At 32.8% G+C, this 72089-nt stretch overlaps 2 protein-coding genes across 2 annotated transcripts; one reads left to right on the forward strand and one right to left on the reverse strand.

Moving 5' to 3' along the window:
- Positions 1-17296: 17296 nt before the first annotated feature.
- On the reverse strand, positions 17297-18261 carry LOC114735503 (uncharacterized). Its single transcript, XM_028923202.1, has 3 exons — positions 18010-18261; positions 17762-17913; positions 17297-17630 (listed from the first exon to the last, which is right to left on the reverse strand). Exons 1-3 carry the CDS (start codon positions 18259-18261, stop codon positions 17297-17299), a joined length of 738 nt encoding a protein of 245 aa, XP_028779035.1.
- A 14506-nt stretch (positions 18262-32767) lies between these two features.
- Positions 32768-34881, forward strand: LOC114735505 (very-long-chain 3-oxoacyl-CoA reductase 1). The gene is made up of 3 exons (XM_028923204.1): positions 32768-33411; positions 34322-34391; positions 34532-34881. Exons 1-3 carry the CDS (start codon positions 32774-32776, stop codon positions 34784-34786), a joined length of 963 nt encoding a protein of 320 aa, XP_028779037.1. The 5' UTR covers positions 32768-32773; the 3' UTR covers positions 34787-34881.
- The last annotated feature ends 37208 nt before the right edge of the window (positions 34882-72089 follow it).

Below are 72089 nucleotides of genomic sequence, written 5' to 3' on the forward strand. Positions count from 1 at the left end.
TACCTAGTGAGGTTTTGAGCCTGATACGTGTCTTCATTTCATGTGTGTATACTCCTATCTCTTTTCTCAATCTAGAACTTGACTTGAATCTTGTTTGAGACCACGTTTGTGCATTTGCATTCATAAAGATGATAAAGGCATTCATTTTAATTTTTCTAGCCAGATAAGCCAAAAGCCTACCCTTTTTTGCATTTATCCTTTGCTTAACCCCTTTTGAGCCTTCATATTTTTTTTTCCCTTAACCCATAGCCAAAAAAAAAAAAAATTCTACCCCTCTAAATGTCTTAGGAGTTGAAGAGTGTTATATTATATGTGCTTGGGAGAGGAGAAACACATTTGGAGTTATGGTTTGGGTCAATTTGAAAAAAAAAACAAGAAGGAAAAAAATATTGTAAAAAGATTCCGCTCCTCTAGTTTAAGCCGTGCTTAGTAACCGGGGATCTTCCTCACCAATGTCGATCTTCATGTCAAACGGCCAGTAAGAGCTATGAGCGTGCTAATAGCATCTTGGTGCCAAGGAGTTATCCATGCTTGAGTAACCGGGCCTTTGTATCACCAATATGAAGGTTCGCGTCAAAAGAGCATATATATAACGGCCTAAGAAAGTTTAAAAAAAAAAAGGGGAGAAAAAAGAAAGAAGAGAAAAGCAGAAAGAAGAAGAAAAAGAATGACCCAATTCAAATTTAGTTAGTTTCTTGCATTCCATTATATTTTTTATTGACTATCTTCATTTCCTAAGATGTTCACCTTTGTTTTCCAAAAACTCTATCCTTTCTTTATTACCTTAGCCCCATTACAACCTAATAAAAGTCCTTTGATTATACTTGTAATTACTTTATGATTGGTGGACATTTAGATTCTTGTCAAGCCTATGGAAAGAGGATTGGGTAGGATGATTGTGAGTGTAAACACAAGCCAATACACTTTTGAGTGATGAGTGACATACACATTAACCTTGGTGAGGGATTTCTGATTTAGATTCCCCTTTGTTAAGTAAATTGCCATGATATTTGTTTTCTTGATTCATGAGAAGATCACTTGGATAAGAGAGATGTTGAATGCTTTGGCTTGCTTTTTTCTTGTAATTGGAACATTCACCTTTGTTAGATTTTCCTTTGTTTTGGTCTTCATTTGCTTTGCTCAGGAGTGCAAAGGCTAAGTGTGGGGGAATTGATAAAACCCAATTTTTATACATTTTATCCCACATTAAATTAGAATTTAAATGATAATTTTGAGCTTAATTAGATTTTTTATGCATTATTGGATAAATTTTGATTTTTGGATTTTGCATAAAAGTAAGATTTTGGATTAAAAATATAGATATTTTGTGCTTTCCTATTTTTGACTTGGAATCAATTTTTCCTATTTCTTTGGAAACAAGTCTCATATTTTTAGAAAGATTAGTTTTAGAAAGTTTTGCAATTTCTTGCCTAATTTTTGTGCATATCTAATATTTAATTTTGATAGAGATTATATTTTATTTGGATATAATCTACATTAATAGATGCACTTAAATTCTTGTAGGTCAAGAAAGAGTATATGGGAAATCCAATGGTGCAAGATTGTTTCTTGGAATTTAAGCACAATCCAATGGCTAATATCAAGTGGGTCAGTTAATTACTAATGGGCTTGAGTTTTGGATCCAAGAAAATTTCCTTTTCTCTCCTAAAATAATCCCTCTAGCACGCCTACATATCACTCTCTTTCCATCTCCATTCACACCATCATCAACCCAACGTCAAATCTTCCCCTTTCACCGCTACTCCTCTAGCCTCACGCCCTTTTCCATTTTTCCTTTTCATTCCACGTCCACCCAACAGTCATCATCACCCCTCATCATCATCCATTCATTTTTTTCTCACTGCACGCACAGCTTCTCATCTACACCCATCATTCATGGCCGTGGCATCTAACAAGTTTGGAGGAAGAGACATTTTGATGGAAGCTTAAGCTTATAGGGAGGCAACTTGGGAGGAGCATGGAGGAGACTAGAGCCTTGGGCTAGCACTTGAAGACCACAAGGGAGTGATGTTTCATTTATCTTTTTAATTCAAGGACTTGAAATTGTTTAGTTTTAAATGAGTTCAAGTTGTAATTTTGTTGAGACAATTTAGTTCTAGATTGTCGATTTTATTCTTGGATTAAATTGATATTTGGATCTTATTTGTGCCAAGATACTTGTTGGAATTTATGTTTAGAACCTTTGCATTGTTAATTGAATTTATAATTGAGTTTTCATTATGAGTTTAATTATCAATGTGGTTTGAATTGCAAAATTTGGGTTCTTTTGCCTCTTAATTGTTTAATTAAGTTGGTTAATTGTCTAGTTGTTTAATGGATAATTTCAAACATAAATTCCAAAATTAAATTGAATTATCTTCATTGGTTTTAATAGCTTAATTAACCAACCTTACACTGTTATGAGTTCTCTAATGGTTTAAGGGTTTTTGAATTTGAGGGTTCCCTTTGTTTCAAATAGGTGATTAAGTTTATTAATTCCACTCTCTTATCACTTCCCTTTGGTCTAATTAACTGATTAAGGTTATGAAGGTTAAATCCATGCAAATCCTAAGTTGTCCCCTCTACCTTACCTGAAGAGAACTTCTCAATTTTCACTTCTTAATTTTCTTTTCTTTCTGATTAATTTTCTTTATTCATTATTTTTATTTTCCTTCAAAAAAAACCCCCCAAAAATTGCATTGCATTCATTTAGTTTAATTTAATTTTCATATAGATTTTAGGATATTTGCATCTTGCATTTAGAGTTAGAATTTTGCATTTTAGTTTAGGTCCGATTTATTGCATTTTTTTATCACCTAAATTTTTACCTAAAGAAACCCATAACTTGCTCCTTGGAAGTAATGACCTAGGTTGACCCTAAACTACAAATTAATTGGGACCTAGTTTAATTGAGTGCTTTGACGACAAAAGGCATCATCAATTTTGGCGCCGTTGCCGGGGAGCAATGGTTAAAGTTTAGGTTTGAGTTCTAGGTGATTTATCTTGTTTTTCCTGCATTTTTTTTCTTTGTATTTTATTTTCTCTTTATTACCTGTTCTATTTTTGGTTGATTTTGCTAATTCATCCTGCTCTGAAAATTAACTTTTCACTGCCCAGATTTTTGTAAGATTTGGGTTCTTAACATCTTTGGGTGTGCTGATCAATTTTGATACCTTTAGGTATCAGGGCTGGGTTATTTTAGACAAATTCAACCATTTTCATTGAGTTTTCTATTTTTTTTTTTTTTCGAATTTTCTTTATTTTTTTTTCAATTTTCCAGGTTTTTCTTCTTTAATTTTTCTGATTTTTTTTTTCAACCTTCTTTTGCTAGTTTAGTTTTCTTTTTCTTTTATTTGTGTTGATGTTTTTGATCTTAAATTTGTGATGGCTTGGAATGCTTCTCCTTATGAAAATCATTCTTATATTTCTATGCCTTATCATTATGTCCATGATGTGACACAGGGATATGATCCATATTCAAGAATAGAGAGTATGTTGGAGACTATGACTAATATTCCAATGTGGCAAGATTACTCAAATCTTGGATATGTCCATCAAGTTATGCCTATTCAAGAAGACTTAAAGTTAGAGAACAAGCTGGAAACTATGATGCAAATCCTACTAAACAAGTTTGAAGAAAGGGAATTGCGACACAATCAAGCGATTCAGACTCTACAAACTCAAATTCAGCAGTTGTCTAATGCAATTAGCGACTTGGAAAGTGGAGAATTGGAAACAAATGGTGAATTATCATATGATAGCACATTTTCACCCTCTAATGATCCATATCCTTTTGCTCCTACCGTCTCACATGATGACATGAATAGTACAGTAACCAAATATGCATGCACTGATGATGTTTCTGGATTGACTGGTTCTATTGAGTCAAATAATGTTGCATCTTGCAATTCATGTGTTGATACTTCTTCCTATACCTCTGATTCAAATTCTATTGATTTTTGTGGGTCGATAGAGAATTTTAAGCAAGATGATTCTGATGATGAAATTGATGAAGAGATTGTTGTTGAATTCCCATCCATTATTGAGTTCAAAGATAATACATCCTCTTTGAGTGTGGATGCTCATTTGTGTATTAATGCTTTACATGATAAAGGTAGTGTTTCTTTTGATTCTACTGATATTACTTGTGTCCTTGACATGACTGTTGTTAACGAGGATGTTGTTGAGAATAAGTGTGGGGGAAATCTTGAGTTGGATGTGCACTTAAATAGTAAGGACATGTTGCCTAATGAGACTTCACATGTAGAATTTGGTTTGTGTAATGATGATGATAAGCATGGGGAGACCACTTTGAGTAATCACCTGTCACTTCATTCTCTAACAAACTTGACTCTTACTGAGGAGGGTCATATTGATTTTGTGGGTTGTTCAAAATATTTGGGAGTTCCAAGTCTTTGTTTTCATCAATTTATTTTGGGATCTTCCTTAATTGCTGAAAAGTTTGTTGAGTTTATTGATTATATTTTTACGAGACAGGATATTGCTTGGAGTCATGGTTTTGTGCAGGTATATGAATTGATTCCTCCTATCCAGACACCTTCCATACTTGAATTAAAGCGTTTTTTGAGGATCTTAAAGAAGGAGATAATGTCTTTTGAACATCAAAAGCAAATACCAATGGTGCTTTCATGTGACTTGCCACCAGACAAAGGAGATATGCCAACTCTAATGCTTCATTTGGATCTTCAAACTTCTGCTCATCTGGTCGTATTCCTCCCTTCCTCTTTTACTTGCGTTACTTGTTGGTATTGGTTAGATGTGCATTTCACATTGAGGACAATGCATGGTTTAAGTGTGGAGGAGGGATTTTGTTCCTATTTTTGGTTTTTATTTTTTGTTTTTAAAATGAGGAAAAGAAAAATATCTTGGTTTTTACTTTGGTTTTTGTTTCTTATTTTCAAGAAAAGAAAGAAATTTTCTGTTCAAAATTTTTGTTTGTTTGTTTTATTCTGAATGTGAAGATTGCAAGTTTGAAGTGATTCAAGTATGATGCATTCTTGATTTGAAAAGTGATTGATCATGTTTTGAGCGGATAAGCTAAGTGGCAATGGATTTGACTTAGGTGAATTTAAGCTAGCAATCATGTACCTAGTGAGGTTTTGAGCCTGATACGTGTCTTCATTTCATGTGTGTATACTCCTATCTCTTTTCTCAATCTAGAACTTGACTTGAATCTTGTTTGAGACCACGTTTGTGCATTTGCATTCATAAAGATGATAAAGGCATTCATTTTAATTTTTCTAGCCAGATAAGCCAAAAGCCTACCCTTTTCTGCATTTATCCTTTGCTTAACCCCTTTTGAGCCTTCATATTTTTTTTTCCCTTAACCCATAGCCAAAAAAAAAAAAAATTCTACCCCTTCTAAATGTCTTAGGAGTTGAAGAGTGTTATATTATATGTGCTTGGGATGGAGAAACACATTTGGAGTTATGGTTTGGGTCAATTTGAAAAAAAAAACAAGAAGGAAAAAAATATTGTAAAAAGATTCCGCTCCTCTAGTTTAAGCCGTGCTTAGTAACCGGGGATCTTCCTCACCAATGTCGATCTTCATGTCAAACGGCCAGTAAGAGCTATGAGCGTGCTAATAGCATCTTGGTGCCAAGGAGTTATCCATGCTTGAGTAACCGGGCCTTTGTATCACCAATATGAAGGTTCGCGTCAAAAGAGCATATATATAACGGCCTAAGAAAGTTTAAAAAAAAAAAGGGGGAGAAAAAAGAAGAAGAGAAAAGCAGAAAGAAGAAGAAAAAGAATGACCCAATTCAAATTTAGTTTAGTTTCTTGCATTCCATTATATTTTTTATTGACTATCTTCATTTCCTAAGATGTTCACCTTTGTTTTCCCAAACACTCTATCCTTTCTTTATTTACCTTAGCCCCATTACAACCTAATAAAAGTCCTTTTGATTTATACTTGTAATTACTTTATGATTGGTGGACAATTTAGATTCTTGTCAAGCCTATGGAAAGAGGATTGGGTAGGATGATTGTGAGTGTAAACACAAGCCAATACACTTTTGAGTGATGAGTGACATACACATTAACCTTGGTGAGGGATTTCTGATTTAGATTCCCCTTTGTTAAGTAAATTGCCATGATATTTGTTTTCTTGATTCATGAGAAGATCACTTGGATAAGAGAGATGTTGAATGCTTTGGCTTGCTTTTTCTTGTAATTGGAACATTCACCTTTGTTAGATTTTTCCTTTGTTCTTTGGTCTTCATTTGCTTTGCTCAGGAGTGCAAAGGCTAAGTGTGGGGGAATTGATAAAACCCAATTTTTATACATTTTATCCCACATTAAATTAGAATTTAAATGATAATTTTGAGCTTAATTAGATTTTTTATGCATTATTGGATAAATTTTTTGATTTTTGGATTTTGCATAAAAAGTAAGATTTTGGATTAAAAATATAGATATTTTGTGCTTTCCTATTTTTGACTTGGAATCAATTTTTCCTATTTCTTTGGAAACAAGTCTCATATTTTTAGAAAGATTAGTTTTAGAAAGTTTTGCAATTTCTTGCCTAATTTTTGTGCATATCTAATATTTAATTTTGATAGAGATTATATTTTATTTGGATATAATCTACATTAATAGATGCACTTAAATTCTTGTAGGTCAAGAAAGAGTATATGGGAAATCCAATGGTGCAAGATTGTTTCTTGGAATTTAAGCACAATCCAATGGCTAATATCAAGTGGGTCAGTTAATTACTAATGGGCTTGAGTTTTGGATCCAAGAAAATTTCCTTTTCTCTCCTAAAATAATCCCTCTAGCACGCCTACATATCACTCTCTTTCCATCTCCATTCACACCATCATCAACCCAACGTCAAATCTTCCCCTTTCACCGCTACTCCTCTAGCCTCACGCCCTTTTCCATTTTTCCTTTTCATTCCACGTCCACCCAACAGTCATCATCACCCCTCATCATCATCCATTCATTTTTTTCTCACTGCACGCACAGCTTCTCATCTACACCCATCATTCATGGCCGTGGCATCTAACAAGTTTGGAGGAAGAGACATTTTGATGGAAGCTTAAGCTTATAGGGAGGCAACTTGGGAGGAGCATGGAGGAGACTAGAGCCTTGGGCTAGCACTTGAAGACCACAAGGGAGTGATGTTTCATTTATCTTTTTAATTCAAGGACTTGAAATTGTTTAGTTTTAAATGAGTTCAAGTTGTAATTTTGTTGAGACAATTTAGTTCTAGATTGTCGATTTTATTCTTGGATTAAATTGATATTTGGATCTTATTTGTGCCAAGATACTTGTTGGAATTTATGTTTAGAACCTTTGCATTGTTAATTGAATTTATAATTGAGTTTTCATTATGAGTTTAATTATCAATGTGGTTTGAATTGCAAAATTTGGGTTCTTTTGCCTCTTAATTGTTTAATTAAGTTGGTTAATTGTCTAGTTGTTTAGCTGGATAATTTCAAACATAAATTCCAAAATTAAATTGAATTATCTTCATTGGTTTTAATAGGCTTAATTAACCAACCTTACACTGTTATGAGTTCTCTAATGGTTTAAGGGTTTTTGAATTTGAGGGTTCCCTTTGTTTCAAATAGGTGATTAAGTTTATTAATTCCACTCTCTTATCACTTCCCTTTGGTCTAATTAACTGATTAAGGCTATGAAGGTTAAATCCATGCAAATCCTAAGTTGTCCCCTCTACCTTACCTGAAGAGAACTTCTCAATTTTCACTTCTTAATTTTCTTTTCTTTCTGATTAATTTTCTTTATTCATTATTTTTATTTTCCTTCAAAAAAACCCCCCAAAAATTGCATTGCATTCATTTAGTTTAATTTAATTTTCATATAGATTTTAGGATATTTGCATCTTGCATTTAGAGTTAGAATTTTGCATTTTAGTTTAGGTCCGATTTATTGCATTTTTTTATCACCTAAATTTTTACCTAAAGAAACCCATAACTTGCTCCTTGGAAGTAATGACCTAGGTTGACCCTAAACTACAAATTAATTGGGACCTAGTTTAATTGAGTGCTTTGACGACAAAAGGCATCATCAATTTGCAATTGCCCAATTTTTCTTTAGTCTCTTCCTTCCATGAGTTTTACCATCCTATCATTCCTTCCTAAGAATAGATCCCCAATAGCTCGCAGATGAGGAATCATCTCTATCTAAATAGAGTACATATTGAATTGCTTATAAACTAAGACTCTTGAAAATCCTAAAATGAAAATCCTAATTGATAATAACATAAGTTTTAGAAGCCCATTATAAGCTGTTAGAACTTAAAACCTTAACTAAATAAAATGCATAAAAAATATATGCGAAAATACAATAAAATTAGGAAAATCAAAAGATATTCTAGAATACTCTAACTTGCTAGTCAAGATAGCATAATCTAGATCACACACTACCTAGAAGGATCCCAACATTAATGAGAAGGATCTTATTTGACTCTCTATAAATTAATGTAATACAAAATAGGTAAGTCTTTACCTTCAAGAAGCAATCAATACAAAATAGAAAAGTTTAAATTGGAAAACTAACTAAGGTAGATAGAATCCTAAACATTAATGTTATATGAGACCACTCTTGATGCTTCTTTAATCTTCTTAGATCTTCCAAATAGATCATCATAATTGTTATTCATGTTTATCAGCATGTATGGGCTTTGAAGACATTCATTTGGGCTTAAATATGATTGCATTACATTCTAGAACTCCCATGATCCATATATAACACAACACATTTAAGCCCCAATTTAAAAGTTATATCTTCAATGGATTCCATCATGCACATATAATTATGTTGGGCCTTCAATAACATGAGAAATGGGTTCAAATGCTTCTTTTTTGGGCTTTTAGAACATGCTATTGTCTTTCTCAAGATCCAAGTATTCATACTCTAATGACTCACATGCCATGGTGGCTTTAAAGGTAGCCTTTCATATGTCATATCAAGATCCACATATGTCCATATAATCCTCCATGTAATCATTCTTGATCTAGAGATCCATTGAACACTTTGGATGGCTTGTTGGGCTTTAAGACGTATGGAATGCCTCCTAGTATGCTATCAAACAACAAAGTTAATTGGTATCATGAGCTTTAGCTATGACTTTAAAAATATTTATGTTTTCTCTAATTGTATAGTGGTGAGAAATTTTTTTTGCAAAAAGGAGGCTAGATTACTTTTGTATAGGGAATAGCAAGTTAACTACAAACCCAGAGAGGAAAATTCTATGGTTGACAAAACATAGTTTTATAGGGATTTATTGTGACTGTAATGACTCTCATTCTTTCATTAATCAAGATGGATAGTGATGAAGGAATTTGAATCTTGCTGTAATGTTGTTGTATTAATGAATTTTGACTGTTCACTCAAAAAAATAATACAACATAACAATATTTTTAGTACTGTAGCATTAGGCCATTAATTATAAAGGAAAAAAGGGGGGAAAAAAGACTAAAACAAAATACGGACTACATCTTAAGTACTATGAGAGGAGGTGAGTTTGAGTATGGGATTGAGCAATCCTAGGTTACATTCAATCCCTCCTACCAAACATGTTTAATTGATTCTTTCCTTGTCCCTGTCCTAGTCCCAACCCTCAAAACCCACATACAAAATGGGCCTAAGTTCCATTTCTCCCAATGTTTTCCTTTGATTGAAAATCATGAAATCGACTAAAAATAGTACAATCATTCACTCCAAAAAAAAACAAAATACTAAAATTTGATGAATTTTCAGAACAATCTCTTTCTTAAATTTTTGTGAACCTCGTCTTTTTCATTATTAAAAGAAGAAAGAGAAAAAGAAAGAAACACACAAGGTCCCCTTTTTTTTATTAAATAATTCAAAAGGCTAAATTAGCCCATACAGAGTACATCCTTCCTCAGCGTATCTGTGACAAATGGAGGGGGATTGGAGAAATAAAAGAAGCCACGTGAGACTAAAAGAGCCTCTTTGGCCAAAGTATCTGCGATTGCATTGCTTTCTCTAGCACACCATAATATATGGATATTTTATTCTCAGTTCACTATACCAAGGATCTCCTACATAACCACATCCTCATCTTCCTCCCAAGCCCACAAGCATTGATCTGCTCTACTAACTCAAGACAGTCACTATCCACCACCACCTGTCTGTACCTATGGTCCCATATGACCTTATGGCCCCATAAAAGCCCACTTACTTCAGCTATAAATCTATTCCCTCCTCCACTATTATAGAGGAAGCCTCCCAGTACATCCCCTCTACTATCCCTCATGATCCCACCACAAGCCCCATGAACACCATCTGCAGTTGCAGTCCCGTCTACGTTAACCTTTATAAATCCCATCGCCGGAGGAGTCCATCTATCAATAGTAGCTGAGTAAGTAGGATTAGGTATCTGATTCTTTGATCCCTATCTCGTATACACAAGCACACTAGTAATAGTTGGAGAATCTACTTCATTATTAAACACCCTCGAGTTTTGTGCTAACCAGAGCTATCTGCATGTAAGGCCAAATAATAATCGGATCGGATACCCTGTACTTCAAACTTCTGACTCAGATTCCATCCAATCCACTCCTTCATATCTTCACATAATAAAAAATGCCCAAGATATGTACTTGGCATCAATCGCATCCAAACCTCTGATGATGGCACACATTCTCATAGCATATGGAGAGCGGACTCTTGCCGTGAACACCACAGAGGACAAAAGTCTGATCAGGTCATTCCTCTTCGGTATCTCTTGACATTAGTTAGTAGCTTATTTTGCAACATCAACCATAGAAAAGGGCAGAACCATTAAGGAACCTGCAACCTCTAAATATGCTTCCATAACCATTTCCGATCAATATAGCCTCTCTTGCGAATACTGTCATAAGCAGATCATGTAGAAAAATCCCCTGAGACTGAACATTTCCACAACCTCACGTCACAATTATGAGCACTAGTACGAACCATCATTATGCATTGTACCACATTCCCTAGTAATAAAGACTCTAGACTCTCCTTGCTCCATCAGTTTGCTAATTACATAAATTGAGTAGATAATATAATTAATCCTACAACATAGGTTTGCTTTCTTATTTTATTTTACACTACAAAAATTAAAAACTACAGCAGTTTTTTTGTGTGTGAAGCGGTTAGGGTAATAGCTACAAAACAGAGATATTATAGAGGTTTTATACAAAACTGCTACAAATTTACATTGGTTTACCCAACTTTCACTTTGTGTCAAATATTGTAGCAGTTTTTTGCTCAAACAACCGATACAAATTTGGCGCCAGCTTCCTGCCACATGGCAGGAGATTGGCACCATAATTGTAGTGGTTTATTAGTCGCGGTTTGGTAATAATAACCGCAATAAATTGTTTATAGTGATTTCTTTGTGGCGGTTGTTCAATAGACAGAAGATGAACCGTTTTATGTTTGTAGCGGTTTTGTACAAATGTTAAAAATTTGTAGTGTTTATAGGTTAACCGCTGCAAATTTTTCACATTTTGTAGCGGTTTTCTAACCAACCACGACAAAGTTTTGAGTTATTCAATGCAAACATGACACGTTTAACAATTTTGTAGCGATTTATTGGCAAACCCCAAAATTCTAGCATACATATAAGCACTCCCCTCTTGTTTCACTTTTGGCACTTGTGTGTAGGGAGGTTCTGCCGAAATTTTTCTTGACTTCCACTATAGCTCCAAATCCAATTCCAGCGACCCAGGTGCGAATATATGTTCATTTATTAGTTAATTTGTTTAATAGTTACAGCATTTAAATATTTAATTAGTGTTGTATTAATTTAATATTTATTTTAGTTTGCTTGTTTAATTGACATTGATATTGTTTGACTTCATGATTATATCTGGTACTATTTTAAATTTTTTGTAGTTTGCATGTTAGTTATAATTATTTAATAACAAAATATATTTATTTAGTAATTAATTTAAATGACATTAGGAGTGATATTATTTTAATTACAATTTTCTGTATTTTATTTAATTTGAGAAACTTGAATTTACTATTTTTTTAATTATTAATTATGATTTGGAAGATAATTATAAAATGTTTAGAATTTATTAAATTCATATTTAAACACTTTTGTATTTTGTATTTTGTTTAATTAGTTATATGTGATTTAGATTGTTGAATTAGTTAATTGTGATGATTATATATCTTATTGTCTTCAATTTTTTTAGTTTGCATGTTATTTGTAATTGTTTAATGATAGAATTTGTTTATTTAGTAATTAATTTTATTAGACATTAGGAGTGATATTATTTTAATTACAGTTTGTAGTATTTTATTTAATTTCAGAAACTTGAAGTTGGTTTCTAATTTTAAATTTTTATTTATGGTTTCAAATGTAATTGTAAAATGTTTAGAATTTATTAAAGTTATGTTTAAAAAATTTTGTATTTTGTATTGTTTAATTAATTATTTGTGGTTTAAATAGCATGACTCGTTGACATGGTAAAGATCCTGTTGAGCTTATAAGACCCCCCTGCATCTTGAGTAGCCTGGGCTGTTTGAGGAGCTGACAGAGGAGGATGAGGGGCCCATGATCAACGTGGAAGATTATGAGATTGATGAGCATTTCGATCTCAACTTGGAGGGGGATGAGGGCGGATTCAAGGGTGATGTGGAGGGAGAGGTACAGGGCTTGCACAATTAAATTGATAATCATATAATATCAATAAGATTTAATTATTAGTATTAAATAACTTATTTCACTTACCCACAACCTCGACCTCCCAACCGCTCAACCGTCCACCAAGTCGACGCGGCTGATTCTGTTGCAGCTAGTAACTCATAATTATTTTAAGGAAAATATTTAATCCTAAATTTCAAATACTAATTAATTATCTTTAATAGCTCCTAGGCATCATTCTTGTTCTTCTGTGACATCCCTTTCTAGTTTGGCTCATAGATAGGAAACAATGTGTACTGCCTATCGAGATAAGTTAGATGCTGATTGAACAGATGTCCTCCCAGCTTAATTAGTTGACTGTGCTTATTCAAAGGAACTATGACAATGCATATCCTTCATGTTCAATCTCCTCGTGGACCTATTGTAGAAAAAATTTGTTGTTGGGGATAACATAAAGACATATACAGTAAAGAAGTTAGGGGAGGGCTGAAAGAGCAAGAGGGGCTGCTTGTACAATGCAAAGAAAGGCGAGGCGACGAGACCCTTGGAGGAGATGTAAGCAGACGTGCCAGATGGCGTCCCTGCTAATGACTGGGCATCATTTGTCTAGCTTAAGGCGACACCTGAGCAGAGGATATGACTTTAATTTATTGCATTATTGTTATGTTATTGCCATATAAGTTAACTAAATCCATTATATTTTTGTTGCAGTGTCTTTCTTAGAGAAACACTGTAAGCCGCAGCCATCAGGATGTCCAACATACGGTTGTTTGAAGATATTTACTGTGACATAGTGAGATTGTGAGTAATACTGCAAATTTAATCAAATTATATGTAGTGTACATATATATGTGAATTTAAATAATAAAAATATTTTTTGTTTTATTATAAATTGGCAAGGGAGAAAGATGCAGCAACAGGAGGTATGAATGCCCACCTATGACGAGATGTGACCATAGCTCTATAGGCATAGGGACGGCACTCTTATATCTGAGCGGGTCGAGGAAGTTGCTGTTAGTATTAAATTATAAATTTTATTGTTTATTTAGTGTTTAAATTTAATGTTCATATTTTTATATTATGTTAATTTCATTTAAATTGATCAAATTGTTTTGGCACACCTATAGTGTTGTAGAACTCCAAGAGTCTCAAGAGACAGCTGTAGACTCCATCGCCTCACTCAGGGCAAGCTTAGCCAAACCCGAGCACCCAGAACGAGTTAGAGGACTTGGTTTTGGTGCCATACCAAGTGCCATTTATGATTAGGGCCGTCATGCATCTTTTGAGGCGGGGGCCTCCAAGTCAGCAGCAGTATCAGCATCACACCAGACCTTTTCTGGCAAAAGGCATATGAGAGAGCCATTAATCGAGCAGCTTCGTGAGGAGATGTGGATTGTTGAGGCCCGACTTCAGGCTTATGGGGCCCTACTTCAGGCTTGTGAGGCTAGGATGCAAGCCAAATATAAGCAATGGATGGAAGCTGCCTGACATCCCTGCTCTTGTGCTGCCTAATATTTCCATGGATGATGATCTTCTGCCGCAGCCTCCCTAGCCCCAGCCCTAACCCCAATCCCAACCCCAACCCGATGTGGATGATGATTTTGTGAAGTCATCGTAGAGGGCCGACATTTAAGGATTTTTTCTATTTTTATGAACAGTCACACTTTTATTTATTTATGGATTACTGTAATTAATAATTGAATTTTAATTTTTATGCAATTCTAAATAGTTGAGTTAGTATTAGCACTTTTTATTATTTAAAAGTTATTCAATAAAATTAAATATGAATTAAATTTATTAGTTAAATTAAAACGTAACTATTAAATTGAAAATTGAAATTAATAAAAACAATATAGTCAAATTAAAATAATATATAATTCAACTCTAATTTATTAAAATAGAAATTATTAAATTTTCAAAAAATAATATTTATATTGGATAAATAAAATAATATTTAAAAGTTTATATTCGACTCTAAATAGTTGAATTAGTATTAGCATTTTTTATTATTTAAAATTTATTTGATAAAATTAAACATGAATTAAATTTATTAATTAAATTAAAAAATAATTATTAAATTTTAAATTGAAATTAATAAAAACAATATAGTCAAATTAAAATAATATATAATTCAATTCTAATTTATTAAAATAGAAATTATTTAAATTTTCAAGAAAGAATATTTATATTGGATAAATAAAATAAGATTTAGTGGCCGTTATAATTTTTAGCAGTTATAAAATCATTACAAATATTGAATTTGAAATGAAATTTCCCTCCACTTTTGAAATTTGTAACAGTTTCCTCAACTGCTACACATTGACAAAACCGCTACAAATGCCGAATTTCACATCATCAATTAGTAGCGGTTCATAAAACCACTACAAAATTGAAAATTTGAAATTTGCCACCCTCTCATTTTGTGGCAATTATTTAACTGCGACAAATATTTGACCATTGGCATTAGTACCAGTTTATCATTTTGCAGCTGTTATTTAACCACTACAAATATTTGACTGTTGGCATTAGCAGTGGTTTTTTCATTCTGTAGTGATTATTTAACCGCTATAGGTTGTTGATTGTTGCTTTACTCCCTTTTAACTATATTAAACGTTCCAAATACCATTTACACTTCTATTTGAGCTCCTCTTTGAAATCTTTCCCTGCTCTTACTTGCATAAATCATAGATAGGTCATGGATCAAATTGCCACATACGTCCCACTGAAATTTGGTCGGATTAACCTTATTCATAGAATTTGCTTCTGCGTATACAACTACTAATGGTAAGCTTCTTTGTCCATGTCCTAAATGCAATTTCAACAAGTGGCAGCCACAAGATGTTGTTAGAGACCATTTAATTTTGAAGCCTTTCCCACAAAATTATACATTTTGGTCTTTCCATGGTGAACAACACTATATGATTGCTCAATCAACTCCTGTAATTTCCCAAATGGGAGTTGAAGCGGAGGAGTCTCACCTTATTAATGACATTGTCTGTGATGCATTTGGGATTCACGAACATATATCAACTGAAAAAGTACAGGGACCTGAACCAAAGTTTCTAAGAAATGAAGCGACTCACTTTTTTTGATCTCATGGATGATGCAAATAAGCCTTTGTATCATGGGTGTACAAAGTACTCACAGTTATCATTCTTGGTAAAGCTATATCATATAAAATGCTTATGTGGTATCACAGACAAGGCAATGTCAATGCTCCTAGAATTATTGACAAATGCATTCCCTTATACGGATTTCCTATCGTCATTTTATGAAGTGTAGAAGACGATTAACAAGCTTAGCCTGAACTACATGAAAATTGATGTCTACCCAAATGATTATATGTTACATTACGGAGAGCATGCCAGCAGGGAGACTTGTATAAGGTGTAAGACATCTAGGTACAACCCCACACAGGAAGGAAAAAGGAAAAAGAAGAAACCTGCAAAGATTCTTAGGTATTAGTTGCTTTAATATTTGCTTAAATTTTTTAAAAATTATGTCATTATTAAACTAACAATAATTGCTTTAATTCTTTACAAATTATGTCATTAATAAACTAATATAATTGCTTTAATTTTTCTTTACAAATTATATCGTTAATGAGGTGATAATATATTTGCTTTATTATTTTTTAAATTATTTTATGAAGAATCGACATTCCAAGATATTTTCCTAGGTCTGCAGAGGGGGCAAAGTTCAGAAATTCATTGATCTCCTTGCATCTGACATCGTTTACATTTCTAGAAAAATAAATTCTAGACGTGGCAGCATTTACCTGTTGACCAGAGGCCTCACAAAAGTCATCAAGAATAGCTTTCACTACTCCTGCTTGCTTTATATCTGCCTTAACAAATAGAATCAAGTCATTGGTGAAAAACAAATGAGAAACAACTGTACCTTTTTAGCTTAACTTGAACGGATGCCAAGCACCATCATTAACAATAATCTGGATAAGGTGTCCTAATCTCTCAATAGCAAGAACAAACAGGTAAGGTGAAATGGGATCCCCTTAGCACACGCCACGTGAAGGCAAAAAGTTGTTAGCTACTTCCCCATTCTAAAAGAATTGCATCTATGGTGAGGAGACACAATGAAAGATCACATCTCATAGGTTCTCAAGGAATTTAAGCTCCTTCAAACAATCAAAAATGAAATCCCATCTAACACGATCATAAGCTTTCTCAAGGTCAATCTTAATGGCCATAAAACCATGTCATTTCTTCAAAGAACGCATGGAATGAATGATTTCCTGCACCAAAATAATATTATCTGAACTCGGCCTCCCTTTCACAAAACTGCACTGATTAGGAGCCACCACCCCAGGCATGATATGTTTGAGCCTATTCATAATTACCTTTGTCACAATTTTATAAACAACATTACACAAGTTGATAGGGCAAAAATCATGAATAGTTTGCGGGTGCTCAATTTGGGGAATCAACACAATACTGGTACCATTGACTTTACAAACCAGTTGTGGACCCTTGAAAATATCCTTGACCAATGATGTAACCGGGCTGCCTACCATGCCCACTAAATCTAATAGAATAGAGGATTCAAGCCATTAGGTCTTGGAGCTTTGAGAGGGCCCATATCAAAAGGGGCTTGTTTAGTTTCCATATCGTTAACATGTTGTCCCAACAAGTCTAGCTATCTAGCATCAATAGGAGGGTAGGTGAACCCGTAGGAGAGAGGGCGATAGTCTGCCCTGGTCTCCGTGTAGAGGTCTTCAAAAAATTTACTACCCATAGCTATGATCTCATGCGAGTTGTATGGCCATTCCTCTGATTGAAGTTTAAGAGCCTTAATTCTATTCCATCTCTTCCTACCATTAGCCATCACATAGAAGAAGTGAGTATTGTGATCCCCGTTGGCGTGCAAAGAAGATCGTGAATATTGAAGCCACATCGCCTCCTCTTGTGATAGAATCTTCTTAAGATCAAACCAAAGCTCCCTTTGAATTTTCTCAAGCCTTTCTAATAAACTGTAAGAAGCAATGGTATGACTAACACCTTGCAACTATCGATACATTTTATCCTCCTTCCATTAAATATGCCAAAAGATTCTCTGATCCATTTTATAAGATGATGTGTAAAATCAAAGACCGAATCACACCAATCATTTCCCACTACCCATTTCTCATGTACAAGTGCCGAAAACACATCATCCAGGACCCACGGTATGAAAAAGTGAAAAGGCAGTGTAGAATGCCCTGGAGTACGAGAATTATCTAATTTGCAAAGTAGCGGGTAGTGATCTGATTTAAACTTCGATAAGTAAATAACCAAAGCATTAGAGAAGTGTTCATGCTAGAGGTCATTAACAAGAAGTCTGTCAATCTGACTCTGGCTCGATCTGTGTACCGATGTAAAATGTGGTCCCTTAAAACCAATATCGATCATGCCACTATCAGCAATCCAATCTCTGAAAGATCTATCTACTCTAACATGACCACATAAGCTCCTTCCACAATGATCCTCTGGTTGAGAAATTGCATTAAATTCCCCCACTACAGCCCACTTACGCTGGATGGAACTTTGGATATTCTTGAGAGAAGTCCAGAGACTCCTACAGGTTGCAGCATTGGGTGGCCAAAAACAACGGTAAGAAACCATTCTTTACTAGTTCCACCATTAACGAGCCCATGTCACATACTAAGTTTTAGGCCTAGAAGCCTTGGAAATAGCCTAAAGAAGGTAGGCTACTAAGCTCTATTTGAGTAGAAGTCCCATAGATGTGAAATAAAGCTAGAATGAGAATAGGGAGTAAACTGTAAAGTAAAAGTTCTCAAGAGCTGAAGTGTAATCAAAGTCAGAGGCTCTAGTAAAGTTTCAAAGGCTCAAAAAGAAAAAAGAGGTTAGATACAGGCCAAAGGTTAAGCTAGAAACCTCAAAGAGATGGTTGTATGAGGTTAAGTCCAAGTAGAGACTAAGCCGTAAATTCAAAAAGTTACTACCAACAGGGGTTACAAATGGAAACTATATAGAAAATTCTAAGAAAATCCTAGAAAATGGGAAATAATATTCTAAGGCTCTTTTATGAAGAGAAATGATGAAAATACACCTGAGGCAACTTAAATGGAATTTATGAGGTTATGGCGGGTAAAAAGTATATCGTTTGAGGTAATTATTTAAAATGGCAAGAGACCTTAAAAGTGCACATAAAAATAAGGTTAAATGGTTGAAAGGTTGAACTAATTTATAAAATTAGTCTCACAACTAAAAGGCCAGTTGAATGGCTTTTAATAAATTAAAAAGCTGATTATGCCGATAAAAGGGTATTTTAGTAAATGAATTTTAAGTGGGGCTTACAAAAAATATTATGACATGAGAAAATTTATAGACATTTTCTAGAATAAAAAGGAATTTATAGAGCAAATAGAAGAGTTTTCTGAGCTCCAAAAGGCCGTCAAGAAAGCCAGAAAAACGTGAGTCAAGTAAATTAGGAGGAAACTTAAGGATTAAGTTTTGATCCAACGATTAGGATTTAATCTCCCTTTTCCTCCACCAAATTTGTGACACCTGGCACCTTCTAGAAGAATGATGTAAGGATGATGCAAGAGTGTACTTGAAGTTCCAAAATTGCCCCTACTCTTTCTATTAGCCACCAATGGTATTTTAGTCCATTCAAGTCAAAGTTTTGGCTATAAATAGAGCCTCTCCTCCCCCACCATTTTGGCCAACTTAAGAATACGAGGGGAAACTCTTGCAATTTTATTTCTTGAAGCATAATCAAGAGGAGGACACCTACCTTTGATCAACCAAACTTGGATCTAAGGTTAGTAGGTTGTTCTATGTTGTTTCTTGCTTTGTATTCTTGAGTTTGATAGTTGAAAAATGTGAAATCCCCTAAGGGGAGGTGATGGGAGAATTTATAAGGGAAGATGATTTTGATGTTAAACTTGGTTAAAACCCATTAATTCAAGGTTATTTTAAGTGGTTTTAAGTTGTTATTGAAAAGATTTCATGGTTGGTTCACTAGGGATATGGTTTGGCCAAGATGAGAACTATAACCTAGGATGTGATTTTGATGATTCTAAGGCTTCCAATGGTTTTAAAATGAAAAATGGTGTAGGATAAACCTAAAGAACAAGCATTGAAAGCATTGGAATTAAAGTTGGAATTTTTAGAGTTATGAACCCCCTATTCGGCCAAACTGATTTTTGAGGAAAGGAGTTGGATTTTCATTAATCTAAGCTCATATTTGGATTTTTTGAGCAAAATTGTGTAGGATTATCCTAAGAGAACAATTTTTAAAAAGCTAGAACATCAATCCAAAATTTAAAGAAAAGGTTAAGTTCAAGAGAGTTAGTCTTGAACTTTATGTAATCTCTTTGACCAAATGCCCACATGGTTGGGAAGTCAAGGGAATTAAAGGAAAAGCAAGAGGAAAGCTTGAGGTGCAAGGTAGTGAACTTATCTATTGTCATTGCTTGATGTTGTGTGCTTGTGTGTTGCTGTATACATGTTATTTGAATGTTATTGTGACAAGTTTTGGCTACTGTAACTGCTGTTTATGATGAGTAGATTATTTCTCCATGGCTATGCATCAAGAAGTTAGCTTTGAGCATGCTAATATGTCACTAATTAACAAGAGAATAAACAAGTTGCGTGTAGTGTATTAGTATCCATCTAGCATGATTAATATGGTATTATTTGCTACTGAGATTTTCCTGAATCTCACCCCCTCCTAACCAACCATTTAGGTCAATCAATGATGGGCAATAATGGCATGAGAAGCAAGGAGAAGAAAGTGGAGAATTATTGATGTTAATAAATGAGATTAATGTTCAATGTATAATTCTCCTACGTTGTAAATTATGTTTATGGATGACTTGATGCAATTTATGTGCATAGAATACTTATGGCATGTATTAAAATGTATGAGCATAAATGGAAAAGAGTAAACCCAAGTTATGTATGCCAAAGAAATAAAAAGAATTAAAGCAAGCAAAGGTGAAAGGATAAAACGTAAGTCCTAGAGCAGTTAGTTTCAAGCTTCAGTTTGACCTATCAAATGAATGAGTTAAGCCACAAAATTTAGCAGAGTTATAGTACACATCTTAAGATTTAAAATGAGAGTAGATCACCTCAATTGGATGTGTACACAAGGAGATACGAATTTCCAAAATTGAGACATAGAATCTGAAAGTTCCAGATTTTACCAAATGAACAGTAATTTTTATCCAATAAACTGTACGAATTGGGCAAGGATAAGTCCAATTAGATATTTTTCCCTTAAATAGCATTGAAAGAGCTTTTCGTAAAATTTTAGAATACCTCCATACAATTTTTCTAAAATTAGTTATGATTTTTCAAATTTGGACCTGTAATCTAAAAATTGCACAGTGAATAGTAATTTCCTAAAAGTAATATCCTAAATGAGATTTTTGAGTTCAAGACCATCCAATGTGGTCTAAAATGATTCTAAATGGACTCTAAGGTATTATATAAGTAAGGTGTGACACCGTGAACAAACTGGTCTCCTAATGTAATGACGTTGAAGGCAAAGCATGTGTCCCAAAATAACCAAATACAGCCATTAGGGGTGGGAATAGGCTAGGCGGCTCGTGGCTTATGACTTGGCTTGGCTTATTTAACCATCAGAACATGCTCAGGCCTACAAAAAGGCCTGTTTATCTTATCAAGTCAGGCTCAAGCTTGATAATAAGCTTGTTAGCCCTGTCAGGTAGCCTGGGCTTGTTTTCTTTTTCTTTTTTTGGTAAGGTTAAAATTATAATTTTATAACTTACGTCACTACTGCTTTCCTGACTCCCATTTCTTATTCAGCTTTGTAGACTGCACTATCCCCTCTAGGCTTCTCTACTCTCTAGTCAATTCTCGACGATGATAAACTACAAACACTAAACTCAAAAGGTAGTCAACAGTCGTACAAAGATTCATAGCGGCAGATTTAGGTACCCAGTAGCTAATCACACACGCTTCCCTTCTTCTTCCATTTTGTTCTTTACTTGATCGCTTTTGCAATAGTTAGATTGAAGTTGATGCTCTGCTGCCTCTATATTTTTTATTCTGTCATATATATATCTATTATCTAGTCAAGCTCTGTCTATTGATTCTTTCATTTTTGGGTTGAGAAGACCAAATGTTGTAGTCTGATTGTTGGTTTTGACTTCTGATCTGTCGATGCCGTGTAAAGACCCTAGGTGTTGTAGCCCTTATTTCTGGAAGCTCTTGTCACTCCTTTGAATTTTTATCAAGGTTCTTTTTAAGAGATATATGTTTCATTCTCATCAAATTGACGCTTGCTAGTATAAGAAAGACTTGGCGATCTTCCTGAAATCTTGTTAGCTTCAAAAGTTATGGAAATTTGCTTCTGTTAATTCCTATTGTAAGAGCCTTGTCGCATTGGAAGTCGTCGCTAAGGTGATTTTGTCTAAGTATACATTAAGAAATCTTCTAAAATTTATGCATCATTCAAATTCACAATGCTGCATTTTCAAACAAGTCTATTCAATCATATTTGTCTATTTGAACTTGAGCAAGGTTCAAACAACTCAAGGAAGATAGCCACAACTGCAACCCTTAGTCTAACTGTTGGGACCTTTTTGTCTATCTTCTTTCCTAAGATTTTGGTGCTGATTAGTCATACATGTTACTCTTTTGCATATGTTGTTCTCCATAGAATCATTGGTTATGTGTATTTTGATGATAGAGGAAGATAGGAATATAGGATTTGTCTGCTAAACTCAACCTATACTTTTCAAACATGAATATTGCTTTTCACATTTTTACATTACCGAATTGCTGGTCACCGTTCATTACAATTGATATTTCCACCAAGATGCTGATTATGCCTTTTCTCCTTTCATCGTTAAGTATAGTGGCCAAGAAATGTAACTTGGTTAGGTAAAGAGAATGGATTTCATATTAGATTTGCTGAATATAGTGGTCAATTATTTGCATTGCTCTTGGTCGTTCCTCTCTTCTACCTTTGGAAGTTTTTGTTTTCTCCAATTACCCAAGCTTTGATTATTCAATATATTAATTTATATATTCTTTATTTTTATGATTTTTTGTTGTTATTGAGTTCTAGTTAATGTCAACTCCACTTGGAAGTGAAACAATGTCATTCAATTCAGTTCCTCCTAACACAACTGCAACTGAGGTCAATCAACAAGCACCAACAGATTGTAGTCAACAAACTAATGATGAGAATGATGGTAGTGATTGTATCATTTAGAAAAAGAGGCGAAAAACTTCAGCTATTTGGGAGGAAATAGATCAAGTTGAAACTGATAATAGGCTCAAAGGTAGATGCAAGTATTGCAAACAACTATTTGCATACTCAGGCAAGAGAGCTAGCACTTCCCATCTTTGGAGACATGTTGGATCTTGCTTGCAAAGGAGGTTGCACACTTCTTCACAACAAAAGCAATCCACTATTCCATTCCAACCTTCTAATCAGTGTTAATTCATTTATAGCACCTGGTGCTAGATATTCTAATGAAAAGATGAGGGAAATAATGGCTACTGCAATTATGGTACACGAGCATCCTTTTAACATTGTTGAGGATGAAGTTTGGATGTGGGGCTTTCAATATGCAAATTTTGAATTTCAGAAAATTTCTCATAAGACGGCAAGAAGTGATTGTTTGGCCATATGTAAGGCAGAAAAGAAACAGTTGAAGGCCCTATTACAAGATGTGAGCAAGATTAGTTTGATCATTGATATGTGGAAATCAACTACTATCGTTGGACATTTCATAGATACAGGGTAGAATCTGCAAAAGAGGGTTTTGAGTTTTGTGAAAGTTCCTGCTCCTAGATGGGGAATTGACGTGGCAGATGCTATTTTCAAGTGTTTGAAGGCTTGGGGGATTGAAAACAAAGTATTTTCTATTTCAGTTGACAATGCTTCTTATAATGATTCTTGTTTGAGGGCTCTTAAAGATACCTTATCACTTAGTAGTTCATTGCCTCTTGGTGGTAGTTTGTTTCATATTAGATGTTATGCACACATACTAAACTTGTTGGTGCAAGATGGCCTTGGTAGAATTAGGGACATTATCCATAATGTATGTGAGAGTGTGAAATATATTAACTATAATGATTCAAGGCTAAAAGCATTTTGTGATGTTGTTGAGCAAAAACAGCTAAAGGAAAAGAAGCTCATCATTGATTGTCCAACAAGATGGAATTCTACATATAAGCTGTGTTGTCTACTGCTCTGAAGTTCAAGGTTGTCTTTCCTGCTTATAAAGAAAGAGAGCCACATTACAACTATGCACCATCAGAAGAGGATTGGAATAAGGTTGAGAAGATTTATAAACTTTTAGAAGTGTTCAATCTAGCAACCCATGTCATCTCAGGTAGTGAGTATCCTACTGTAAATTTGTACCTTCCTAAAGTTTGGAAAGTGAAAAAAGTAATTGATAATGCCACAAAAGACAGTGATTTCTTCATCAAAGAAATGGCATCCTCAATGAAAGAAAAATTTGACAAATATTGGGGGGAATGTAATATGGTAATGGCCATTGCAAGTGTTCTGGATCCCAGTTGCAAATTATATGTTTGTTAATTATTGCTTCCCTTTGATTTATAAACCTGATTATGTGGCTTCAGAGAATGTAGATAGAGTGGTGGATGCTTTGAAAACAATGATGAGTATGTTGGCATGTATGAGGGAGAGACAACTATGGGTAATGAACTTGTTAATGCTAGCAACAACTCTTTTGTCAATGTTTCTAGTTCTTCCATAGTTACTAGATTTGACCAAATCATGAGCATTGTTCATGAAAAGCAAGCAACTCCCCCAATGAAATCAAAATTGGAAGCTTACCTTGAGGAGGTTGTTTATATTCCTAAGGGTAGTTCTAACTCATTCAGTGCCTTGGAGTGGTGAAAAACTAATAGTCTAAAGTATAAGATTTTGTCTAAGATGGCAGTTGATGTAATAGCTATTCCAATTTCAAAAGTGCCATCAAAGTCCACATTTAGTTCTAGTGGTAGGGTTATTGATGAATATCGTTCTAAATTGAATGAACAATCAGTTGAAGCACTTATTTGTGGCGGGGGTTGGCTTCATAATAAGCATGGTTTGAAAAAGAAGCCAAAGGTACAAATTTTGAATTTTAATAATAATATCATTTCTTATATTTATTAGTTATTAAATTTTGTTATGATCTAATATATATTTGATTTCTTCTTCTCAGGTGTTTGAACAAGAAGAAGAAACTGTGTTGAAGATTTAATGCTTTGCAGTTGGATGATTTGTTGTGATTGTAACAAGAACAATTGTGTTAATTTGATTATTTTATATTTTTTGTTTGTATTTTAGATAATTTGGATTAAGTTATTGTAATTTTGAATGGATTTATGTATGTTTACAATTTGCTAAAAATACAAGCTCCTTAACAGGCCACAGGTCAGGCCCAGGCCAAATAAAGTCTTTCACAGGCCACAGGCCATAGGCTAGGCTCAGGCCAATAGGTCTCACTACAGACCCGGCCTGTTAAGGGTGAGGCCAAGTCTGGCCTGGCCTATTTCCACCCCTAGCCCCCACTAAAATCTCGAGCTTCAGTGACAAACATAATAGACCATCCCAACTTGCGAGCTATAATTTTCACTTTCTCCCTACCTTGTCCTGGTTCCAATAAGGCTAGGAATTTCAACCTGTTAAGAGTTCTGAGATCAAAAAGCAAATGATGAAAAGAGGCACCACCAGTGCCTTAGGAATTCCATATCGTACTATTCATGGACAAGGAACTTGAGGCAGTAAGATGACAATAACAATACCTATAAATGATCAATCTCACTGGAGGTCTCACCACTACCATGCATTTTGACATCGGTATCCTCCACAAGGGGGTTTAAGTAGGTTCTATACACAACAATAGGTCTTCGTCGATAGGATTAGTTGCACCACTGTCTGTGGTAGGTGGGGATAAGTACAGGATTGGCTGAGGCCCACCTTAGGGAATTCTAGCATGCGAAGCTTAGTTTGAAGTGTTGATATTCTGGCCTACTTTCATAATCTGACTAGGAATTATTGCCCTTTGATGAGAGCCCACAACATTACTCTAACTTGAATTAGCATAATCCTTAAGGTGGGCCTAGTTTACGAGTTTCTTTTTAATATTCAAGCATGCCTCCATTGGGATGGCAATTGAAGAACTACAGCCTACTTATTCCCCTTTAGGCCCAGATCAAACATCAATTTTCTTGTTCTTGTTTGGAGCCACATCATGTGCTTTCATGCGTTTTAAACTCGCACCAGCCACGATGCTGTTATCATAGGGAAGATTACATGGTGATTCCTGAGTGATTCTTTTAGAGATATCCTCAACATTAATTTCATTTAAAGCAGAGAATCGAGATCCTCCTTTACTGCTATCTATATCAAAGCGAGTATCACAACGAGCATCAAGTACTCGATTCCTACCCTCCACTTGCTGCCCTCATAGAGGATATTATCATCTCAGAGCTACCATCCACTCACCATATGCCGAAGGAAGAGGTTTCTCAGATTCTGAGTTGTGTTTAGGTACAGCACCTTCATTTCCTTGTGAGACATCTATCGAATCATTGCCCTTGCCAAATTGCACAACTACCCGACATGGACAATGGTTAGAGTCATGGCTGTATCTCCCGCATGAGAAGTAGATAGAATACAACCCTTCAGAGACAACCTTCTTCTCATTCCTGTTGATCAAGATGGAAGGTAGCAATAGTGAACAAGGATCCAATTTGACACAGATGTTGGCAAAGCAACCTTTAGTCTGTGCGAGAGTATTCTTGTCAACTTTCAAGACCGTACCAATCTAGTTACCTACAACATGGAGGATACCTTGATCATAAAAATCAATAGGAAACTTAGGAATTCTTACCCATGCTGCTATCCTTTAACTTCAAAAGCATCTGGATCAAAATCAGCCCTCTATGGTTGCACTGCAAGATAATGATCATTAATTAGCCACGACCGCTCTGCCAGTGCAAACTCATAGTCCTCCTCACTGCTTAATCAAACAAGGAAAAATCCCGAACCTATCTCTAAGGTTTTGACCTCACTATGACGTCCCCAAAGCTGTCTGAGTTTAGACCCCAAGTAGTCCTCCCGGACCATTCTACCAAGCAATCGGACAAACAGTGATGTGTTCCACTTCTTTGCTAGTTTCTTTTGAAAGTTAGGAAGTATAATGATATTCAGACCTTTCTCAGTCTTTTCCACTTTGAGCCGTGATTTCCACCCATCACCCTTCCACCATTCTCCTTCATCCTCTTCCTTATCCAACAGTGTATTTTCAACACAAACTTGCTTGTATGACTTCAACGGGGAGACAGCGCCCTCTGATGGTATCATTTCTTCATCAAACATCCATTCCTCCATCCTGGGAACAACAGACCTAGCACTTGCAATCACAGAACCGCCAACCCTAACCTTCTGACTCCGTATCAGGGCATTAGTTTCCTCTATAGAGGGGGCGCTAATGAGAGAATTCTTGTTCTCCTTCTCCATAATCCAAAGAGGATTCTGTCAGCTTTTTCTAGTTGCAATTGTTAGGAATCTTTGTTTGAGGTTTTTTTTACAAGTATATAGAAAGTGGATTGTTTCTTTTTCCCCCTCTTTATTCTCTATTTGTTAACACCCTATCTATTAGTCTTTTATATAAAACCCTTTATAAATTAATAAAATATTTATGTTATTTGTTTAAAAAGCAATATTCTTATCTCTATTAAAAAAAATTAAATAATAGATTTAATTTGTTGAGGTACTTTTGAAAAATTACAAAAAATGTTAAAATTTAACTAATTTTAATTAATTTTTTAAATTTTATGGAAATAGTAGTAAATGGAATACCGTTATAAAAAGCAACGAAAGGAATATCTACTAATTTAATTTTAAGCATACAAACCAATGTTTTCCGATAAACTTTTCTAATTTCTTTATCTACCAAACACATTTGAGAATTATCACATGTTTCCAATTATGTCTGATTATTTCCATTATAGTTCATCAATTTATATTTTGTGAACTGAATAAATGAACCATTAAATAGGAAGGATATACGTGGAAATTAAAGGAAGCAGAACTGGTAGGTATTGTTTGCTTTCTTTCCACGCGACATTTCTCTGATCGTGAGTCATCCACAATTGATTACCACAAACGGAATGTGTGGTTGAGATTTCTCTTGACATAAAAATACTCCCTACCGTTTAAAATATAAAAATTAGAAAAGAGTTTATTCTGATTTTAAATATAAATTTCTAATTTATTTTTTTAAAATTTATTATTGTTTTCCTAAAGTATTCTTATCAATTAAAAGTGATATTTAAAAAAAAAAAAAACTAACTTCACCTTTATATTAATGCTCAAAGATAGTATTTAAAAAAATTTTGGTAATTGATGTTGCAATTTAATGTACAGACGTAAAATGGTTGTCGAGTGATAGAACCGGAGCATTAAAACCCTAAACTAATTGAACTTGTTAAAAAGGGAGTTAACATAATTTTTAATCCTTGAAATATGGACCTATTTTGATTTTGGTCCCTCAAATTTTAAATCCATGGTTTTGGTCTCTGAAATTTACTCTATCTTCAACCGTTAGTTCCCGGATGTGTAATGGTGTTATAATATGCTAAAATGTTGTAAACAGCATTACGATGGTAATGTCGACTCACGAGATGACTCTTGTATTTCTTTTATGGATAACAAAGGATACAAAAAGAACAAGTCCTCAAAACGTAATTATTTAATCCCTTTTTTCCTTTTTCTTTGTTTGATAAGTTGTTTACTATACTGCATTTTGAGAATTATCCCCTTCTGACCAATTGTTCTCTGCGTCATGTTTTAAATACTTGCTCTTTTTTCTTGTTATTCAGACAAGACACAGTTAGGTGTCATTTGGTGATTCCATATCATCAAATTTAATGTCGTTTGTAAAACTTCAGTAGATTTTAACATTATTGTTTCTTTAAGGGCTAATGTTTTAAAATAAACTAAATTATAAGGAGTAAAACTATAAGTTTGAAATTTGATGGACCAAAATCAAAATAACCCAGGTTTTAAGAATTAAAAATTATATTAACCCAAGAAATACGGCAATTTAATGTTTGATAAGACTTTATATATGCAACACAAGTACATTTCCAACTCGTCATGAGTTTATCATTGGCTAAATATATGGAACCCCTGATTCATTTGCTTTGTATGAGATTTTATAGATTATGCAGCGGAAGTTATATACTACTATTACATTTACATTTGCACTACAAATTAGATCTTATATTTAGGATTAGAGGTAGTGTATAATAATTCTGGTCCTTATTAATATAAGATCCAATTTTTGGTTCAAATCAAATTACAAACTAAATATTATATTAAGAACCGGATATAGTTACATCCCTTTTTTCCTTTTTCTTTGTTTGATAAGTTGTTTACTATACTGCATTTTGAGAATTATCCCCTTCTGACCAATTGTTCTCTGCGTCATGTTTTAAATACTTGCTCTTTTTCTTGTTATTCAGACAAGACACAGTTAGGTGTCATTTGGTGATTCCATATCATCAAATTTAATGTCGTTTGTAAAAATTCAGTAGATTTTAACATTATTGTTTCTTTAAGGGCTAATGTTTTAAAATAAACTAAATTTTAAGGAGTAAGACTATAAGTTTGAAATTTGATGGACCAAATCAAAATAACCCAAGTTTTAAGAATTAAAAATTATATTAACCCAAGAAATACCGCAATTTAATGTTTGATAAGACTTTATATCTGCAACACAAGTACATTTCCAACTCGTCATGAGTTTATCATTGGCTAAATATATGGAACCCCTGATTCATTTGCTTTGTATGAGATTTTATAGATTATGCAGCGGAAGTTATATACTACTATTACATTTACATTTGCACTACAAATTAGATCTTATATTTAGGATTAGAGGTAGTGTATAATAATTCTGGTCCTTATTAATATAAGATCCAATTTTTGGTTCAAATCAAATTACAAACTAAATATTATATTAAGAACCGGATATAGTTACATCCCTTTTTTCCTTTTTCTTTGTTTGATAAGTTGTTTACTATACTGCATTTTGAGAATTATCCCCTTCTGACCAATTGTTCTCTGCGTCATGTTTTAAATACTTGCTCTTTTTCTTGTTATTCAGACAAGACACAGTTAGGTGTCATTTGGTGATTCCATATCATCAAATTTAATGTCGTTTGTAAAAATTCAGTAGATTTTAACATTATTGTTTCTTTAAGGGCTAATGTTTTAAAATAAACTAAATTTTAAGGAGTAAGACTATAAGTTTGAAATTTGATGGACCAAATCAAAATAACCCAAGTTTTAAGAATTAAAAATTATATTAACCCAAGAAATACCGCAATTTAATGTTTGATAAGACTTTATATCTGCAACACAAGTACATTTCCAACTCGTCATGAGTTTATCATTGGCTAAATATATGGAACCCCTGATTCATTTGCTTTGTATGAGGTTTATAGATTATGCAGCGGAAGTTATATACTACTATTACATTTACATTTACACTGTAAATTAGATCTTATATTTAGGATTAGAGGTAGTGTATAATAATTCTGGTCCTTATTAATATAAGATCCAATTTTTGGTTCAAATCAAATTACAAACTAAATATTATATTAAGAACCGGATATAGTTACATCATCCGTTAATTAGTCAAATATAAATTTTATTGGGTGCCAAATAATACACTGAAAATTGTTCTTTCAACGTGACTTTTCAATCCATACAATTTAAAGAGGATTAGGAGTCATTTTTGTCTTGAAAGTATGTATAAAGAGACAGCAAGTATTTGAAAGTTTTTTTAAGTTCAATGTCATCTTAAAAATGTTAAAAGGAAGCAATGTGGTCCTAACTATTAAAAAAACTAACATTAATTGAAAGGGTGTTTAATTATATTCCATCCTAGCGTCTCATCCCCATCTTAGTAATTTTGAGAGGGGACAGTTCCATCGTAAAAGTGTTCAAAACAAGACAAAAATTGGACGGGATGAGACACAAGATAAGAGTGTCCCGTCCCAATATACTATCTTTCTTTTTAATTTTATAGACTTATTTGATTTATCATTATAATAGTATTATAGTAATAATATTTATCAATTGTTATTTTTGATTATTTTTTTACAACTTGTCCTATATAGGTTACATGATGTTTTAAATTTGTTTATTTTTTGTTTTTCAATATTATATTAAAAAAATTCTTCTTTGCCAATTTTTCCTAATTTTTATCTATTTTTATATAATTTTCATTATGAATTCTTATACTCCATCTACAATTAGTTTTCAAATTAAGAAAATCATAAAAATTCAAAAAAATAAAAAAGACAGGACATCCATGTCCCGTTCTGTTAAAGATAGGATGCCATTGGGATGGGATAAGACGTATGAACACTCCTAGTTAATTGTTAGGGAAAATGTTCATTCACTGTTAACAAGTTTTTTTTTTTAATAACCAGGGTGGCATTGTTTTTTTCTTTTTTGGGAAATACGTTTAGGATGATGTTGGGCTTAAAATGCTTTTACATTTTCACAATTCCCACTAATTTTATAATTATTAGAGTTATATACAGAAAATACAGTTGATAACTCAAAACTTGCATTTTGTTTAGCATACACGTTTCTTGATCTGTTATTTACGCTCCTCGGCAACAACTTAAACCTAAGATTGTTAAATTGATGAGTTTAAGCAAACTCGTTAGGAAAATGTGAACTCATAACATAAACTTATAATGTAAAATTGTTAGAGTTTATATTTAATACTACCTCCGTTGTTCATATTCCTGACCTAATATAATGTTATTGGATCAGGAATTGCACATAATTTTGTTTCTATAAATTGAATTAAATATTATCCATAAACTCTGGCCAAAAAAAATATTATACTCCTCTAGTCCTATTTATAAGATCATAATTTTTTAATTAGTTTGGTCATTTTTTTATAAGATTCAATTTAGAGTTAAATATATTTTTACCAATTTTTTCCCTAATTAATTTTATTCTCTCTTATTATCTTTTTTCCATACATTCTCTTTAATTTTTCCCCCTATGTTTCTCTTTAATTTACCCTCTTACCTATATTTGGGGGAATTAAAAACCTATTTATTACGTTATTTTTAACTAATTTTAACAAATCTCTTAAATACCTTACGGTTATTAGGATCTTATAAAAAAGTAGGATGGGTAGCATAAAAAACTTTGCAATAATGTGAGAACAATAATGTAGGTGCCATTCCAATTAGAGAAGTTAGGGTAGATAAGTCCGTCCCCGCGCCTTAAAGGCAAATTTATATTTATAGCATTAACCATTTAACGCTCCCTCTTTTCCCCCACCATTAATACTCCCACGTTTAAACAATAGTCACTTTCAAGTTGTACCCGAACAAAAGTTATGCCCACATATTAGGGGAAATAATAAATAACATAAATTCTAACAAAATGCTATGGTAATTTATAAAAATAACCTCTATTTTTTTTTTAATATTTTAGATTTTGAATTTGGATGCCTCCTTTTGTCAAAGTGACCAGTGCTTGAAATCCGGGAAATTAAGTAGCATTATATGTTTATGCTAATTGTTTACATACGTATCTACCATTCATCAATATTGTATCAATTAATTAATAACAAGACTTTTGGTGGCAACAATATATGCCTTAATAACGGTAGATATAACGTTCCTTTCAACTAAACTTGTGGGTGAGTCCATCGAGTGGTCAGATCAAGTCCAAGAAAAAAGGAGTGCTAGTACAAGTCACCTACAAGAAAGAATAAACGATCCTAATTATCATAAGTCACCTAACTAGATATTAATTGAGATTATCCTTGTACAAAATTTCATTAATTATATTGTTTTTTATGACTTTTTGATCACTAATTCATGGTATTATATATGGCTAAATTTGAAATTTTATTTCATTTTTAGACCAAACTATTGATTTAATCCCATCTCTTTGGTTTTGATGAGATCGTTAGTAAGTTCTTTATAAGAAGGATCAGAAATAGTACAATATATGAAATAAATATATAAATCCCATCTCAATTATTGACAAAACTTTGATAGCATACACACGCATATATTAATTATATATGCGCCTTTAGAAGGGAATACCCATAACTCAATTATGGTGGGTATGACAATGGAGTGGCCGGAGATCTTCATAGTGGCAACATCCGCCTTAGGATTCATCACTCTTTCGAAAGCATTAATCTATTTTGCGAGATGGGTCTGGGTTATGTTTTTAAGGCCACCCAAGAATCTCAAAACCTATGGTTCATGGGCTATCATCACTGGTTCAACCGATGGAATTGGGAAAGCCATTTCCTTGGAACTGGCTTCCAAAGGACTCCACATCGTTCTGGTTGGTCGAAACCCTAAAAAGCTCGAAGCCACATCGAAGGAGATAAGAGAAAAACACGGCGGACATGTTCAAGTGAAGCTTGTGGTCATAGACTTCGAGAAAGTCGTCAATGGAGAAGAAATAGTGAAGAAGATAGAGGAAGAAACAGAAGGTTTAGAAGTGGGCGTGTTGGTGAATAACGTAGGCATGGCAAGCCCTTATCCGAGGTACTTTCATGAAGAAGATTTGGAGTTTATGGAAGCAATTATTAAAGTGAATTTGGAGGCAATAACTTGGGTGACCAAGGCTGTGATTGAAGGAATGTTCAGAAAGAAGAAAGGAGCTATCATCAACACTGGTTCTGGTTCCTGCTCTATGATTCCTTCCTATCCTCTCTGTACGCTCTATGCTGCAACAAAAGCGTAAGTTTATTATTAATTTTAAGGTATTCAAGTGGTTTCTTGAATATTATTATTGCAGCCTTAATTTATCTTCTCATTGATTAATTTCAAGTTTATTACTCGTTTGATCCAACGGAATAACTTGTTAGAGTTAATAAATCCGATGAAAAATGCGGAAGTTAGAAAAGTTTAGGTGTAAGAAAGAGAAACCGCACTCCATTCTATTTGAGGATCACAACTTTTAGATGATCTTTGATCGGGTATGGGTTTGGGTTTCCTTTTCAGCACAAACTACTTTTCCGGACCTTTTAGGAATAAGTGGCCTTTATTATTAGCCACTAAATAGGGTTATTAATTAATTTTTTTCAAGATTTTTTCCGCTTAAAATTTGATATAATTTTATTTTCTTGAGATGTAATTAATAATTTTAAATAAGGATAAATTTGAACTTTTCTTAACTTTCAAACAATTTAATAACTAATGAGTTAGCCACCTCTCTTTAGTTTTCGACAAAGGGATTAAAGATGCCTTATAATAAGGATTAGGGGGATACTCATTTTTTTTAATAATTAAAAAAATAAAGTTTAGATGTATACTGGTAGCATGTGATGAGTAGGACCCAGCCAAAACACCCCACGAAACCTTTTGACCAGAAAAAAAGACCACCCCACAAACCTCAAAATTGTTTTTTTCCTTTGGAACAAAGATTCGCTCCAAATTCCAACGAGAAATGAGTCTAGCAAGAAAGGCTAATCTTTTATAATATGACAAATCAATGTTTAAATTCTTATTGGGAAAGGTACCTACATTTAGTACCATGAACAAAATTGCCTTCAATATGAAGATATTTATGTTTGGGGGGAGAAAAAAGGTTCAGCTCCACACCCATTACTATATGTAATAGTTTCATATATACTTGTCAATTTTGCAGCTATTTATGGATGTTCTCAAAATGCATCGGTGTAGAATACAAATCACAAGGAATTGACATCCAGTGCCAGGTTCTCCTACACTCTTAACCTTCTAAATTTATTATATAATCATCGATATATGTGATATAAAATCTATAGCCTTGGAACCAAACAATGAACAAAAGAAAAGCCCTTAGCTTGGCTCACAATTTAGCTATGTATATATATAGGTACCAATGTTTGTGGCAACGAAGATGGTAAAACTGAAGACATCCTTATTTATTCCAACTGCTAAGGATTACAGCAAAGGTTGCATCAGATGGTTTGGTTATAAAGAGAGTATCTGTGTGCCTTACCTTTTCCATTCTATTCAATGCCTTCTCATACGAATGGTTCCTGATTCACTCGTTGATTGGTATCTCATGCGACAACATCTTTATCTGCGCAAAAGAGGACTCGCCAAGTATTCCAAACTCAAAGCTTAGAATTTAGTTACAACTGTGTAATAAATTTCTGTATGATGATTAATGAAATACTACCTCCGGTCTCTAATATAAGACCTAGTTAACTAGTTTGGTTAGAGAGATAAGAAAGTTACTAAATATTTTAAAGTATTTATATTTATTGTTTTTCTCCAAACTAATTTGTTGGACTTATAAATTGATATATAATCTGATGATATGTATAAGTTTTTAGAGATCCTTTAACATATGTTATAATTATGCAATTTAATAATTTTTTTAATTTTTTCAAATTAGTTAATTGTATTTTATATTAAAGATCAGAGGTGATAACAGAATGTTCTATGTTCTGCCCCCCCCCCCCCCATTGTGCATATGAGCTTACAATACACTGAAGAAACAACTTCACAACATAAGTTATTATGAAGCCACTTAGAAAGCTTCTATATCATCCGGGATCATTATCTCCTATATTTTCAATTCATATGTGGCTTCTTTCATATAAAATCATAACTATTCACATATTTTATACCCTTTTCGGTCTTACATATAGGATCCCTTTTTTTTTTTTTCCTTGGTGATACAAGAGAAAACTAACTACTAAGCTAAAATTCTACGAGTAAATTCAACTCCCCTCATGTCCTCCTGGTATACATATAGGATCCTTTTAAACGCTCTGTTTTAATCCTTCATGTAAAACTTTGTTGATATTGTCTATTAAGGCATTAATTAGATGAATAGTTTTACCAAAATATCCCGGCTAATTAATGCTCAATTCTTTTGGCAAAAAAATCGTACTACTTAAGATATCCTATTAAATTTTAGAAGTAATTGTGAGAGAATAATATGAACATTTGACAGACCAATTATAAATAATTAATTTTCTTAAATAATGATCAGTTGATTAAAACGATTCTTATATACTACCTCCCCTCCTTAATATAAAAGCAGAATTTCAATTAATTTGATCCTAAATTATCAATTCATCTTGTTTCTCACATTTGTCCATATTTTTCCAAAGTAATCTGTATGGTGATTGCATATATTAAAGGTTCTATTAAAGATTACTTCCAATGCACATGATAATGACATTTTACGAAAAATAACATATATGAATTGTAAATAATTAACTTAACAAATATCCTTAATATCCATAAATTAGTTATCTATTTTTTATATTAATGACCGAATGTAGTATTTAGTCCTATAAATATAAAACTTTACATCGATGTCCAATTTTATTATTAATTTATTATTGTGTTGACTTTATTTATATGATGTATAATATATATTAAATAGGGATAAAGTTAAAAAGTCGTTGAATTTTAAATGAGAGTTGATAAAATTTAAAGTTTTTCTTAATTGACGTAAAATATATTAAAAGTTACTTATCAATAAAATCAGATGAGTAGCTCTTTTTGTAAGACCCCAACTCCTGGGTAAAATACAAATCTACGATATCACCGAGGAAAAAGAACACAAATCTAAGAGACAGTACAAAAAAAAAAATAATTGATGGTTTTGATGAAACTGGCGATGCCCATTCCAGAAAAACATTTCTCAGGTCGCGAGTTCATCATTGGGCGGATAAATTGGAATCCCCAATGCCTTTGCTTTCGTATTATGTTTCTTGTCTCTATTCATCCGTTCTGAATTCGATTTTTACTTTATTGCTATATTGCTAAACATGCGTGTTGTTAAATTTTTAGATATAATAATTATTATTTTTGCATGAAAAATAATTATTTATTTTTAATAAAGTGGAAGTTAAAATTTTTTTAAAAAAAGAATACAACATTAAATGGAGGACAAAACAGAAAAAAAAATGTTTTGCATTGTACGTAAATTTTGACTTCTTAGTTCATGTGTTTTATCCTATGAGATCAAGTAAATACGGACGAAAGAAGTATTTTCTGTTAGGGGCATTCATAAGACTCAAATGCCCACCGGAACCAGGTGAAGTTTAAGCTCAATCTGACCCTAAAAAAATGGCTTAGAAAATGACAAGATATTTTCAAGCCAGGCCAATTGTCAGGTAGGATCACATAATAGGTAAAATTAAAGGGCGAATTAGAATAGCTTATAAGTAGTTTTTTAATCATGATTTATAAAATATGAGATTAATATGTGACCTAATTTTATCTCAATATACGTGAAATATGTTTATAAGTATTTTTAAATGCTATTCCAAACCGGTCCTAAAATCTGCTATTTTTTCTGTTTGGCCATACGCGAACTAACAGTGATATAATCCATAATATAATCTTGTCTTTTATAACTGAATCGACTGGTTTGGTTTCGACCTAAAACCGAACCAAAGCATCAACCCATGATCACCTCAATTTTTTTTGGCCAAAAAAGTAAATTTTATTAATATTCAAAAAAAAAAAAATTACAAACACCAATAGCTATAGGCCAAAAATAAAACTCTCAAAAAATCTGAAGTACAACCTAACGCACAAAGACTCGCCGGAAAGAAAAAAGAACTAAAGCACAACAAAAAGTCAAAGCTAAGCTAGAAACAAAAATCACATTAACCAATGCCTTCCCTTGGAGCCTTCGCAGCATGTCCATATGCCCTGGATTCCCTGCCTTTTGTCAAGCCGTGAGCTAAAAAGACGCTTAAAGAAGATGGGACAGAGACCAACCACTCATTCTGGTACATCTTCTTTGCAGCACATCCTGCCAAAAAATCAGCAGTTTTATTACCTTTTCTTGAGACAAGAGAAAAGGTCACATTACTCATGGACTTTTTCAAGGCAAGAACTTCACGGAAAACGTCCCGACTCTGCAATTCACAGCCACCCAGAGACTCTTTCTGAATCAACTTAAAACAAGATTTCACAGTTTGTTTCTATCACTACCTAGCAATCAGGGAACCTATTTCTTATCAACAAGGCTTCCCATAGTGCCAAACATTCCACCATAAAAAGAGAAGATTTTTCGTGATCCTATTTATAAGTTATTTTACTAAATTTTTACTATAAATATACTATATTATTATTTATTTATTATAATATAGATAGTTTTTTTGTTTAAAATGTGTATATATTAAATAGAGATAAAATTAAAAAGTTATATTTTAATAAAAAAATTAATGCAATTTAATCTTTTTTTTAATCTATGTATAACATTTTAAAAGTGTCTTATAAATAAAACCAGAAGAGTATCAAGGTAGTATAGTCCTATGGTCACGTGCCAGCTAACGTGCATTTTTCGTATCACACACTTTTCACCTAATGCGGTAATTTCAGTGTTATCATGATGTGACTAACTAATGCGAGTGATGAAGGCAGATATATAACCCTGTCAAGAATTGAAAGAGATATATATCTTGCCTCAAACACCTACAACGGTGTTCAATTAATCTGCAGTCCAGTACATTAAATTAAAAATAAATGAAAGGAAGATTTGAATCTTCAAAGGCTAGGGAGAGCGCACGATAGAGAAAGGACAGTAAAAATGTCAAATGAGATAAGCAAAATGAATAGATTAGGCATTATAAAAAGGAAATACTTGATTGTTATTCTTAATAACTATCAAGTTTTCTCTTCAAATACTTGATGGTTATATTAAAAAACCGTCAAATATTCCTCTGCTAAACCATACTTCATGGTTTTTCTTTAAAACTATCAAGTATTTAGAAACAATACTTAACGGTTATTTAAAATAGTCAAATATTTGAAGACAATAGTTAACAGTTATTAGGAATAACTGTCAAGTATTGTTTAGACTTCTCTTATTTGACAGTTTTTAGAATAATTATCAAGTATTCAAAAAACATGTCTTTTGTAGCGATTAAAAAATGACGTTTCTATCAGTTTCAACTGCAATAAATAACATTTGTAGCAGTTAAAAAAACCACTAGAAAATCAAGTGTAAGAAATAGATTTTTAACAGTTATGAGAACCGCTACACAATATGGTCAAAACACCAGAAACTTTCTAGTGGTTAAAATAACCACTAGAAAAAACAAGGAGTCCCAAGGGTATGAGATGACATTTGTAGCAGTTTAAAACCGCTAGAAATTGTTGAAAATTTGTAACAGTTTTGTAACCGCTAGAAAGTCCTGAACGAAATTTCATTTTGTCGAGAAACAAAAATTTTCATTTTGGCATCAAAAATTTCTAGCAGTTTATAACCACTAGAAAGTTTGGAGGAAATCAAATTTTGTTAGGAAATGAAATTTTGGAGTTGGCACCAAAAAATTCTCGTGGTTAGAAACTGCTAGAAATGTAGCAGTAAATTTAAATTTTACGAAATTTGTCCCTCTTTTTTATTTTTCTAGCAGTTTTAGAACCGCTAGAAAGTTTACTCCATGGGGAAAAAATAAATTGAGATGTTTGATTATTAAAAAAATATAATATTATAAATTAAAAAACCATTAAGTAGATTATATTAGAGAATTTTTGTTAATATGTATATTTACCAATGTATTACATGTTATATATTTGAATTTTGTGATAAATAATAAGTAATTAAATCATGATTGTGTCAAATGAAGTGAATTTAATTTAACAAGATAGCTGAATTGAAAATGAGATAGTTTATAATATTGAACTTAAACTGTTATGTTGAGAAGTGTTTGAATCAGTTAAGGAGGGCATGACAAATGTGAAGAAGAAAAATCTGAAAGAAAAAAAAGAAATAAAAATGTTAGTAAATTATAAATAAAGATAAATAAAAGATATTAAGACTTATAAAATAAAAATCACCTTACCATATAATGAAGAGAAAAAAAGCACCATATGAGAGAGTAAGAAAAACAGAGAGAATTATAAAGAAGAAGGGGAGAGGAAGGAAAAGAAATGAGATAAATGAATGAGAAGGTGATGTGGTATTTATAGTGATCAGTGAGATATTTGTAGCGGTTTTTTTTACAGTGTTTTAATACATTTTGTAGCGGCCTTGCATTTTCTAGCGTATAATATAACCGCTAGTATTTGTAGTGGTTTTACCTTTTAAAAAACTGAACCAATTTTAATTTATACATATTTATTTATGAAAGACAAATTTTTTGAATGATAAGATTTTTGAAACTACTATTCTTGATCATCATCCTGCCTGAAAGGAGATATTAAAAAAAATTATGTTAGAATTATAATACATTTAGAAAAAATTAGTAATTAGTAGTTAATTATTTAAATAATTTAAGAAAAGACATATACCTGATAATTGCCAAATTATTGTTTCCTTTAGGAAAGAAGTTTTCAAAATTCGGGGGTTGGAAGGGTTTACTGTCGTAAATAATGTCACCATCACCCATATCATAAAGATCTCATTGTTTAAGGTGAACGACCATATTCCAATTTTTATATTTCTTGTCCTCGACATAATAAACCTGGTGTGCCTCAGAAGCAAGAATATATGGCTCATCATCTTCAGATTCCCCTGCATGAATAAGTCTAGAGAAATTAACAGAGGTGATTCCCAAGTGGTCAGTAACGAGTCCCTGTGAAGTTGTTGTATTTGCCTAGGAGCACTTGAACAGAGTTATGGTGAAAAGCTGGTAACTTAACTCAATGATGTCAATTAGCTTTCCATAGTAACTGACGCCTCCGAAGCGCATATCGCCATCACTGCTGCTAGCATAACATCTCATCCTAAATGTCCCGTAAACTCCAAAGTTTTATGTGAGTAATCCCTGGTCATGTCCAACCATACAGAACTTGAAGCCGTTGACATTATATGCGGTAAACCTTCGTGCATAGTCTAACGGACCGAGGGAAAAAGCTTTGAATTCATCTGTGTATGGGCTGTTATCATTACGTATTCAACGTGTAAACCAACTGGGAAACTCTTTGTGGACTCTTTTATCAATGTCTGTGGAACGGGCATGTCCCCGTAGCGCTACCTGAGGTAACTTCTAAACTCACTACAGCAAAGTGTAATTTCTTAGAAGAGTCAATGAGAAACAAATATAAAGTGTAAAAGTTAGAGAGCTTATATAATACTTACTGCATGAAGGGTTCAACTTGGCTGTAATTTATCAAAACATGTATGTGTGCCTGGAGTTTCTCTATAGGAGTGAGTCTAAAGAATTCATATCCTCCAACTAGTTTCCCGACAGGAGGAAATAAAGTTGACGTGGAAGGACTAGGAGGAGAATCATCTATGTGACGCGGGCAGTTAAAAGATGTCTCCATGTCATCAAAGTACCTTGAACAGAAAGATAAGACCTCATCTCCGGAATAACCTTCTGCTATTGACTCCTCAGGCCACGCCTTATCCTAACATATGATTTTAATTTTTCCAAGTACCTGCAGGTTAATATTCCATTAATAATTACAAGGAAATGAAATAACAATGTGAAATTTAAAGAGGCAGGGATAAAAGATAATCGAGTACCTCTCTATAGGGTACATCCATCGATAGTGAACTGGGCCAGCAACCTTTGCTTCTCGAACAAGATGGACAGTCAAGTGAACTGTAACAATGAAAAATGATGGAGGAAATGTCATCTCCAAGTGACAAAGTGTAAGAATTATTTTATTTTGCAGCTGATTAAACTCTTCCGCTATCAAGACCTTCACACACAACTTCTTGAAAAATAAACACAATTCCACCAAAACCACTGATACATCAAAAGGAAGTGTGTTTCTCAAAGCCAATGGAAGTAACTATTGCATAAGAACATGGGAGTTATGATTTTTTAACCCAGTAACCTTTCAAGCCTCCAGATCGATACACCTTGAGATGTTGCTAGAATATCCATCAGGTACTTTTATATTTTTTAGCGTCGAAAGGAAAATATCCTTATTTTGCTTCATCAAGGTGAATTTAGCTGGTTGAAATTTGTCGTTTTCATCTGGCCAAGCCTCTTCACGAGTTCCCCAGGTCTGTAAATCTTTTCTAGCAGCAAGATGGTCTTTGGACTTTCTAGCTTCGTTGAGCAACGTATATAACACATTAACGCAAACATATGTTTTTCAATGTGCATAACATCCAAACTATGTCGTAGCAAATTAGATTCCCAATAAGAAAGAGTGAAAAATATGCTTCTCTTCCTCCATTGCATAGGTTGTGCATTAGATGTCCCACGAGACCGTCGTCCTAGTTATTCGGGATCCACATTCTTGCCAAACTCGACATTAACATCTTATAACTACCACAAAATATCCACACCAGACAAAGTAACAGGAGGATCTCTCTTCTCATATTTTCCATTAAAGCAAATCCGTTGCAATCTAAATCTGTGCTTGAAATCGAGGAACCGTCGATGTCCTATGAAGCACTACTTGCGACTGTGTGGAAGGTGACATGATGCGGCATCAAAATTGCACTTAGGACAGGCAAACCCAGTATGCACGTTCTAGCCGGACAAAGTTCCCAAACCAAAAAAATCACTTATTGTCCACATCAAGGTTGCATGGAGATTAAATAGTTGCTTGTCATATGAGTCATATGTCTCAACACCATTCGTCCACAGGTTGATCAATTCGTGCATCAACTGTTGCAGGTATACGTCTATATCATTTCCTGGTGTTTTCTTGCTAGCATAGGACCACCATGGAAAGCAAAAAGGAGCTTTGCTTCATGCACATCACAAGGTGGTAGATAGTAGATGGAATTATGCACTACTACGGCTAGATACTGTAACTTGCGCTCATATTTCTAAAAGGATTAAAACCATTGGTTGTCAACGCAAGACGTACATTTCTAGGATCACTGGCAAAGTCTAGAAATTTTGTATCAAATGTTTTCCACGCCTCCGAATATCGGGCGTGCCTTAACTTGCTATCTAGATTTTCCTCAGTCATATGCCACCTCATGTGCTAAGCCATTTTTTATGACATATACATTCTTTGCAACCGCGGTTTCAAAGGAAAGTATCTAAGGAAATAATGTATTAAAAATTTCAAATATCGAATATTTAAAGACTGAACAAGTAACACATTATAATCAATTGTATTGAGAATTTTAAATATCGAATATTTAGAGACAGAACAAGTAACACATTATAATGAATTGTACCTAAGAATTTTGACTGGTTTCTTCTTCTCCTTTTTCCCTTTCCGTACCGACTTATAGTGAGACGTCTTACATCTCATACAAATCTCTTTGTTTGTATTATATCCCCAGTACAACATACAGTCATTTGGGCATGCATGTATCTTCTTGTAGTTTAAGCCAAGCTTGTTAATAATCTTCTTTGCTTCATAAAAAGATGGAGAAAATTTAGCTTGAGGGAAAGCATCTCCTAGTAATTCCAATAACATAGACATCGCCTTGTGAGTCATACCACATAAGTATTTGATATGATACAACTTCACCAAGAATGACAACTTAGAATACTTTGTGCACCTAGAATAAAGAGGCTTATCAGCTTCACTCATGAGGTAAAAAGTTCCCGAGTAGTTTTGTTTCTAAGAAACTCTGGTTAAACCTCCTCTACTTCATCTTCATTGGGATCCTCACTTTCATGAATGCTAAAAGCATCACGAGCAGCATCGTTCATGGCATCGGCTTCTTCCACTCGAACTCCCATCTGTGAAACTACTGGAACTGACTCAGCAACCATATCTGGTCGTTCCCCATGTAGTTGCCAAAATACATACTCTCAGGGAAGGGCTTAAAGCTCAAATGTTCGGGGGAGGGAAATTTGAATTTTTCTATAACGGTGTGACTTTTTTAGAGGTTATTAACTGCTAGAAATTGTTAACATTTTCTGAAGTTTTATAGCAGTTTATAACTGCTAGAAAGTGTCAGTTAGAATATAGAATTTCTTCCAACATTTGTAGCAGTTTGTAACTGCTAGAAATGTCGTCTTCCTTAAAAAAAAATAAAAATAAAAACATAACAAAAATATTATTTTTAACTATAATTTATATTAAAATAAAATTTATTTACTATTTTACTTCTTCAACCTAATTATTTTAGCCTGAAAGATTTTAACCCAATTCAATTTTTAGTTTCATGCAATAAATTGATATTTATTAAATTAAATTTTAAAAAAATAATAAAATAATAAATAGGTATTACAAGGTATAAATAATATATCTATGCATAAAATTAAAAAACTCCATGATATGTTAAATATTAAAATACATATTACAAGAAAGAATTTTAATGTTAAAAGGCTATATGTTTAGCGTGCTTTATATAGTGCAACAATATATTAATTAATACTTGATATAAATAAAATTATAGAAATAAATAATAAAAGTAAACAAATAAACATAAAATTTAAATAAATATCCACATAAAATATAACATAATAAAATCCAAATCCAAATAAAATCCTATACAAGGAAAACAGAGGAAATAAGGGGTAAGGGGCAGAAGCAGCATCATCGTGATTGTCGAGTGCTGGATCCTCCTATTGGTTCTGCTAGGGGTGGGCAGGCTGCTGATTGTGTTGGGGCTAGACTGGTTACTGGTCGTGCAGGGGCTGGACTGGTGGCAGGTGTATGTCAGGGATCTCGGGAATCGGGATGTTTGGAGCGAAACTGATCACCACATCACACATGGCCATGGCAGCTGCCTTCAATTGGTCAAATTGTAACTGGAACTAACGATCACGCTCTTCCATCCTGGCCACCGTCTCTCGCCTAATCTCTTGTCACAGCTCGTCTGAAGATGAGGAACCCGATTGCTTTACTCCTTGCTCACCTGATGGGACGCTGCTACTGACTGAGAGCTCCCCGTAGTATATAAAGGGCCAACGCAACCTGAGTGGGGCAACCTAGTCAGTGTGGGTCCAAGACCAAGCTCGCTAACTCGACCAGGGTGTTGCGCTCAGCCACGACCCACTAAAAGTGAGGCAGTGGGATCCAAGGCAAACTCCTAAGACTCCCGCAACTCAATATCAACTGAGTCATCCACGCCTATCAAAATTAATATAAAAATATTAATTAGTATGAAATAATATTTATAATGCAATATGGTATTAATATTTAATTGATTACTTACCGCTATCTCCTCAACCTCATCAGAAGCAAGAGACCTGTCTCGAGGCCTATACAGAGTTGGCCACATCTCGCCATAGGTGGGCGTGTATCCCCGCTCCTGCCGCGTCTTTTTCCCTTTGTAAATGAAATGAAAGAAATTATTAATTATAAATTAAATACATATACACATTTAACAAATTCTTTTCAAGTACTTACAATCTCGTCATAGGTGATAGCAAATCTCCTGGATCTAGCCCTATGACACATTGTTCACTACTTGACGCTCCCAATATTTCTCTGGGAAAGAGCCTGAAACAAGATGTAAAAAATTTAAATTAATCAAATTGGACAAAAAATAAAAAAAATTATAATTAATGCAATACTATCATATCATCTGGTCAGCCAACATCTTGAAATAAACATAACTCGACCAGTCTTGCTTCGGGACTCCACCAGGTTTATCTGCCAACATCTCCTGTGGGGGCCTCGTCCCGTCACCTTTATTCTCCAGCCACAGGTCAGCCCTCTTGTTCTTCTATGCCATCCTAAATCTTTTGATCGTATCTGCCCTCAACTCCTCTTCTACTATAAATTTACTCTGTAATTAAAAAAAATAAAGAATTATATTCATTTCGCTAATATAAATAAAAATAAATTAAATAAATAACAAATTACAATCAGACAATTAAGTACTTTAAATAAAAAATATATATTCATTTAACTAATTTCAAAATATTATAAATAAAAATAAATTACATCAATAACAAATAATAATCAAACAATTAAGTAACTTAAATAAATATATATTCGTTCAACTAATTTAAAAATATTATAAGTAATAAATTAATTAAAAAAATAAAAATTTATAATCAAAAAATTAAGTACTTTAAATAAAAATATATATATTCATTTAACTAATTTCAAAATATTATAAATAAAAATAAATTACATCAATAACAAATTATAATCAAACAATTAAGTAATTTAAATAAAAAATATATATTCATTTAACTAAATTAAAAATATTATAAATGACAAATTAATTAAATAAATAAAAAATTACAATCAAACAATTAAATAATTTAAAAACAAAATATATATTCATTTACTTAGATTAAAAAAATTATAAATAATAATTTTATATTACCTTCATCATTCCTCAACCTTATTGCTTCTTCTCCAAAGTGATTTTTTTCCAATCCTTCACATAAATGAGGAACATGGTCCACTACTAACCAAAAAGGCGTACATACTTATTATACAATTGGCTACCTTTCTTGGTCGGTTGGCCCAATTCATTTAGTGGCACAACCACCCGTTTGCTCGTCATCATGGACAGCTCTCGGGCTGTCAGCCTCCTTTAGGACCTGTTCCCCTCAAAGTCTGCAAAATTTAATTAAGAAATTAATTATATATTAATTAATTAAAACAATTTCTATATAAATTAAATAGTTGTCGAATTTAAAAAAATTAAATAAATACTTACTCTCAAATTCTACTTCAAAACTGGTTTGGCGTTTAGAAGCAGGACGTTGCTCATTATGGGGATTCTCATTCTTCTAAACCTACTCCTCCTCCTCCTCTCCTCCTCACCAGCATTACCATGGGGTTGTTCATCCCCCAAGAAATGAGCCTCCTCAGTCTGCTGGATATCATCGTGCTCCATGAAGTTCAGGATATCTTCCTCATTCAGATCATACTCATGAATGCTCGGGAATGGCTCACCAACATCATGACCCCCACCACCATGATCCTCGCTGGGTCCTTCTCTCTCAGGATCAACTGGTTCCTTCCGTGATTGACGACTGATCCTAATAATAGCAAATAGCAATTGTAATGAAAAATATATTTTACAACTAACAATTATTAAAAATAAACAATTATATCAAATAATAATTATTTCTATTAACTCTTAATAATAATATCAAATAATAATAATTAAAAACAGATATTCCTATATTTAAATTTGCCGTTAACTCATTAAAAAAATAACTATTTCTATTAACTCTACTATGAAAAAAAATTTCTATTAACTCTAACTAAATTAAGCTAGTCTATCAAACTCAATATAAAAAATATAATAAAATAAAAAACAGAAACAAAAATTATTTATAAATAAACTTCTATTCTTACCTGAAAATATGGATACTGATCTGGATCTGGATTTGGATATACTTCGTGGAGAGAATTTGGTAGAGCTTTGCTTTAAAATTTGCCAAAACAGTAAAAATGATACGTGGGGAGTATATATAGGCTGTGACTCTCTAGCGGTTCCATAAAAACCGCTAGAAACTTCTAGCGGTTTAAATAAAACTGCTAGAAATTAGCGATTCCCCTCCGCCACTACCTGTATTTAGCCACGTGTCACAACTCCTCAGGAAAAATAAAAAATTCTAGCGGTTTCAACAAAAACCGCTAGAAAGTTAGGTGACATTAGTAGTAGTTATGAAACCACTAGAAAATGCAACGATGATTTGTATTCGCTAGTGGTTTCAACAACAAAACTGCTAGAAATGAAACACTAGAAATATAGCACCAACTTTGCCCCAAAATGCGAGAACAGTTGTGGCGGACAATTTCTAGCAATTGACTCTGAACCGCTAGAAATGTGTGGGGCCTACTCACTTTCTGGTCAAAGCTATAGATTTCTTACAATTTGTGTGAAAACCGATAGAAATGTTTGAATTTATAGAGATTTTATTTAACCGCTAGAAATGTACCACTGGTAAATGGCCTTTTTTTTGTAGTGTTGGCGTCAAATATTTATAAATCTGTAATAGTGTGAGATGAAATAAAAAGCTAATATTTATATTAAAAAGTCTTTCATAATTGAAACTATTTTAGATGTATCTAAAATTTACAAGATACACTCAAAACTCTGAGAGATAAGAAATAATTAATTTTGCAACAACCTAAATAAAAAATTTTTATTAAGGAAATAAATCCTTCCAAACCTTCAAATATGTTGAAGAACATTGTGATTGGAAAAGAACATCAACCCTTTTCACAAAGTGTTGTGATAACCAGAAGAGATGTAAACGAATTACCTCAAAAGAAACCAGTGGGAGGTATGCTGCGAACACATATGCTAAAATAGATACCAAGTTTTACACCAACATGCTAGATAAAGCTGCAAGAAAATCTAAACGCACGAGATAAGTCACAAAAAATTAGCACATGGGTCAATGCAATACAGGTAAGTCAATCTCATTCTTAATAAAACAATAATGAGACATTGTTTTCTATATTCTTTTTGATTGAATTTTGTATTGAATTCTCTCTCCAAAGTTGAAATAAATAAATTATATCTTTTTATGAACATTCATGCAATTATGATAAAATATTTGGTTATTATTTTTCTTGTAATTTTTTTTTATTAAGTAGGAGTTTCTGGACCGTGACATCCAAAAATCCAAAAAGTTTAAGTAAGATTACAGTTAAAAAAGTGATAAGGTAACTAGCACGAGTGGGATATGTTGGCTCCTAAACACCAAACTAGTGAATTTGTTATCTAATTAATCTTTATCTTACTTGAACAAGTACAAATTATATACCCTAATGCATAATTATCTATCTGATCAACTAATGAAAATCAAATACGTTTGATTAAGCTTAGCTAATGAATCAAGCTCAATAAGAGATAAAAACGGTTTGAGATACCGTTAAACCTCTTTTATTCATGAGAAACAAGATATCATGAACGTCTTATGAATTATTCTTCAGAACTAAAAGTTAAAGCACTTCAAAGGATACATGGAGCTCATAGGTACCTGAAAGAGGAAAGAACAATAGTACTCAGATCACCATACTAGTGCAAAGTATGGTGGTATAATATGCCAATCCAAGCAATAAAATAAAGCCTACGAGGATGGACTTAAAAAAATGAAATTATTGACATTGTTATTGTAAGAACCGTTCTTCTAAAAGTCACTTTAAAGTAGTCAAAACTATTTTTAAAGAAAGTTAACTATGATAAAAAAAAAAAAAGGATTAGCTTTAAAGCTGTGAAAACCCTATCATGGTTAAAAGAAAGAAACTCATGTTCACAAACACCTCATCTTAGGATAGGTTGCATATAACTAACATGGTTTCCCAATTAAGCATGCCTTTGATTGCATAGTCACAAAACACAGAACTGGAACAGTTTGGGCCTTGGACTCTGAAGTCCAAAATTATGCAATCAACAACAAACCAAAATAACGAAATACTTTTCAAGGGGTAAATTATAACACATTCTATAAAAATATGCTATGGAGTTCCATAAATCAAAAGTTAATATTTCCAGCAAAAGCATCACAAGCAATATCCCTAAGGCCTCCGACCTTCTTCCAGTGTGCTCACTAGAAAATGATTAATCAAAAGTATTTAATTACAAACCAGAGTATATGAGCCCTAGGTGGCAATATATAAAGTATCATTACAAAAACATAAAGCAAAAGAGGCCATACAGTAGATATCACAATCTAAGCCTTCGTACCCTTTCCTGAGGTACCAGCATTGGAACTATCACCTGAAATACAATAAGAACCATGGGATAAGACAAATGCCTCAATAACTGATATTCCAACTCATCATGTATATTAATATGTGCTCATGAGGTGCCAAGTGAGATAAATACAAGAAAAGTCACAAAAGTATCAATTCAATAATTTTCATAGCTCATCATGTTGTAAAATATCCCATAACCTCCCATCAAGGCATTCAAACCACCTTATTCCCTCTTATTAGACCCATAGACTAAGTATCTATCTACGTTTCTAGTCACTCAAAAGCTCACCGAACATGTGATAAGGATCAGTAAAATCTCCAAAGCACACGACTGAACCATGGGTCTTTTCCTCGTCATATAGATGGGGTGTTGTAACAACGAAACTACTACACTTATAAATTAATCAATATTGAAAAGTTAACCATGATAGAAAAGAAACTTTGTAAACATATTTAGAAATACTATCATGGTTATATAAACATCCTAAATCATATGAGATTAACCATGATAGAAAAAGAGTTAAACCAATCCACAAATATGTCTATCATGGTTAAAAGAACTTTTCTAAATTAACTGCGTGCAAAAAGATATTCATAATGGATAGGGCTTTGGGTATTATGAATCTAGAATATCATTTTCAACTATAAGCCCATAACACGATTTTACTAAATAGCACCTTTCATAACTTTCAACAAAATCAAAAGTCATTTGATGTCAAAGATCATTGTGGATTCACCACTCATATTAAACAAAAGAAATCACATGCAAATGCCTAAAGGCCTCTGGCCTTCTACCAGCATACAGTCCAGTAACAGTTCTCAAAAGTACACTGTCAAAATAATCAATCTCAAACATATCAGAGTATGTGGAATGGGCCCTATCATGGCAATATACATCTATCCAACACAATCAAAAGAGTGGAAGCGCTACAATTTTGCAATAGCAGCTCAAGCTTCCGGAGCCTTCCCTGACTGACCCGAACGAGAACTATCACCTGGAAAAGTGTTAAATCAACGGGGTGAGACAAAAGTCTCAGTAACCAGCAATCCTACTTATCAAGCATACAAGTAAGTGCTCGTGACATGTCAAGTGAGACAATTGCAAATTCATAGTATTCCAACAAATTTCATATTGTCAAAGCATATAAAAAGTACAATCAATAATCTTTTCACCTCCCTTATATCCACCCACCTTATATCCTCTGACTAAACCCATGGGTTAAATCCTCATCCATGTGACTGGTAATTAGACAAGCTCACCGATCAAGTGATATGGACCGGCCAAAATCCATAGAGCACAAGACCGGACCATGGGTTCCCCCTCTAGTCTACTAGTAGGGTGTCAATGCCCTATAATGAATAATTGGGCCAAAGGACCAATCAGTGTACACCTGATGGCCCTACCACCTTATATCCTCAAATGTACATAATTCACCCCCTTATATCCTCTTTGTTATAGTACCCATCATCAACATCCGCCACCCCTCATATATCAACACTCAAAATATTGCATTCATAAAAAAAAATCATCATGTAAAAATCAATTGGGATTTTCCATTTTTCAATTAACTCATAATACCTGAGATCATCATAATAGTAAACATATATCTTTTGCAACAAAAGTCTCACAAGACAATTTCAATAACAACATACTTCCATAGGTCACATCATAATTCAATAATATTTCATAAATTCCTTATAATTCAAAATCAATCACAAACAAACTACGAGCATGAATAATAAGTGGAAAGTGGTTACCTCTTGTCTAGAACAAGTATTACCACAAGGTTAACCCCGTGCTCATACCAATAGCCCAATAATTTAATCTACACAACCAATACATTTACATATCAATACACAAGCTATTTAATTAATTACTTAAACTAAAACATATATATATATATATATATATATAAGTTAAAGTTTCTAATTCTATGCTAAACCCAAACCTCTCATAACCCATAATTAAGTCTTTTAGCACAAAATTTATATATCCTCACAATCCAAAATTTTCATTTAAACCTTTCAAAGTATTTACTTTAATACAGATTTTTCTCAAATTTTTAAATCTGAAATTATCATATTTAAAATTCAAAAATCCTATTTTAACTTTAAATCTCAAAAACCAACCATTAGAAATTCAATATACATCAAATGCATCTAAGTAAATAATTTAATCAACAGTTTCATGGTATAAATATCATATTTTTCATAAATAAATATCTGTTTAACTACAATAATTCATTTAAAAATATTAGGTCAGTCAATAAATAAAAATAAACTGATAAAAATGATCTACTAAAATAGCTCTACAATACTATGCTTACCTATCATCAAAACTCAACACTTGCTTCAAACCCTAAACCCAAAAATTATCTCTAAACAGTATAAAACTACTATCATTAGATAGATTTAGATGAGTGGAAAAACTTTCATGAAGAGAGTTTAATGAAAAGAAGTCATTTGGCTTACCAAAATGATCTGCAAAGTTGAAACCCTACTGGAAAAATGAGAGAAGGCGCCGGAGAAGGTGAAAAAGAAAGACGTCGAAATGTTTCTCTCTCTCGCCCCCCCAACGGTTAAAATAATATTTTGGCATGAATTCCAGTTAAAGACCCCATATTAAAATGGGACAAAATTATAGTTTGGTACCCTGTTTTTTCCCATTTTTTTAATCCGTTTTATTATTATTATTATTCAGTAATTTCCATATACATATTTTATAAATCTTATTTTCAATAATTCTCTTTTCTTAAATAAATAGAGAATAAAACTCATTTATCAAGCATTAAACTCCTTCTAAACTTAACTAAACACTAGGAATAATAATAAATAAAAAATTAATTTACAGGTGTCACAGCCCCTTATTGAACCAGTGGGGCAGTCCCTCATTGAACTAGTGGGACAGAAAGTGAGAGCCAACCATTATGCACCAATAGCGGCCTTACCACATGGTAGGAGAACTAACCCATCACCGATCTAAACCAATAATTTCAAGATAAACATCACAAGGGTTTCAAAAATAACCAAAGTCATTACATTTATGCGACACATATCAATATGATTAAAATCCCAAATCATGCTTTAACAATTCAATAAACAATTCTCACGAGGCAAGTTCTATGAAAAGACCATTTCTATAACATCATATCATTTCTCAAATCACATAAATATACATACTTTCACAATTTCTCAACAGCACACATCAACATACACAACAAGTGGAAAGTGGTTACCTTTTGCTAAAGTAAAGAGAAAAATATACCACAATAACCCTGGGTTTGAGCCTCAAACTCACAAGCAGTCTACACAAACCATGAACATTAATTAATATCAAAAGCCACTAAAGTGGTTTAGTATAACAAGTAGTAGGGTTCCTAAATCTCTAGGTGCTCAAAACTTAACATAACCATAAATCAACCCATTCAACACTATATTTAGTGTCACAATTCAATTAACTTATCTAAACCATTCCTTAATCTCAACTTACACAACTCAATCAAAAATCTCAATTTCATGTTTAGTCTTCAACGTAAAATATCCATTTGAGCAATTCAAGTTCTATCAACAATCTAAACAGATTAAACATTAATTCTAACTGACATTAGCATAACCCAATCACCAAAACTCATTTCCAATCTCCATATTAACATTAACCATCAAAATCCTCAAGAAATACCAAACCCTAAGTTTAAAAATATCTAAAACTCCAAATACAAGAAATCTAAACTGATTAAACACTTAATCTAACCCATATAACTCATTTAAACTTAGATTAATTGGTCAAAACTTCAGTTATTTTGAAATCTTCAAGAAACCCCAAAATCTAACTACTTTAACATCTAGAAATCTAAGAGAAATGGGTAGAAGTCAAGTTGAGGAAGCTTCCTTGAGTGTTAGGAAGCTTGAAAACACCTCTAATAAGCTGAAAACATTGCCCTAATAGAGGCCAGTTGTTTCTCTTCCTCCTTCATTCTATTTTTTACAACTAAAATCTGATTTTAAAAACTAGATTTTGATGCATTCGCTATAGTGAACATCTAGAGAACATCACAATGAGTACTTTGTGTTGTTCACTATAGCAAACATCTAGTAAGCAACCCAGTGAGCACTTTATGTTATTGGCTATAGCACACGTTTAGCAAAAAACACAAAGCAAAAGAGGGCTCAACTTCAAAAATTCATAACTAACTCTATGGATTTCTAAAAACTACAAAATAGGCCTCTTTAGAAAGCTTGGGATATCTATTTTCCAATGCAAGAGTGATCACTCAAAAGTAAGATCATTTGACCCTTGAAACACCCAAATTCCAAGACTAAAAATTATGATGTCTAGAGATAAGACTTCAAACCATAAATCTCAATATTTCTAAGCCTCAAACTTCCAATTTTAATTGCTTAATACCTAACTTTTTTTCTTTCTAGCCAAAGCTTACTAAAACTTAGGATGTTACACTTCTCACAAAGAACTTAGTCATATTTTGACGCTCATAAGACCTAATACATCTAGTAGGTGTAATACATGAGGTAAAATGTCAAAGAAGACTAGAAAAATGAGCCAAACGGGCATGTTCTTTCCGATACACAGCAAGTACATGCTGTCAAAAGGTTTCTCCTAATGAGTAGAAGCAATAAAAATAAGCCTTACAATAAAAGATTGTAACCTTTGATAATATCATTTGCTACATTAAGCTTGAGAATAAAAGGTTAGAGGATGGGAAATCCACCAGCCATACATTCTTAACTATAGAAGTGGAGGACTTATCCTCCAAACCAAACTCTAATAAAGGTAATAGGTCTACAAAGAGACTAGGCCTAATAAAGGTCAAAGTATAATTCTTGTCAAGAATAATGCACCTTAATAGGAATCACTTAAGAGTAGTAAAAAAAAAAAAAGGATCTTTTTGCATTTTATATGTGCATGTGACAATATTCTCACAGCTAAATCTAATCCTTTATGGATTATAGACTTAAGGGCAATAGACCATGAAAGTAAGGCTTTCATTGATTTTCATTGGATGTCATAAAAGCGCAAATAGCTATGACTAAAAATGGCACAAGAGTAGAAGTCAAAGGGATTAGAACCTACACATTAACTCTGCAAAGAGAACCACTCTAGAACTATCTAATCTACTCCATGCTCCATACAACTGATGAAATCTTGTGTCTCTTACTTCTTTGGTTAAGAACTAATCAATAATGGGAGGAAATTTTGAAATATAATTTTAATAATCTTCGAAACAATAATTCCAATTTCTTGCCATGCTATGCTAGAGTATAGTCACATTGATCAAGAGAAAATGATCTAACAAGTAAAAGAAGATTTCTAAGTATTATGTCCAAAAGAAAAACATGTTCTCATGTGAACATAGCCCAGTAAGACATTCAAAAAACCTTTCTGAAAAGTAACCAAGTTTGAACATCCTCTACAATTGGTTTACTTTAGTGTTCACAGTCTTATAACTGTGTGGGAAAGACACAAAGCGTAGTATTGTGTTACCTTTATCATTGATTACTCATAAATGTGTGATATGTTCATTTGACTTTGCATAAACTTGAAGCTCTGAGAGTTATTCAAAAAATTTCCTAAATTGATTAAAAATCATTTAAACCATAAGGTCAAATGACATGAAATCTAACAAAAGTTGTGAAATACTAGTCTAATCAAATTTTAGATGTTTTGTGAAAAAAAAATCAATTGTCAAGAAATTAACAATTCAAGGCACTCCAAACAGGATGGAATTACTAGAAGGAGAAAAAGAATTCTCTTTAACATGGTTGATCAATGATAGCATAAATACAACCACCAATCCTGCATTGGAGGAATAAGCTAATAACTACAGTTTTCATGACCAACCAAGTTCCCTCTGAACTAGTCACACCTATGCCTTTTGAATCATGAAAATACTATAAATAAGACTTACATGTCATAAGACCATGAGGTTCAATAACATGCATTTATGATTCCTTTCATAGTATAAAGAACTGGTGTTAGAAGATAAAATAATGTATCTTTATCAAATACTCCAAACATCCAATTAGAGTATGTCTTCATTAGTTAAAACGATGGCGTTTTAGTGACAGAGACAAACATAAAGAGACATAATGTTCTTAGGAACCAAATTCTTTAGCAAAGAGAACTTTATTTACACCGAATCTCTTTAGGAGAATAATAGTAAAGAAGAACTAGCAAGTACTCCTTAGGTCACTGATCTGTGTAGAAAATTTAAGCTATTTTCACAACAAGAAGATATAGGGGGTAAGTAATAAGAGGTAAGATATTATAAAAGGAATCACAATAAGAAGATACTAGAAGTTCTCACCCAAATATAAGAAGAGAGTCTTGTGCAACAAACCCCATTATAAAAGTAAAATGATTAAAGCCCTTAAGAAAAGGGGCAGCTCTTGTAACACCTTATTTTTATACCCAATAACACGTCAAATGGAAGCATTTGGAATCATATTTGTTGGCTACAAGATTAGAAAATTAAGTTTTGAAAAATTTTGTTCTCAGGTTACTATTCACAACAACTCTTAAAATTTTAGCTAACTTCAAAAAACCATTACTAATTATAGAAAAATCAAACACAGTAGTTTTAAGTTTTATTTGAAGCTATACTAATTATCTACATAGAAAAATATTTATCGGTCTCATTACCCCACCATTTGATTCCAATTTTGAGCCAAAGTGGTACTGTTCATTTGGTTAATCTTCATCGCATCTTCCTTTTGTTACCTTTGCCTCTTAAATTTTTAGCCCGTAAATGGTGTAATTTAAACATGGAAGGGGTAAGATTTTAGAAAAAATCTCAGTAGCAATAAACCACAAAAGAATAACAATACAATGCATTTTATATTATATACCAATGCATATCTCATGCATCATTATATTTACTATGCACATCTCATGCATATCATTTCATTACCATACCAAGAAAAAGGAGCATGCCATCATACTATTCCATTCTACAACTCAACTATGCATATTGTCAAGGTATCAAATACAAGGAGTTTCACACATCATCGCACATTTAGCTTAATCACCTCATGGTATAATATAAATAACAAACAACATGAAAAGAAAGTTAACATTAAGTTATAGGTTCTTGCTACCTCTTTCAAGCTTTAACTTTTGCTTTCCTTCCTTGCTCTTGGAGATCTCCTCTTGCCAATGCCCATTGCCTATCAAGCATTCAAGAGGGTATTCCGCATTATAAACAATTTCAAACATAAATTTTTTCAATTTTCCCTAATCCCTTTCTAAAATTTTAGGGCCATTACTTTCTCTTTTCCATGAGCATTGCCATATGCCTCCCCTACATGATTTTTTATGTAGAATCCATATTTCTATTTAGATTTATCAAAATCTAATCCCTCCCTATAAAATTCTGCTTGTTCAAGAGATAGGATACAAGGGATTCAAAATTCTATTTTCAATACTAATGCTTCCAAACATTTTTTTCTTAGTGTTTTCCTACACAATTTTATCATTTAAACACATTGAAAGCATCAAATCAACTTGAATCAAACCCTACACCCAAGAACTCTACCAGGCTGAAACATATACATAGCATAGGGATTTGGAATTTTATCATAGGTCAAGCACAGGTACAAGTTTTCCATATATTTCTAGCGATAAATTCCTAGTTCAACTTCCATTCAATCATGCCATGTTCTACACCAATGTGGGAAGAAACTTTTCATCAATTTTTTAAACCACTAAACTCTATCAAAATTAAACCCAAATCATGACAATTAAAACTTTAATAGAAGCTTGAACTTACCTTGGATAGATGCTTGAAGTTGCCTAAGTCCTCTTGCACTTTGGCTCTTCCTTTCTCTCTTCTCTCTCTTCTAATTCAAGAGCAAAACCTTCCCCTCTCTATTTTTCTCAATTTGCACAAAATTTTCACATTATGGTGGTATTTGTAGACCTGTGATTAAGCCTTTGCCCTTAAAGTTGATCCAAACTACAATGGGTGTATGGCTTGATCTTGGCCCTTCATTTTTTTTCCTTCTTGCAACTTGGAAAAATCCTATGCCTTCTTGCCTTATCACTTGTCACATATGGCCTTTAGGTGTCCTCCTTATTAAATGTTAATTGCCAACTCATGGGATACTTAATACATGATGTGTAGAAATCACAATTTTTTTAATCAACAATTCTCTTCTTCCAAACTTAACCCTTAACAATATGTATTATTCTATTCATATTGTGTCATCAAATTTACACAAAAATAGGGATGAAAGAGGGAGAAATTCGTGCTATCTCATACCCTTGACTATTCCTCCATCGATTTTATGATTTTACGTCATATCAAATACTTTTTATGGGTCCTGATTTACCTGGTAACCCTAGGACATGCTCTGACACCCTTTTTTAATCACAATTAACCTCACATGGCATTATATAACATGCCTAAAGAGGCAGTGATTCTCTTCCCTTGTTCTTCCATTAAAATATTTAATAATATTTATTTCGGAGCAAATTGACCGAATTTTTTCTATTGGTCTATAACTCTGAGAATCTATCTCTGGATACAAATATTATTTATTCATCATGAGATATTTATTTTATTTTTTTCAAGTCAAAATTCAACCCATAAACAGTTTATTTTGACTTTCTCCGAATAGTGTATAAATAGGCTTTAAATTCCATTAAAGTTAACCTCTTCGCTTTCTAAGGACGGAATTATTTTTAAAACCTGTGATAATTTTTTAAGTATTATTTTCATTTTCCTCCAATTATCTGAGGCATCCTCATATTTTAAATAATTCAATTCAATTAACACATAATTGGCCAAAACCCTGGGAATTCCACAAATTCCTTGTAGGGGTATTTTTGTCATTTTTAGCCTTATAGGGCCTCTAGACCTCATTTCTATTTTTCTTGAATTTTTTCAAAATATTTGGGCACACTTTTATTTATGCTTGTTTTCCACTTTCAAATTTGCATTTAGGTCCCTACTCGAGTTTAGTCTCATGAGTCCTCTTGCTGAGGTACCTAACATAACCTCTAATTTGTCCATCTCATAGTTTCAAAAAATTCTTACTTTGCATTTTGGTCTTTGGGAATCCTCTCATCCCTCCAGGGAACTTTTGGAATTCTTCTTGCCAGAAGAAGTCAAATAGCCTTCTAGTCTTAGACTCTTTCCTGTACTTCAAAGCTCAAAATTCAGAATGTTATAACTCTCATCATCAATCCAAAAGACAGCATCCAAAGCCTCGAAAATATTCCAAAAGGCTCTTAGATGACATGCTAAAGAAAAATAGCAAAGTGCTATTCCAATTGAATTAGGAAATCATTTGAGCAAACATCTAGCCAAAAGAAAATTAGAACAAATGTGTTCTTGAATAAAAAGTAATAGTATCGATTGATAAGCCTAAGGCACACTTAGTAACTAAAAGGTACACACAATAAGGTGTAGATTGACAAAATACTTTCACCTGTTATGAGTTTTGACTCCAAAAGGTAGATTTGACTATTGTATTCAAGTTTAGATTTGAAATTACGTCAAGTGGATATAAAGACCATTTTTCTAAATGGGAACTAGATGATGTATTCTATATAAAGTAACTTAAAAGCCTCATTAGACAAAGAAAAGGAGAAAAAAGATTCTCAAAATAATTATCTATATAGCCATAGATGAGGTTTCACATAACGATAATCTCATATAACTTTGAAGTGATTAAAGAAAAGCCATAGCATGCACGTTATATAGTTTGTGATTTGTTTTTGTGACGTTATCCCTTATTGTGACGACATGCCTCTTATCACATCTCAAATTTTAGGCCCAGAAGCCCAGGAAGTAGCCTAAAGAACGTGGGCTACCAAGCCCCTTTGAGCAGAAGTTCCAAAGATAGGAAAGGAAGCTAGGATGAAAATAGGGATTAAACTGCAAAGGGAAAGTTTTCAGGGGCTAAATTGTTTGTAATCAAAGTTAGAAGCTCCAATAAAGTCTCAAGGCACAAAAGAGCAAATAGGCTAGATACGAGTCAAAGGTTATGTTAGAAGCCTCAAAGAGATATTTTATGAGGTTAAGTCTAAGTAAGGATTAAATCGTAATTTCAAAAAGTTACGACCAATAAAAAGATTACAAAAAATTTTAGAAAAATTTCAGAAAATAGGAAATAATATCTTAAGACCTTTTTGTAAAGAGAAATGATGAAAATACCCCTTAGGTAACTTAAATAGAATTTATAAGATTATGACTAGTAAAAAATACCATTTAAGGTAATTATTTGAGATAGAAGAGACCTCAAAAATATACACAAAACTAAGGTTAAATAGTTAAAAGGTTTACTAATTTATAAAATTAGTCCTGTTCCTAGAGGGGCCAGTGGACTGGCTTTAATAAAATATAAAGTTGATTATGCTAATAAAAGGGTATTTTAGTAAATGATTTTTATGCAAGGCTTAAAGGAAGTGTTATGGCCTGAGAAAATTCATAGATATTCTCTAGACCTAAAGGAAAGTTATAGAGTAGATAGAAGAATTTTTTGAGCTCCAAAAAGCTATTAAGAAAGCTGAATAAATGTGAGCCAAGTAAATTAGAAGGAAACATGGAGATTAAGTTTTGATCCAATGGTCAAGATTCATTCTTCCTTCCTCTCCATTAGAATTGTGACACCTAGCTCTTCTAGAAGGCTGATATAAGGGATGATGCAAGAAGATGATGCAATGGTGGTGCAAAAGTGCACTTGAAGTTTCAAGTTTGCCCTTACACTTTCTATTAGCTCCCAAGGGTATTTTGGTCCAATCAAGGCCAAGTTTTGGCTATAAATAGACACTTCCTCCCCCTTGCAAGACACCATTTCGGTTTTAAGAGGGGAAACTCTTGTAAAATTGTCTCAAAGATCAACCAAAAGGAAGTACACTACTTGGTACACAAGCTTGAATACAAGGTTAGTTTGGTGTTCTTCCTTGTATTTTGCTTTGTACTTGGTTGTGGTGATTTACAAAGGTTGATTTTCCCTTTGAGAAATGTTGGCTGAATTGAATCCTAGATAGGGGAAGGAAGTTTTGATGTTAAACTTAGTTGAAACACATTGGTTCAAAGTTGTTTCAAGTAGCTTTGTGTTGATATTTGAAAGATTTCTTGATATGATTATTGAGGGTGTGTTCAGCCAAGCTAAGATCTATACCCTAGAATGTGTTTTTGATAGTTTTGATGCTTTTATTGTGTTTAAAATGAAAAATGGTGTAGGGTAAACCTAAAGAATAGGCATTGGAAGTATTAGAATTAAAGTTAGAATGTTTGGATTTCATGAATAGGAGTTCAACCAACATTGTTTCTTGGGGAAGGAGTTTTCTTTTCATGAATCCAAGCTCATATTTGGATTCCTTGGGCAAAATTGTATAGGATTAGCTTAAAAGAATAATTGTTACAAAGCTAGAACACTAATCCAAAAATTAAGAGAAAAAGTTAAGTTCAAGAGAGCTAGTCTTGAATATTATGTAATCTCTTAATAGATTGTATGATCATTATAACTATGTTTAGGATATTGGAACATCCAAGAGGATGTTTGATGATGTTGACCAAAATCTTTCATGGTTGGAAAGTCAAGGGAGTCAAAGGAAAAGCAAGAGGAAAGCTTGAAGTATAAGATAGTGAACTTACTTATTATCATTGCTTGATGCTGTATGCTATGTATTGATATATACATGATGTTTGAATATTGTTGTGGCATGTTTTGGCTATTGTAATTGCTATTCATGATGAATAGATTATGTCTCTATGGCCATGATGCATCAAGAAGGTAGCATTAAGCATATTAATATATCACTAATTAACAATAGAACAAGCAAGTTGCATGTAATGCTTTAGCATCCATCTAGCATGATTAATATGGTATTGTTTGCTACTGATATTTTTTCAAATCTCACCCCTTCCTAACCAACCATTTAGGTCAATCAATGATGGGCAATGATGGTATGAGAAGGAAGGAGAAGAAAGTGGAGAATTATTGATGTTAATGAATGATTAAGGATTAATGTATAATTCTCCTATTATGTAAATTACGTTTATGGATACCAATAATGCAATGTGATTAATTAGAACGTCTATGGCATGAATGAAAATGTATGAGAATGAATGGGAAAGAATAAGCCTGTAACACCTCGAATTTTCTGACTCAGGATGAGCAGAAAAGAGAAAATTCATTAAAATTATTTAATAGCCCAATTACAATTGAAGAAAATTATGAAATATTGATTTTCAAGGTTTAGAAATATTTTGGAAAAGTTCATTCCTCAAAAAAAGCTTAAATAATTTAAAAGCTATTCTCATAGCAAAATGGGTTATTTTCCTAGAAAATTCTAAGAAAAATACTTAAAGGTTTCTAATTAATTTAGAAATTTTAGGAAAATTATTTTAAGTGATGAAGGAGTTATTTGAGGCATAAAATCCTTAGAATGAGTTAAGGATTAATTTCCCGATTTAAGGGCTATTTTCTTTCAAAATTCAAGAAAAATAGGTAGGAGATGATTTTTTACCTGAACTTTTTATGGACATTATTTTATGAGTCAAAGAAGCTAATGGAGAAGAAAGATCCATATAAAACATGGTGGAATAATTTTTGGGTTCATCTTATAATTTCAGAATTATAGAGAAGGGATGAAATTGAAAGCAAGCATTGAGTGTAAGGACAAAATGGACATTTCGTATTTACTTACACAAATCACACGTGCTGCCTCCCTCATTAATCATCTGAATCAGCCCCTCCCATCTTCATTTCCGCTGCCATTCGAAGAGAATAGAGAGAGAGAGAGAGAGACGAGAGAGTGACGGGAGGAAGAAAGGAAGCCGGAGGTCGTGATCGGAAGTAGATCCCTGCATGCAATCGGTGTTTTGAGATTAAGTCTCCTGATCACTCTCCCATATCCATTTTCTGCAATAGGTGGCTGTGAGTGAAGATGATGACGGTTGAGTTTGGGTTTTAGGGAGAGAAAGTTAGGGAAACGGATGAAATAAGAAAGGAGGAGAGTAGATTGAAGCTTTTATAGATGAATGGTGTTATTGCATGTATGTTTTTCAGTCTGTGTGTAGTCTTTCTGGCTCTGTTTTTCCCTTGCCGAAACAGGGTCTGGGTTCTCTTATGGTTATGGTATTCGAATTGAGTCTGGGATGTGATAAATGTTGCTGCATGTTGATGATCCTGTTTGCATGTGAGTTTTGCCTCTATTTTTCAGTCACCAAAATAGGGGTTTTGATTTATGGGATTCGAGTTCAGGGAGCTAGGGGGGAAGGAGACCGAACTGATATATATATATGGTTTCGGTGTATGTAGCTTCCGTTTCTGTAAGTCGGAAAGAGTATAATATTATATGTATATATAATCTGTTACTTCATGCGAGAATCCGAAATGCTTCAGCAAGATTTCAAATCTGGATTTATTTCCTAAGGGAGTTATAATTGGTTCTCACATGGGAAGCATTTTTACTTCTTTGGAAGTTGAAAACGTGTATTATATGAATATGAAGTTGCATGTTGATCTTATCCTTCATTTAGTGGATCTGCTAATGGTTGGGAGTAGGATCTGAATTTTCTCTCCCTTTGTGCGTGTTGTTATTGATGTTGAGGGAGATTAGGAAATGAATTAGAAAGCAATATCTATATAAATATATACATATATTTGTTAGTTGCTGTAAATGAAGTTATGGGTCCAAGCAAAAAGAAATTATATATATAGATAAACAAGTTATGCATGTGCGTTGTCTCTGTCAAGAGAGGCCGAATTGGTCCATGAAATATTAAAATAATGAGATTGGTTGGATGTATTTGAGTTTCTAGTTTATGACTCTCAAAGCAAGAATTTATATTTATATATAAAAAAATGAGTTTAGCTTCTAAACGTGGGAACTGAAATTTTGGAATGTTAGAAGAACTTAAAGTGATTAAATTTTGAGTTAAGGATGTTTTTAGTTATAAGGCAAATAAGAAGACACAGCTAAATTACATTCTATGAGATTATAGTATATATTACAGAGTAGGGGGCCAACATACATCATACTACCTCCTATTCTTAGTATAAAATTCACTTTAATAAACAAATTGAGCTGCAAAATGATAAAGCGGATGTTATATTAAGAATAAGAGTAGTATATTACATAAACAAAAAGAAAACACAAAACACAAGCAACGTACAATATTGATTGGGCTATCCATGTGGCCCAAGTGAACTGGGTGAAGGTAAGTCTAAGCAATATACCCACTGCGTACCAGGAATCCATTCGCCATGGAGCGCTTGAGAAGGAGTTTTAATCATGGGGACATGAAAAATGATAGCAAAGCCTGAGAAAACAGCAGCAGCAGCCAACATAAGAGGTTTTAACTAAGAAGAATTAGATTTAATGGAATGAGCTAATCCTTCATAGTGTAGAGAAAAGTTCGAATTTCCGCAAAGAGAAATCATTTTATCATGAGCGTGAGAGAATAACTCTAAGAGTGGTATTCTTAGAAGTGAGCCAAACCAAAATTTCTACTACAGCCAACAACTTTCTGATGTGTTCATACGGAGCACAATTGGATGAATACATGCTCATTCGGAATGATGGCAGGATCTTTCAAAAGCAACTACGTAATTATTATTTACAGAATGCAAAGTAAGTATGTGAGAGGAGTTTTATCCTGAATTACATAAATAAGTGTTTTTGAGAATCTCAATCATAATCTAAATCAAGCCCGTACGAAGATGAGGCATTGCTTTGAAAATTAAATATGTCGAAGCCTGCACTACCAAAAAAGAAATTATTGCCAATAAAATTAGCGATAAAAAATTATTCCATTACTAATTTTCAACGGATTACTCACGAAAATTCTGTTAGGGATGGATTAGTGAGGGAATGAATTTCTGTTGTTAATATAAAAGAATCAATAGGTAAATCTTTGCATTATGGAATTTTTTCATCAAAAATTTCTGTCATTAAGCTATCATTAGTTTTAATTATAAAATTCTTTTAGCAATAGAATTTTTTCATCAATAACTCTGTTACTAATTCGGCCCCTAAATTTTTTACTATGAAAATTTTCATCACTAATTTCATTGCTAAGTCTATTCCATCACTAATCCATCAAAAATTCATATAACAACATAATTAAGAATGTAATGATTTAAATATATTTTTAATTATAAAATAAATTGATATATTTGTGAAGTTGGCATTAATAAAGGTGCCATCATCATCATTCATCTCATTATTAGATACATAGTGAAATAGGAAGACAATTTGTTAGGAAACTTGTTTCATGTTTCATTAAAATCAATTCCTCTTAATTATTAATAGTAATTAAACAAATATAATAAGAATATTAATAAATTTATTTTACAAATTAATATAAAAAGAAATAATTCTATTATATATAATATTGAAGGATATAATATATGATAGAAATTCAAAACTAAATAATAAATTTATATGACCACCTCAATTTATGATTATAGATCAAACTAATGTTGAAGTGAACTTTGAATGTAAATCATTAAACAATAAAATTTGATCATGATATAATTAATTACTCATGATATAGATTGATTTCGTTCTTCAACGTGAAAACAAATTATATATACAAAGGTTTTTTTGGGAAAACAATTATCTAGGATACACACATTAGCAAAAGAAGGATGTTTATTATAATCTACTCAAATCATTTAATTTTTTATATAAAATAATTTATTAGATTTTATTATAATAATTTTTTTAAATAATTCAATTTTTTACTAATTATAAATAGTTTTCATCAAATATTTAAAACACAAATAGATAATATAATATAATACAATATGATTTAATACTTAATATAATTAAATTATATATCTAATCAATGTTAACTAAAAAAAATTAAATTTAAAAAATATATTTATGAAAAAATTATTTACAATTTAAGATCCAAAATTAGTTTCATTAGAAGAAATTATTTTGTCATAAAAATAGTTAAAATTAAAATTATCATACAATTTATTTTTAGTTTTTAATAATATATATATGTATGGATAATTGTTTGAGTAAAAGAATAGTTTATGTATATACATATATAATTTTGGATAAAAAGTTAGTAGGTTCATTCTAGCTAGGGCTGCACATGGATAGGGCTGGACAGGGCATAACCCTTGCCCGATGTCCAGTTCAAATGATCAACGAGTTGCATTTTAGAGCCCAATACCTAGCCTAGCCCAGTCAAAGCCTGAGTTATTTAAGGCAGAGTGGGCTTGTCTACCCATCTTGAGTGATGATGCACTGATGCGTTATTCATATCATGTGAATATTTCTACCAACCTAATAAATAATATTTTGATTTTTAAATGTATTTTATAATTTCATAATTTAGAATATTTTAAGAGAAGAAATGTAAGCAATACATTGCAAATTCATATATCTATTTATCATTCCATATCTCTTTATAATTATATAACGAAACACTACGTGATAGGTTTTCAAACAACATCCATAATCAGATATATTAACAATTTAAATCTAAAAATATATAATTCTATCATATATAAATATTACATGCGTGTGTATATATTAAATATAATTATATATAATGAATATATGTATATTATAGATATTAAATATAACTATATATATAAAAACTTTGGGCAGGGCCAAATGCATGCTGCCCTGCCTATTTAACCCTACTAAAAAATGCTCATTTATCATTTAGGCTGCTTTTTTAGAACTAAGTTAAACATAATTTCATTGGGGCTCAGGTGGGCATTGTGGGTTTTTGAGCCTCATGAATACCTCTAATTGTAGCTTCATTGGTAAAGACGCATATATACACACGAGGTTCTTGGTTTGAATCATAGAGAAGTCACTTTGAGAAGAAAATTATATAGTGATGACACGTGACGGTGAGATGACGAGACATGACGGTGAGATGACGAGACATGACGATGAGGTGGTGGCTGATGGATGGGCCATATGGCATTATCGAAAGAGTAGTGATAGAAAAATTATGTCGCTAATCACATATATTTTTTATAGTGCTGAAGGGGGAAAAGAACGTTAGTTGCCGTCATTTTCTATGGATGTATATTTTCAGCACATATATATATTTAACTAACTCTGATCATTAATATAAGATCTTATTTGACTTTTATTTTGGTTCTAAATATAAAATCCCAATCCACTTTGTCTCTCATATTTATCTATTTTTTCTCAAGATAATCTTTTTAATGATGATAGTTTTAGCCAATAAACTTGATTGGTAAGGATATTTTAGGGAAAAAAACACTTATTTATTCTAAATAACTAACTTAATTTATTTTTTTAACTTACTCAAATTAATTAACTAGCTCTTCTAAATCCGAAGGTAGAATATTTATAGTTGTTATCCTATCTTTCTTAGATGCACTGAAGGTTAAAAGAAAAGAAAAAAACTTGTCCTTTTCCATTCATTTGTCATCCTACCTATATATAGACTCCACGCTTCTTGGTACCCATCAATATCATTTAGATATATTGATGAATTGTATTTTGTTAATATTTTTAACTTATATATATTTATTGAAAAATATATGCTATAATTTAAAATTGTGCTTCATATTTTAATTTTTTATTGTTGGTTGAATATATAAATAATAGGTGACTATTTGATTATATTATCCACGATTATTTTCACTGTAATTTTATTAAATTACATTGTTAAACTTTTTCTATTTATTCTTACTTGGGAAAATTAATCTTTTGATCTTTTAAATTTTAACTCATTTATGATTCAATCCCTCAACTATTACTCGGTATAACTCAGTCCCTGAATTTTTGACTCGTTTGTAACTCAATTCCTAATCTTTTCACATTTAATAATTTAGTCCTTATCATATATAATTTATTTTGAGTTAGCAAATAATTATCCTAAATGGCAAATAATATTATTAAAAACCACTAATTGCAAATGTGTCTTCCAACTCAGCTCATATGTGTGATGAAAAATCGAAAAGAAAAAACATCTGGCCTGGATTTATTAACAAGCTTGGCTTGAACTACAAGAAGATACATACATGCCCAAATGACTGTATATTGTACTGGGGAGATGATGCAAACAAGGAGATTTGTATGAGATGTAAGACGTCTCACTATAAGTTGGTACGGAAAGGGAAAAAGTAGAAGAAGAAACCAGCCAAAATTATCAGATACAATTTATTATAATGTGTTAATTGTTCTGTCTCTAAATATTCGATATTTGAAATTCTCAATACAATTGATTATAATGTGTTACTTGTTCAGTCTTTAAATATTCAATATTTGAAATTTTTAATGCATTATTTCCTTAGATACTTTCCTTTGAAACCGCGGTTGCAAAGAATATATATGTCATAAAAAATGGCTCAGCACATGAGGTGGCATGTGATTGAGGAAAATCCAAATGGCAGGTTAAGGCACCCATGAGATTCGGAGGCGTAGAAAACATTTGATGTGAAATTTCCAGACTTTGCCAGTGATTCAAGAAATGTACATCTTGCATTAGCAATCGATAATCTTAATCCCTTCGGAAACATGAGCACAAGTTACAATATCTGGCTAGTGGTGTTAATTCCATACAATCTACCACTTTGGATGTGCATGAAGCATAGCTCCTTTTTGCTTTCCATGATCATTCCTGGCAAGAAAACACCAAGAAATGATATAGACATATACCTACAATCGTTGATACATGAATTGATCGACATGTGGACAAATGGTGTTGAGACATATGACTCATATGACAAGCGACTATTTAATCTTCATGCAGCCTAGATATGGACAATAAGTGATTTTTCCAATTTGGGAACTTTGTCCGGTTGGAACGTGCATATTGGGTTGGCCTATCCTGAGTGTAATTTTGATTCTATGCCATGTCGTCTTCCACACAGTCGCAAGTGGTGCTTTATAAGACATCGACGGTTCCTCAATTCCAAGCACAAATTTAGATTGCAACGAATTCGCTTTGATGGAAAACAGGAGAAGAGAGATCCTCCTGTTACTTTGTCTAGTGTGGATATTTTGCGGTAGTTAGAAGATGTCAATGTCGAGTTTGGTAAGAATGTGGATCCCGAACAACTAGGACGACAATCTCGTGGGACATCTGATGCGCAACCTATGCAATGGCGAAAGAGAAGCATATTTTTCACTCTTCCTTTTTGGGAATCTAATTTGCTATGACACAGTTTGGATGTTATGCACATTGAAAAAAATGTGTGCGATAATGTGCTATATACGTTGCTCAACGAAATTGGAAAGTCCAAAGACCATCTCGTAGCTAGAAAAGATTTACGGGCCTGAGGAATTCAAGAAGAGGCTTGGCCTGATGAAAACGACAAGTTTCAACCAACTAATTCACCTTGATGAAGCAGAACAAGGATATCTTCCTTTCGATGGTGAAAAACATAAAAGTACCTGATGGATATTCTAGTAACATCTCAAGGTGTATCGATCTGCAGGGTCGAAAGGTTACTAGGTTAAAAAGTCATGACTCCCATATTCTTATGCAACAGTTATTCCATTGGCCTTGAAAAACACACTTGTTTATGATGTATCAATGGTTTTGGTGGAATTGTGTTCATTTTTCAAGAAGTTGTGTGCGAAGGTCTTGATAGCAAAATAGCTTAATCAGCTGCAACATAAAATAATTCTTACACTTTGTCACTCGGAGATGATATTTCCTCCATCATTCTTCACTGTTATGGTTCACTTGACTGTCCATCTTGTTCGAGAAGCAAAGGTTGCTAGCCCAGTTCACTACCGATAGATGTACCCTATAGAGAGGTACTAGATTATCTTTTATCCCCGTCTCTTTACATTTCACATTGTTATTTCATTTGCTCGTAATTATTGATGGAATATTAACCTACAGCTACTTGGGAAAATTAAAATCATATGTTAAGAATAAGGCGTGGCCTAAGGGGTCAATAGCAGAAGGTTATTCCAGAGATGAGGTCCTAACTTTCTGTTCAAGGTACTTTGATGACATGGAGACATCTTTTAACTGCCCACGTCGCATAGATGATTCTTCTCCTAGTCCTTCCATGTCAACTTTATTTCCTCCTGTCAGGAAACCAATTAGAGGATATGAATTCTTCAGACTCACTCCCACGGAGAAACTCCAGGCATACAGACATATTTTGATAAATTGCAGCCAAGTTGAACCCTTCATGCAATAAGTATTATATAAACTCACTAACTTTTACACTTTATATTTGTTTCTCACTGACTCTTCTAACAAATTACACTTCACTGTAGTGAGTTTAGAAGTTACCTCAGGCGGCAACTACGGGGGCGTGTGCATTCTGCTGACATTGATAAAAGAGTCCATAAAGAGTTTCCTGGTTGGTTTACACATCGAATACATAATGACAACAACCCATACACCGATGAATTTAAAGCTCTTTCCCTCCGTCTATTAGACCATGCACAAAAGTTTACCACGTATAATGTTAACGGCTTTAAGTTCTGTATGGTTGGACATGATCAGGGATTGCTCACACAAAACTCTGGAGTTTGCGGGACATTCGAGACGAGATGTTATGCTAGCAGTAGTGACGGCGATATGCGCTTTGGAGGCGTCACTTACTATGGAAAACTAATTGACATCATTGAGTTGAGTTACCAACTTTTCACCGTAACTCTGTTTAAGTGCTCCTGGGTAAATATGACAATTTCACGGGGACTCGCTATTGACCACTTGGGCATCACCTCTGTTAATTTCTCTAGACTTATTCATGTAGGGGAATCTGAAGATGATGAGCCATATATTTTTGCTTCTGAGGAACACCAGGTTTATTATGTCAAGGACAAGAAACATAAAGACTGGAATATGGTCGTTCACCTCAAGCTATGGGATCTTTATGATATGGGTGATGGTGACATTATTTATGACAGTGAACCCTTCAACCCCGAATTTTGAAAACTTCTTTCCTTAAGGAGACGATAATTTAGCAATTATCAGGTATATGTCTTTTCTTAAATTATTTAAATAATTAACTACTAATTGCTAATTTTTTTTAAATATATTATAATTCTAACATAATTTTTTTAATATCTCCTTTCAGGCAAGATGATGATCAAGAATAGTAGTTTCAAAAAATTTATCATTCAAAACATTTGTCTTTCATAAATAAATATTATAAATTAAAATTAGTTCAGTTTTTTAAAATGTAAAACCACTACAAATACTAGCGGTTATATTATACGCTAGAAAATACAAGGCCGCTACAAAATGAATTAAAATGCTGCAAAAAAAACTGCTACAAATATCTCGCTAATCACTATAAATACTACATCACCTCTTCATTCATTTACCCCATCTCTTTTCCTTCCTCTCCCCTTCTTCTTTATAATTCTCTCTTTTTTTCTTATTCTCTGATATGGTGGTTTTTTTCTTTTCATTATATGGTAAGGTGATTTTCATTTTATAAGTCTTAATATCTTTTATTTGTCTTTATATATAATTTACTAACATATTTATTTCTCTTTTTCTTTCAGATTTTTCTTCTTCACGTTTGTCATACCCTCCTCAACTGATTCAAGCACTTCTCAACATAACGGTTTAGGTTCAATATTATAAACTATCTCATCCTCAATTCAACTATCTTATTAAATTAAATTCACTTTATTTGACACAATCATGACTTAACTACTTATTATTTATTATAAAATTCAAATGTATAACATGTAATACATTGGTAATTATACATATTAACAAAAATTCTCTAATATAATCTACTTAATGGTTTTAAATTTATAATATTATATTTTTTAATAATCAAACATCTCTTTTTTTTTTTTTTGCCTAGAATAAATTTTCTGGCAGTTCCCAAACCGCTAGAAAATGAAAAAAAAGATGGACAAATTTTGTAAAATTTAAATTTGCCGCCACATTTCTAGCGGTTCCTAACCGCTAGAAATTATTGGCACCAATTCCAAAATTTTGTTTCCTGACAAAATTTGATTTCCTCCAAAATTTCTAAATGTTATTAGCCGCTAGAAATTTTTGGCACCAAAGTGAAATTTTTTGTTTCCTGACAAAATGAAATTTCACTCAGAACTTTCTAGCGGTTAATGAACAGCTAGAAATTTTCGATGATTTCTAGTAGTTTATAACCACTACAAATTTCGTCTTATTGCCGTTTGACTACTTGTTTTTTCTAGCGGTTATTTTAACAGCTAGAAAGTTTCTGGCGTTTTGACCATACTGTGTAGTGGTTCCTATAACTACTAGAAATCTATTTCTTGCACTTGATGTTTTAGCGGTTTGTCTAATCGCGAAAAATGTTATTTGTTGAGGTTAAAACTGCTAGAAAGGACATATTTTAACCGCTATAAAATACATGTTTTTTTGTAGTGAAAATCTTTAATATGTGCAACTATTATAAAAACTATTTTGGAAAAAAATGAGTAAATTTGAAAGATGAAATAAATTAGGGTCTTATATTTAGGACCAAATTAAAATTTAAACAAGCTCTTATATTAAGAACCAGAGGTATTATTTAAATATGAGGTCGTGTGTTTGACTTTCTATAATTGTAATACATGCGTGTAAGTTCCTTTCATTGGATGAACACATCAAAAAAATAAAATCCCACAATGATTTGCATATATTTATTTATTTTCATAAAATATGTTGAAGATAATTTATAAATAAGATTAGATAAGTTTAGAAAAATTATTTTACCTATAACAAGTAACAACACATCCCATTGGATTGATCGAACGGCCTCCTACAGGCCGGCCACGCCGTTAAATAATCCAAAACATACGGTTTTGAACTCTTGACCTTTTCTTCCTCGACGGTATTGTTTTTTAAAATGACAAAAACATATATTTAATCTTTTAGTTTAATATAAAATTTTAATTTAGTATTCAAAAGGTATATCTTTAGTTCATTAACCTTAAAATTCTTAGTTTTAGCTCAAAGTTCCTTTCATTGGATGAATACATCAAAAAAATAAAATCCCACAATGATTTGCAT

This window comes from Neltuma alba, unplaced genomic scaffold, assembly GCF_004799145.2.
Source record: "Neltuma alba isolate B1F8T4 unplaced genomic scaffold, ASM479914v2 tig00013212_pilon, whole genome shotgun sequence".
NCBI classification, from domain to species: Eukaryota; Viridiplantae; Streptophyta; class Magnoliopsida; order Fabales; family Fabaceae; genus Neltuma; species Neltuma alba.

What these genes read in the sequence shown, in the direction of transcription:
- LOC114735503 (XM_028923202.1), bottom strand. Translation starts at nt 18,261, where the DNA reads ATGGTTTCTTACCGTTGTTTTTGGCCACCCAATGCTGCAACCTGTAGG. An exon ending in AGGGACCACATTTTACATCG is followed by an intron (nt 17,914 to 18,009) that starts GTACACAGATCG and finishes TACTTATCGAAG; the next exon opens with TTTAAATCAGATCACTACCC. An exon ending in TGGGTAGTGGGAAATGATTG is followed by an intron (nt 17,631 to 17,761) that starts GTGTGATTCGGT and finishes TGCTTCTTACAG; the next exon opens with TTTATTAGAAAGGCTTGAGA.
- LOC114735505 (XM_028923204.1), top strand. Translation starts at nt 32,774, where the DNA reads ATGGTGGGTATGACAATGGAGTGGCCGGAGATCTTCATAGTGGCAACA. An exon ending in CTCTATGCTGCAACAAAAGC is followed by an intron (nt 33,412 to 34,321) that starts GTAAGTTTATTA and finishes TCAATTTTGCAG; the next exon opens with CTATTTATGGATGTTCTCAA. An exon ending in GAATTGACATCCAGTGCCAG is followed by an intron (nt 34,392 to 34,531) that starts GTTCTCCTACAC and finishes GTATATATATAG; the next exon opens with GTACCAATGTTTGTGGCAAC.